Below are 67,803 nucleotides of genomic sequence, written 5' to 3'. Positions count from 1 at the left end.
TAAAAGTTTCTGGAACTAAAACTGCATTCAAACTAAACAAGAATTGGTAACGTGGGACTACGTGAACTGAAAAGATGATAATAGTTTCGTGATTTTTGTTTGAAACACTGCTGGTTCTTTAATGTTTGCTTTAATGTCCTTTAATGTTTGTTTCCAGATTGAGGAAACTTCTCTTAAGATATGGCTTACAGAAATGTGATAAAGTATTCACTTGTAAACATATTGAAGCATTTAGCTTTTCTCTTTGCCTGAACCCTTTGAAATTCAAAAGATCTTAGTAAGTATTCTTTCTTCCCTGGTCATCATGGTCATTTGCATAAGTTCAATAAGAATCTGTTGTACTTGCAACAGGACACGGTTGGAAATATTGGTTATTTTCTCAAGGCCTTGACTGGAATGCCATGTTTGAGAGAGAAATGCATAGACTCGGATATGACCACATAGCTTTGAGGAATTGAGGTTGACTTTATGAAACCTGGACTCTTAAAGCCCCTTCGAACTGTTGGCCTGGTACCTTGCTTACAGAACTCCCAGCAGCCTCACCAGGTGAGTAAAGAATGTCACCTCCTGGCAGGAGCAGGAACCTCAGGATATATTGGGGACCTTGTGAAGAGGGATCCACCCAAATCTACAGGCATTGCAGGCATGTCTGATGGCAAGTGTTGGCCGGGCTTCTGGCCTGAAGAAGCTATTAAAAATTAACCTAGAGATTCCTTATGAAAGTTCCAGCAAAGCAGATTCTAAAAGATCTATATGATAAATCATTCTTGCTGAACTTATGTAAATAATTATGCCATTTGTTAAAACTAGACTTGTTTTTCAAACAAATTAGTCTTACGTGGCTATTTCTGGAAATACGGGTTATTATTGAGAGAAAAATTATGTTTTAATGACACACCTTTGTGGATGCGATATTTTAGTTCTGATTGTCTTTGAATGGTGTTTGCCTAAGCTAGACAACTTGAGGTAAACCTCAGAGAAATTGCCACAATAGCTCATGTATAGACAATCTCCTTGCTTGTTATTTTGTGGGGATAACAGGACCCCATGGGCATATGATTACTCGAACAACTGGGAAATGGAATAGACACCCAACAATTGTATAACTCAGCTATCACTTTGACCAATTCTGTGTGGCTGGGATGACAAAATTACTCTTTAAAAGCCGGAGTATACCCATAGAGATAATGGATGGCCCCCACTTTCTTTATGATTAGATTGGATGATGCACTTGGGGTTGCCCTTATCTCCCGAGACAAGTCTTTTCCCATTTGCCAGTGATTCCTCATAATTAGGATAGTGTTAAGGCTGGACCTCAAACAAAAAGCGCTTCTTGATGATTTCATCCCTCATAGTCATTTATCCTGGAAGCCACCTATATTGACATACTAACCAAGCATATTAACAGCCCTCCTGGTAAAAAGAGCCTCAAAGTTCACTATGGGACTTCCAGGACTTACGTTAAGACTGCAATATAGAATAAGCCAAACAGTATGCTTGCTCATCAGGACTCTAAATGATACTTCCCAGGCACTGGATGCACTCATCCAAGAACCAAATGAAGTCAGAGAAGGACTTCTCGAGCACCACGCCACGGCTGACTGTCTACTATTGCTATACCATTTGGGGTGTGAAAAATTTCCTCACACGTGTTGCTTTAACATTACAGTTAACTCCTGCAAGGTGTCTCAATAAGAGACATTTGTGATCAATTAAATAAGAGCAAAATATCCACTGATCTATTTGACAAAATTGGTAATTGGGGATCTTATCACATGGGCATTTATAGTAGCTTTATTTATAATCACTAAAACTTGGAAGCAACCACAATGTCCTTCCATAGGTGAATGGATACATAAACTGTGGTACATCCATACAATGGGATATCATTTGTTATTAAAAAGAAATGAGCTATTAAGCCATGAAAAGACAGGAAACTTAGAAGTATATTACTAAGGTCTATTACCGAAGAGGTTACATACGAGTGATTCCAACCATATTGTGTTCTGGATAAGGCAAGACTATATAGGCAATAAGAAGATTAATGGTTGTCAAAGGGTTGGGGGAGCGAGAGATGAATGGATAGAACATAAGGGATTTTTAGGGCAGTGAAATCATTCTGTATGATACTGTATGGGTGGATATATGTCATTATACATTTGTCAAAACCCACAGAATATATAACACAAAGAGTAAACTTCAATGTAAATTATGGTCTTTGGTTGATAATGGTGTGTCAATGTTGACTCATTGACTGTGAAAAATAAAGTTACTGTACTGATTCAGGATGTTGATGGTGGGAGAGGTTATATGTGGAGAAGGGAAGGGGAGATGGGAACTTTCTGCACTTTCTGTCCAGTTCTGTTCTGAACCTAAAACTGTCCTAAAAGTATAGTGTAGTTATATATAGAGAGAGACAAGCCAAGGACTGGGAGATATATGTATCTTAAAAATTATGTGCTTGTGGTGCCTGGGTGGCTCAGTCATTAAGCATCTGTCTTCAGCTCAGGTCATGATCCCAGGATGCTGGGAAAGAGTGAGATATTGGGCTCCCTGCTCAGCAGGAAGCCTGCTTCTCCCTCTCCCACTCCCCTTGCTTTTGTTGCCTCTCTTGCTGTGTCTCTCTCTGTCAAATAAAAAATAAAATCTTCAAAAAATAATAAAAATAAATAAAAATTATGTACTTTATATTACAATTATAGTATATTATTTAATTATAGATCTTTAAATATTCTAAAAAAATACATCAATTTGATCTGCCATACTAATAATCCAAAGAAGAAAAAGTTCAGGATTGTTATTAATTGGTACAGAAAAATTATTTGACAAAATTCAACATCCATTCATGATAAAAACTTTCAGCAAACCAGGAATAGAGAGGAACATCTGTAACTTGATAAGAAGAATCTGTATATTACCTAGAGGTAACATCATACTAAATGGTAAAAGACTGAACAGTTTCTCTTAAGAGGAATGAGGCACTCTTACCACACATGTTCAACAGTACTAGAAGTCTTAGCCAGTGTACCAAGGCAAGGAAAATAAGTAAAAGGCATTCATGTTGTAAAGTGAGAAAGAAAACTGCCCCAATTTGCAGACAATATAACTGTCTATATAGCAAACCCAAAGGAATCTACAAAAACTCATAAAACTAAAACACGAGTTTAGAAATTTCATAGGATACTAGGTGAATAGAAAAATACAAGTTTCTAGAAATTGCCAAATGGAAACTTGAATTTAAAATAATACCATTTAGGGGCGCCTGGGTGGCTCAATGGGTTAAAGCCTCTGCCTTCGGCTCAGGTCGTGATCCCAGGGTCCTGGGATCGAGCCCTGCATCGGTCTCTCTGCTCAGCGGGGAGTCTGCATCCCCCTCTCTCTATGCCTGTCTCTCTGCCTACTTGTGATCTCTGTCTGTCAAATAAATAAATAAAATATTAAAAAAAATAAAATAATACCATTTATAGTGGCTCCCAAAAATTAAATATTCAGTTATAAATCTACCAAAATTGTACATGAATGCTGTGTGCTTAAAATTGCCAGTGCTAATACAGAAATCAAATAAGACCTAAATAAATGGAGATGCATTCTGTGTTCATGGACTAGAAAATGCAACATAGTAATGATGTCAATTTTTTCTAAATTGATCTATAGATTTAATGCAATTCTAATCAATATCCCAGCAGAATTTTTTTTGTCGATATAGACAAACTGATTCTAAAATTTATTTTGAAAGGCAAAGGAACTAGATAACTAAAACAATTTTGAAGAAGACCAAAGTTGGAGGAATCATTTTAGCCTATTTTAAGATTTACTAGAAAACTACAGTATCTGAGCCAATGTGGTATTGGCAAAAGTACAGACACATAGATTAAATAGAAAATCCAAAATAGACTCACACAAATATGGCCAATTGATTTTTTAAAAAGATTTTTATTTATTTATTTGACAGAGAGAAAGATCACAAGTAGGCAGAGAGGCAGGCAGAGAGAAGGGGAAGCAGGCTCCCTGCTGAGTAGAGAGCCTGATGCGGGGCTTGATCCCAGGACCCTGAGATCATGACCTAAGCTGACTGCAGAGGCTTAATCCACTGAGCCACCCAGGTGCTCCTTGATTTTTTTTTTTTTTTAAACAAAAGTGCAAAAGCAAGGAGAAAGAATAGTGTGTTCAAAAACTGGTGTTAGAACACCCGGATATCTACATGTCAAAAAATATAATAATAACCCTCACTTAAATCCCATACCTTATACAAAAAATAACTCAAAAATAAAATTATAAAACATTTAGAATAAAATGAAGGAGAAAATATTTGTGATCTAAGGTTAAGCAGAGAGTGATTAAACATAATGCCAAAAGCATGAGCCATTTTTTAAAAATAGTGAAATAGACGTCACCAAAATGTAAAACGTTCTTCTGCAAAAGACAATTAAAAGAATGAAAAAGACAAACTACAGACTGGGAGAAAGTATTTGTAAATCACATATTCAACAAAGGACTTACATTCAGAGTATATAAAGAATTCTCAAAACTCAGCCCAATTTAAAAATGGGCGAAAGACTTGAACAGACACTTCACTGAAGATGCACAGATGGCAAATAAGCACATTAAAAGATGCTTTACGGGCGCCTGGGTAGCTCAGTGGGTTAAGCCGCTGCCTTCGGCTCAGGTCATGATCTCAGGGTCCTGGGATCGAGTCCCGCATCAGGCTCTCTGCTCAGCAGGGAGCCTGCTTCCCTCTCTCTCTCTCTCTGCCTGCCTCTCTGTCTACTTGTGATCTCTCTCTGTCAAATAAATAAATAAAATCTTTAAAAAAAAAAAAGATGCTTTACCTCATTAGCCATCAGGGTTAAATTAAAACCACAAAGAGATACCACTACATACCTTTCAGAATGGTTAAAAAAACAAATAAGCGAACACCCCCCCACACACCAAAAAAAACCTCAATCCAACCCAAACAAAACAAAACAAAACAAAAAAACCCCAAAGCAACTAATAATACCAAGTGCTGGAGAAGATGTAAAGCAACTGGAATACATTGTTAATGGGAAAGCAAAATGAAACAGCCACTCTTGGGGCACCTGGGTGGCTCAGTGGGTTAAAGCCTCTGCCTTCAGCTCAGGTCATGATCCCAGCGTCCTGGGATTGAGCCCTGCATGGGGCTTTCTGCTTGGCAGGAAGCCTGCTTCCTCCTGCCTCTCTGCCTATTTGAGATTGCGGTCTGTCAAATTAAATAAATAAATAAATAAATAAATAAATAAATAAATAAATAAAAGAAACAGCCACTCTTGAAAATAGTTTGGTACTTTTATATAAAGTTAAACACATGTATTTACATATAACCCAGAAATCTCACTTCTGGGTATTTACCATAGAGATAAATACTTACATTCACTCAAAAATCTGTACATGAAGTTTGTGTCAGGTCTAGTCATAATAGCATAAAAAGAAAAAGAAAAGAAAAGGAACTACCCAAATGTATTTTGGCAGTTGAATAGATACACAGTTATGGATCGTATTTCATAATATGATGGACTACTACTCAGCAACAAAAAGGAGCAAACCACTGATAAGTACAACAATATAGATGAATCTCAAAAACTAAGCTGGGTGAAAAAAGCCAAACACAAAAGAGTACATAGTGCATACTTCCACTCATTTGCAATTCTAGAAAAAAGCAAAGTTAAATTATAATGACAGAGTAGCAGATCAGTAATTGCTGGGGGATTGATTACAAAAGGGCAAGAATGAGTTATTTGGAATGATAGAAATATTCTATATCTGGCTCGTGGTGGTAGTGACACGGGTACAGATATTTATCAAAATTTAAAGGTGAAATGTTCGGGTCTTCTGCCCTAGCCTGTTGGCTTTTATTTATTTATTTTTTAAAAGATTTTGTTTATTTATTTGACAGTGAGAGATCACAAGCAGGCAGAGAGGCAGAGAGGAGGAAGCAGGCTCCTCGCTGAGCAGAGAGCCCAATGCGGGGCTCGATCCCAGGACCTTGAGATCATGACCCGAGCCGAAGGCAGAGGCCTTAACCCACTGAGCCACCCAGGCGCTCCCCTGCTGGCTTTTAGATATAGAGGAATGTTCATCAAGCTGCTGGTAAAGACCCATTGTTAGTGAACCATTAAAGCAATCTAGTGTGACTTCTAGAGGCTTGTTTACTCTGAAACTAATGCTGGTTAAGCTTCAGGCTCCCTCACTTGCAAAGTCTTTCAAGTCCTGGTTACTAATTTTGTATTCATAATTGTATATTCTTTTTCTACAGGGGAACCCCAAATTATATAAATTTTAGGCAAATTTAGACAAAACCTAGATTGGCCTCCAGATGGCCAGATTTTTTTTTTTTAATGAAATGTAAGAGAAAATAATGAGAATGGTTTATGAAACATTTGTTTCATTTTATACAATGGGTCATGACTTAAAAATTTGTTTTTTACCAGGGTTTGTGTTTAAGGAGGAAAAAAAGAAAGAAATTTGGAAATTCAGGACTGTGTGGCGACTATGGACATATGTATACATTCAATGCAACACTGCTTGTAAAAGTATATATTTGGAAATCACCTTAATGCCCATCAATATGAGAATGATATAGTGGTATATGTATGTTGTGGAATTCTCTATAGTTAAAATGAAGGGACTAAAGGTACATACACCTGGCCAGATGACTCTTGTAAATCCACCACTGAGTATAAAAAAAAATAAAAAAACAACAAACAAACCCACAAGTTAAAGAAGGTCACCTAAAGCCCAATATTTAGATAAAATTTAAAATCATGTGAAAAACAATAGTAAGTCTGGTGAATTTTAATTTATTGTTTGCAGATACAGTCATTCTACAGTACAAGTATTAAAATATGTATGAAGCTGATAAAAAATAGAGGATAGGATAGTGGTTACTTCTGGAGTGGAAGGAGAGAGGGAGGGAATGATATCAGAACACAGAGCTTTGTTTTTTTTTTTTTTTAAGATTTTATTTATTTATTTGACAGAGAGAAATCACAAGTAAGCAGAGAGGCAGGCAGAGAGAGAGGAGGAAGCAGGCTCCCTGCTGAGCAGAAAGCCCGATGTGGGGCTCGAACCCAGGACCTGGGATCATGACCTGAGCCGAAGGCAGCGGCTTAACCCACTGAGCCACCCAGGCGCCCCACAGAGCTTTGTTTTTATATGCCTTTTTTTTTGGTAAAGAATGGATTTGAGGCAAAGAAGGAAAAGTGTTAAAATTTAGTAAGGCTACTTGGTAGATGTGTGGGATTTTTGCTGTATTATTCTGAATTTTCTGATGGTGTTATATTCTGTATGCATATTGTTGTAAACATTAGTAATAGTTCATATTTATATAGTGTGGGCATTTACACATCACACCACTTAATCCTTATGCCGTAAGTAGGGCAGTTAATATTATTATTATTCCAATTCTACAGTTAAGAGCTAAAACTGCAGAACAATTTGTTAAAAATTGGATCGGGAACTCTGTTGTTTCTTACTTCGTCCAGATTTGCATGGAAATATGCTGGAGAAGTTTCCTTCAAGTCCAGCCACGCCTTCCTACCCGAACCGTGGTAAGGCACTTACTCAATGGGGGATTGAATTGTCTTAATAATAGCTAAATGTTTGTTCCAAAAGTAGTCATTCTAAAGCATCAAAGGGGACTTCCAATAATGACTTCGTGAGGGGAAGGATACATACTTAGAAGTAAATTCTTCGGAGGCACAGGCAGGTTTTGTCCTGGCCGCCGCCCCCTGGCTCACTCAGTGACCTTGGACAAATCACTTAACATTTCACTATTTACAATAAAGTAAACCGAACGTGTAATATTCATGACTGGCCACTCAGGGCTCCTGCCAAACACTTTTTTGAAAATTAGGGATCGATTTAAGGTCAATCATAACACAACAATGTAAACTTTTCAATGCAAATATTCTCCAAACCCCCTATTCCTCAAAGACTGTTTTCACTCTCATTTAAATGGTGACGTCTATTATAAAGGAAAATGAATTTGTACTTTCTAAAGATTAATAATTTTTGTCACCAACTTATGAATATCTTTTGTTAAAAAGAAATTAAACCGACACCTAACTAGACGGAATAAAAAGTGAGCGATTTTTGTTCTATTGCCCTTCCCCTCTGCAGGGGCTCTCGGAGCTTTTTGAAAGCAAGCAGTTTGTTAACCGTAAGGTTCAGAACCTTGTATCAACGCTGATCATGCTTTATGAAAATGGTGTAGATTCTGGGTACTGTGGTGCGGAAGAAGAGAAAAAAGGCGCAGAGCGGCCCCAAATCCAGGCCAAAGGGGAAAGATGAACTATGAACCGCGGTGCGTCCAGGCTGGTTCCTACTTGAGCCGCGACTTGGAGCGGCTGCGGTGTAGGGCTTGAGACTGGCCCCGGAGGCTTCTGGCCAGGAACTTGAGCCCCCTCGCGGCCGAACTGTCCGCGGAGGCCACAGGTCCCTTTAAGGCGCCCTGCGGACAGACCCTGGGCAGAGGGGGCGGGAGGAGGGTTAGCGAGCACACGCCACGTGACTCGGCTGCCAAGTGCGCTCGGGAGTTTGACAGAAGTTTGAACCGGACTCGGGGGCTTTCTGCAGCCGGAGGGGCAGAGCGGCGGTCCCGGCCTCGGCGAGCGCCAGCTGCAGCGCCCCCGCCATCCGCCCCTTCAGTCTGGAGCCCCGGCCGTCGACCGCGGCCCGCGCTCCCGCACAGCTCGCTGCCCCCGCGGCGGATCAGCAGCCCCTTGTCCCACCGCGGTACCCGCAGCCTCCCGGCCAGGGAACCGAGCCCCGGCGCTGCGCCCCGGCCCCGCTCTGCCAGCATGTCTTCGACGGAGGGCTCGAGTCGCGCGGCGGACAAGTCGCCGCGCCAGCAGGTACTACCCGCGCGCCCCTGGGGCTGTCTTACCACCCCTTCTCCACCTGGGGGTCAGGCCGGACCCTTATTCCGCCCCCTCCCCCGAATGTGAGTGGGAAGAGGACCAGCGCTTTCCTGGGTCCCCCACCGCCCTGACACTCCGCCGGCCCTGTCTCCGCAGGTGGACCGCCTGCTGGTGGGGTTGCGCTGGCGGCGGCTGGAGGAGCCGCTAGGCTTCATCAAAGTTCTCCAGTGGGTGAGTCGACGCTCTAGCTGCGGGCTATTTCGGGAGCCTGGACTGTGACGCTGACCCGAAGCAATGTGGCCGGAGTGGGGGGCGGGGGGGTGCTGCGGCCCGCCGTGACGGAAGGGTGGGGGGTGGCGACAGGTGGGCGGGGGAGGGGCGGCCTGGGGCTGCTTCTCCAGCACTTGGTGGCTGGAGAGCGAGGAGCAAGGCATGCGGAGTCCGGGATTCGGTCCTTCTATGTGCAAGGAGCCCTTGCCCAGGGCGCTCACATTTCACCCGGGCGAGAGAACCCGGGTGTAACCTTTCCAGAACTCTGATCCTGCACATACCACTCCTCGGTGGCGGGAGGGGGGAGGAGGACAAGGAGGACGAGGAAAGCTACGGAGGGCAGAGGAGAGGAGGGGTGCGATGGAAACCATCCAGCCCCCAAACCCACCGGGACCTGGCTGATCTTGAAGGTGGGCTCCAGGGACAGGGTCCTGGCTGGCAATTGTCCTGTTGAGGTCACTAGAGTGATCTGGGTTCTTGTGACTGTGTGAAAGTGTGAATGAATGAATGAATGAATGAAGCCTGGGGCTCTAAGATTAAATAAAAGAAAAAATATTAAGACAATAAAAATCACACTGTAGCCAAAATGTGGCTTGTAGAATAAAATAAAACATTGAATAGGGAAGCTGGGGTTCTGGATTTTAGACATGGACCTGCCTTTTCCAGCTTTGTGACCTTGGGCAAATCACTCCTTTGGACCTCAGTTTCCAACATTAGTTAACTGTTGATCATACCATCCACAGGGTCCTCTTCTGTTCTAAATGGGTCGGTATGCCAGAATATTGCCCTTCATTAGGCTCACCCCGTGACCTTGAAGAAATCACTTGCCCATAGCCTCAGTTTCCTCTCTAATGGTCGACGGGAAATATATCTCCTTACCTCACTGGTACTTTGAGATATTAGTATATTCTCTGTCCTTAGCAGTGCCCAAGGTTTCCTGAGTGTAAGTTAGGCACGGGGGCAGGTGTAGTCACTCTTTCAAATCATGAAAACTTGTTGGCAGCATTTAGTGCACTATAACAGAGGAGATTTAAGTTAGACAATCTACACACCAAATGGTGTGTGAATAGCTTAATTAATGTGCTTCCAGCACAGAATTCAGCTAACAAATAAGTTACCACTAAGACTGAGGAGGATTGAGTTCTAGAGGGCTTTTTAACTCACGGGAGACAAGAGTGAGCACCGTGTCACCGATTCCTGAATCATCGTTTGGATGGGAATCATCAGACCTGGAATTCAGGGGCAATAGTGCATTTGGGGTTATCTCCAGATATCTGAGTCCTTGACTGGGGCTATAGGCCAAGCAAGGAGCTCCCGAGTGCAAACTCTGAGACCTGGTGGGGACTTTCCACCCTCCCTACTACCTCAAGAGCTGTTGGATGGACTGCTGACTGAGCAATTTCACACACACCCCCCAACTTCCCTGTTCTGATCCACCAACTTGAATACCAGTGGTGGCCATATAAGAATGTTATTAAGGCTCCTTGTGACTGCCATCCAGAACTAGGGAGCCATTATGAGGAGCAGAACCTGAAATGTAAGAGTACAATTTTATCATTAAACTAGACAAATAGATCTAGGGGAAATTTGAGAAAGATTGTCAAGGGATAAGGGAAACAATGAGGTTATTAGACCATGGAATCATCCTTTGGCGGGGGGATTCTGAAATCCTTCCGTCTTCAATCCTTCTATCATTTTCTCAGTGCCACCCCCCTCCCCACCCACCAATACCACGTTTCTATAAAGGCTGCACAAAGCAATGCCTAGGAAAATATCCAGTCTCCTCCCAGGGTAAGCACTGATCCCTAAGAGTTAAGACCCATTTGACTTTTATGATCTTCAGCTTCTTAGAGAGGGTGATGCCTTTCTCTCATAGTGCTAAATCCGCGTGCCCAGGGCTAGACTCTGAACTCAGCCTTCGTGGGAAGGGCAGCATCAAAGGGAGACATGATTTGCTTTTACTTCCATCCTGGCAGCCTGAATTCAGAGCGTGAGTTTCACTGGCCCTGAATCTCTGCAGGATGAGCTCCTGTAAACGAGCACAGGAACCAGCACCAGAAATGACAGTGAAGATGTCCTTTGGGATTCTTACTCACTTCCTGCTTGGGGGGCTCAGATGCTCCTGAGCTGGAAAAGGAAAAAAAGAACACACAGCTCTTGCATTTATACTAATGATGCTTGAAAACTTTTGTTGTCATTGTTATCCAAAAGTAATTTTGCTGGAATCCTGGTAAGAAGAAAGCAATGTTAGACTTTTATTAGTCAGGAGCTTGGCTTAGAGTGTCTTTTTTTTTTTAATTCCTAAATTCATCTCACCTCAATTCCAATTCTGGAGTCTCACTAAGTCTTCACAAAGCTAGCAAAATAACATGGGTCTAGACCAATTATTAAAGAACTGGTTTCCTAAAAAAAGGGCAGATTTTGAGGTTGATGGGCTTTGGTTTAAATTGAGTCTCCTCTGCTTTCTAGCCATAGAATCTAGGGTACCTAGGGTAAGTAACGAAATCTTAGTGGGCCTTCGTTTCATATATGTAAGTGAGGGTACGATCTATCTTATGGGTTCACTGGAGGATTATAGGAGGTGATTTCTGTAAAGCATCCAAGCATTCAGTCCAAGCAGCCCAGGAGTTATTCAGTGAGTGTTGATTCCCCTTCCTCCCGCTCCTAAACCTCCCCTTGCCCCTAAATTTCTTCTTTATGCAGTCTGTCAGCTAGACTTGTCCTTTGGTTAGATTACTCAAATGTCACTGCCAAATTCTCACTTTGAGGGTAAGGCACAAAAGAATCTACTGAATTACTCAGTCACTGTTCCTATAGTAAGTCATATTATTATCAACTGGGTGTACCCCTAATCAGTAATTCACCTTTGAGGTGCCAAAACCACTTGTTTGGCTCTGGGGGACTCTGTAATGAAAATAAACTATTTCAGTTGGTGTGGGGAATGCAAAAGAATCCCATCAGAGTCCATAAAACCAATGAGATGACTGTAGAGGTGGGAGTAGGGGAAGAACTTGTCTTCCTTGTGCCCTGCACTAACTGGGGATGGGAGTGTTCTCAAAGGATCATCACCATCAAGCAAGTCGGCACCAAACTGGCGAGGTTATTCTGACACCTTTCCCAAAGAGAAGCAGAGACGGGAGGAGGAGGGTGTGGAGAGCAGCGTATGACCATAGTGTCCCCACCAATACAGGACCAGGAGGAGGAAGGCTGGTTGGCATCAGAACTTAAGAGATTCCTCCCTCCCCACCAACCCATCCCCAGCTCAGGGACTCCATTTCTCCTTGGTTCCTGTTCTTTTTGAGCAGTTTGCTTAACTCAAATCCTCGTGTTTGGTGACATGGATGGTTTCAGTTCTTTCCTGCTCTTCCCTGTGCCTCAGTCTCCTGGCACATTTAGGGAAGAAGGCAGATCTGGTGCCAAAAGGTCGAGGGGGCCAGGTCAGGGTGTCTTTCTCTGCTCCTGCATCCCAAGTACAGAGCTACTCCCTGCCTCCTTATAATCTTTGCTAACATAAGAGACATCTCTCTCTCTCTCTCTCTCTTTTTTAGCCTTAATAACTTTGTGATGCAGAATTTTATTTTGTTTGAACATGACACTTTTTTCCTTGTCACAAACTTGAAAGAGAAGGTACCAGGTCTTATTCATCTTTGTGTCACCAGCACTTGGCACATAGGGGATGGTCAGTAACTGTTGATTAATGAATGAATGAAGTAGAAAGAGCACTGGATAGGGAATCAGGAGATTTGAATTCCAAGGTTGGCTCTCACAATGGCTAAATAGGACCTTGGAAGAGTCACTTGATCTTTTGGGACTTTAATTTCCACCTCTCTGAAATGAGACCATTGGGCTTAATAATCTCTGAGATTTTTTTTTAAATAAAAATTTTATTTATTTATTGGTCAGAGAGAGAGCAAGCATGTGCAAGAGAGCACAAGCAGGGGAAAAAGGAGTAGAGGGAAAAGCAAGCTCCCCACTGGGCAAGGATCCTGACATGGGGCTCAATCCCAGGACCCTGGGATTATGACCTGAGCTGAAGGCAGCTGCTTACCCAACTGAGCCATCCAGGCACCCCCGTCTGAGATCTTTTTTGCTCTGCTGTCCTGTGAACCTGTGAGGTTCCCCTCAAATTTTTCCCTTTGTCCACTTACCTAGCAAACTTTACATTTTCTGGCATCATATGGCTGTGTGATGTTCAGATTTAATTATATATTCTGATTGATAAAGAGCTGTGTAAGGTGGCTAGGGATTCCCAACTTTCAGAGAATCAGAAGAGAAGAGAATACAGCTAGTACTAAAACTCTTGTGGTATATTTCACTCTTGGAGGAATCACAGAACAGGGTCAGGATTTTCAGAACTTCAGGGTTATCATCTAGCTATAGCAGAACTTTGGACAATGACGGTGAAGTTCTATGGTCTGTGTTGTCCAGTATGGTACCTGCTAGCCTCATGTGGCTATTAAAATGTTGCCCTTGGAATATGGCTAGTGTGATGGAGCATCTGAATTTTTAACTTTATTTAATTTTAATGAGTTTGAATGTAAATAGTCACACTCAGCTACTACTGGCTACCGTGGTGGATAAAGCAGCCCTAGAGCACAAGTTCCACAAAGACAGAGATTTTTCTCTTATGTTCACTACTAAATGATAGTGCCTAGAATAGTGCCTGGTACACAGTAGGTGCTCAATAAGTATCATCTTTTTGTAGATGTGCCTGTCAAGGAAGTGCTGGTGAAGAGAAGGCTCCGCAACTGACCATTCATTGCCCAAAGTTAGGAATACCTATTTTCTTAGGGGACCTAGATAGAGCTAACTGCTGATGGGTAAAAATATATCCAACTGTGCTCCCCTTCCTAGAATGGGACACCCTAATTGTGTGTCCACTTCTGAGGGCCAGAAGCTAAGAGGAATAAAGAAACCCGCAAGAGGCTCACAGAGCTGACAAAAATTCGGGAATTCCTGTGAGGAAGAGCTAGAGAGGCGCCATTGTTGTGCCAGTGGAGGCTGGGGTCTATATGGAGTAATGAGGCCAAGGCTTTGGGCAACTTCTCTTCAGCTCTGTCAACAGGAGCCAACAGGGCTCCACTTCAGCCTCTGTAAATTAAGCCAGATGAGGAAGTTATTCAGGTCCTGGAGAGAGTGACGCTCTCTCCTTTCCTGATGTTTTTTAAAAATGGAGACAATTCTCATTTTTCTGAACTAAACCTCCTGGAAACAGAGAGGTCTTCACTGTGACCTTTAGAGAGGGGTCAATGGCTCCAGCACGGAGAAGCTCTGCCAGGCTGGGCGATGCGAGGTGGGGCAGTGGCGTTGGGCACTACCCAGGGGCAGAGCACAGCTGCTGGCCAGCGCAGCCAAGAGCACACTGACAGCATTACCTTCATCCTGTGAGAGCAGGGCCTCTCAACTGCCCGCTCTAAACCCCTCCTTGAACAGATGAGAAAACGGAGACTCAGAGAGCGCAGCGCTTTATTACAGTTTGCCCGGCTACTGAGTGACCGGACCCGGGCTAGAACCCAGATTTCCTAACTCCTAACCCAGGCCTCTTCTCACTCCACAACACTCGGAAGCATTAGGAAAATCACGTGCACACAGCTCTATTCCAAACGCTGAGTGCAAGCCTGGGACATAGATGAGCTGTCTTCTAAGTGCTTAATGTCCAAGACACCAAGACACGGAGAAACACACAGAAAACGATCATTAGCAGAATAAGCTTTGTGCTTACTCAGAATGATTCCATCATGTACAAGCCTGTACGAGGTAAGTGCACAGGAGACGGGGCCTGGACCGACGACGTGGGACATTTAGAGAGTCCAGCTTCTCGCTTCCTTTTCTAACCAGTGTGTTTTCCCAGAAAGAAATTTGAAAACCATAGGGTAGGAAATTTCATCTCACTCAAGACAGGAGGTTTAATAAAATGTGATGAAAAGTGGAGAGGAAAACAATTCAAGTGATCTGAAATGCCCCTGGTTCTTAACACTGAGTGATGGCAGCATCAACAGATTACAAAGGGAAACACCACTGGGGAGTGAGTGGAGGCTGATAAGGCAAGAGGAAGGTACTTTCCTCTGGGCTTGAGCCAGGACAGTCAGCAGAGACGTGGCCAGCACTCTGGCTGTGAGGAAAAGAACCTCTGGGAGAGGAGGAGTTAGGCTGGCAGAGCGTGGGACAGCTCCCTGCCTAGTTCCCCTCTGAAGGCTTGGCAGAAGTTGTCCCTTCTAGCTATACCTCCAGTGAGGCAGGAAGCCACTGGAAGGTAGTGACACGGTGACAAGATTCAACGACAGCTCCAAAGGAGAAATGGAAAGAATTCCAACACATGCCTGATCCCAGGTGGCACAGAGGAATCTATTTCTAGGGTGTCTCTCCCCTGGGGAGGAAATTCAGGTCCTGCTTTATGCTAGACGTTTCCAAAAGCCTGAATAGCTTTGAGTTTGTCATCATCTTAAGGAGGTTACCTGTCACATCCAGTGAGGAGATGTGGAAACTATCCATTTGTTCTCTCTACATCTCCCTTCTGGACACCACTCCAAATCAACCTCATTCATTGGGCTATTTGGTCTGGCACTCAGGTGCAGTGAGCACAGCAACCTGAGGTGGGAAGGCCAAGGGAAGCCATGAGTCCCTTCCTAGGAGGGACTTGATTAAAGGAAATCCTTCCTCCCCCTGTAACCACACCTGCTGAGAGTCAGAAGGTGGTTCTGAGGGGATATTCCTTGGCCAGATGAGGCCTTCTGACTCTCAAAGGGCCTTCCCTCTCCCTCAGCTCTTTGCTATTTTCGCCTTCGGGTCCTGCGGCTCCTACAGTGGGGAGACAGGAGCAACAGTTCGCTGCAACAATGAAGCCAAGGATGTGAGCTCCATCATTGTTTTGTTCGGCTACCCCTTCAGGTGAGCGGGAATTGATTCTGACCCCACACAGCCTCCCTCACTGGTTTAACAGGACCTGCTTGGTCTCTTCCTCCTCCAGAAGCCTAATGAACGACCTTCTACTGAACCACGCCAGGTTCAAATAGAACTACAAAACTTGGGTCCTTCCCACCCTTTAGAAATTTCAGACACACTAACCATAGAAAAATATCAGGGAAACTCAGATAGGTCATTGTTATAATAACGTTCCAGTCCATAGATAACCAAGAGCAGGGAACGAGAGTTCCTACAGAAAGAACTCATGCAGTTTGGGATGGAGGCTAATTGCGCAGGTCTCTAACTTTCAGCGACCTTCTCCTTGCCTTGAAGGTTAGGGAGCTTGTTAGTACCTAGATCCAAAAAGTTGATGTGGGGTGCTGACCTAGTACCCTAAATCCAAGGAAATACACCTTGACCAGGAGGTAGAAAAGAAGACTCTTTCCTGGCTATTTAAGAGCCTATGGAGGGGAGTCCCAACTGCTCAGAAGAGAACTGGAGACAGGGCTTGCCTTCTCAGAAATTTTTAGTACCAATCGTCAAGTTAGGTTAACTGTCTCTCATATATAAAAGGGTGTTTGTTTGTTTGTTTTTTCCCCTGTCCTTTTTGGTCCCATATAGTCTCATGGGGGAGGGGTGCTAAATAAGGCCTGAGAATGGGTAAGTCCAACCCTAACCTGGCCACTGTGGACCTGTATTCTCCCAGGGGCAAAATGAAGATGATCTCCCTGGTGGTTTGGCTACCAGAAATAGATGGCACTGTATATATATTGTGGTTGTGACCTAAAGGGCCCTGAAGATACTTGGAAATACACGGTCTCTGTATCTGGGCAAAGGGGTGGGTGGCAGCTGAATGGGAGGTAGAATTGGACAGATTTCTGGGGATGTTCCTGTCTTGACTGCAAGGTTGCCTCTAGAAACATTCCTCCCCCCAGACCCCCTTCCTTGGCTCTGTAAGAGTCCCAGGGCAAGAAGCAGCCCATGATGACTACTAGCTCGGGCTGGTCCCCTGCCTCCACAGGGAGAGGATTGCCCCGAGCTCAGGATGGCACCCCCTGCCCCCTGCAGGTTGAACCGGGTCCAGTATGAGATGCCCCTCTGTGATGATGACTCCACCTCCAAGACCATGCACCTGATGGGGGATTTCTCTGCTCCTGCCGAGTTCTTTGTGACCCTGGGCATCTTCTCCTTCTTCTACACCATGGCTGCGCTAGTCCTCTACCTGCGCTTCCACAACCTCTACACAGAGAACAAGCGCTTCCCACTGGTGGTGAGTGCACATCGGCCAGAAGGGATGGGGTGGAGAAACTGAGTAGATGAGCCTTCTGGGACTGATGTCACATTGAGGAGGGAGGAACCTGAGGGTCTCCCTGCCAGCTCTTCGCTGTTCATCCCCTTCAGGTTCTGTGACTCCCACAGCTCTGAGGACTCTGCGTCTACCAAGCCCCCATCACTTGCTGTGCTCACAGATGGCATAATAGCATCAAGAAGTGCACCCTGGAGCCAGACTACCTGGGTTCAGATTCCAGGACAGTCCTTTACTAGATGTGTGCTCTTGGACAAGTCACTTCTACTGAGTTTTCTCAATATAAAATAAGGATAAAAGAATACCTATCTCATAGCGTGTGTGTGTGTGGGGGGGGGGGGTTAAGTGAAAATGCATGTACTGTGGAAAGAGCCTAGATGTCCATCAACAGATTAATGGATAAAGATGTGGTATATATACACAATGGAATACTATGCAGCCATTAAAACCCTGAAATCCTGCCATTTGCAATGACATGGATGGAACTAGAGCGGATTATGCTAAGCGAAATAAGTCAATCAGAGAAAGACAATTATCATATGCTCTCTCTGATATGAGGAATTTAAGAGGCAGGGTGAGAGGTCATGGGGTGTAGGGAGGGAAAAAATGAAACAAGATGGGACTGGGGAGGGAGAGAAACCATAAGAGACTCTTATTTTATTTTTAAAGATTTTATTTATTTATCTGACAGACAGAGATCACAAGTAGGCAGAGAGGCAGGCAGAGAGAGAGGAAGAAGCAGGCTCCCTGCTGATTCGGGGCTCGATCCCAGGACCCTGGGACCATGACCTGAGCTGAAAGCAGAGGCCTTAACCCACTGAGCCACCCAGGCGCCCAACCATAAGAGACTTTTAATCGCAGGAAACAAACTGAGGGTTGCTAGGGGGTGGGAGGGGAGGGATAGGGTGGCTGGGTTTTGGAGATTGGGGAGGGTATGTGCTATGGTGAGTGCTGTGAATTGTGTAAGACTAATGATTCACAGACCTGTACCCCCGAAGCAAGTAGTACATTATATGTTAATTAAAAAAACTCTAAAAAAATTTAAAAATTAAAAAAAAAGAAAATGTGTGTAAATATCTGGTATCTAGTTAGCTTCAGTGAGTGTTAGCCATCATTAACATTCTCCCGCCTCTACCATTTCCCTATCCCAGGCATGCAAGTTGAAGGGGTAATTTAGAGGATCCCCTTTGTCTCCTGCAGTCTGCTCTCTACCACCAGCTGTAGCTGAGCAGTGGTGATCGAAGAAAAGGCTTGAAGTCGAGAGTGGGGGTTTAGGCCACCTGGGTTTGGGGTGGCAGTGACCAGCAGGTGCCTTGATACATTGTTGCCTGAACTCAGTTCTGAGGGACTGAGCCCTGGGTGGCAGCATTCCTTGGGTGGCAGTGAACAAATTCCTTGAGATGACTTGGGCTCCCTGAGGCTCCAGATGTTGGGTAGGACGGCAAGAGGTAGCTGTCCTAGCACCGCAGGATCCCAGTGCCTTATAGCCAGAGGAAGAGAAGCAGACAATCAGGGGGGCCTTTCTGAGTACATTTCCTGTCCCTCTACTCCTCCCAGGACTTCTGTGTGACTGTCTCCTTCACCTTCTTCTGGCTGGTAGCTGCGGCCGCCTGGGGCAAGGGCTTGACGGACATCAAGGGGGCCACGCGGCCATCCAGCCTGACCGCAGCCATGTCTGTGTGCCACGGAGAGGAAGCAGTGTGCAGTGCTGGGGCCACGCCCTCGATGGGACTGGCCAACATCTCTGTGGTGAGACCTGCAGCCGCTGAAGGGGTCTAGGGGAGGCAGTGTTATCCCAGATACCCAGGCTTGTCCCAGCTAGCAGGTTCTGAGAGGAGCAGAGGGGTGTCTCTCCAGCTGGTATTCCCTGAAACTGGAGCAGGTGACTCTGGTACCTAAGGATGGCTGCTGGCCTCTGGATGACCCCGAGAGGCCATTTTCTTTTTGGGGGAGGGAGCCCAAGAGCCACTTAGCCTCCTGTTCTTTCCTGCTTTTGTATTCTGCCCTCCTATCTCCCTTCTCCCCACATCCAGGCATGCTCCCACCCCTCCTGCCTCTTGACAATGTGTGTGTGTGTGCACGTGTGCACATGTGCATGCGAGCATGTGAAGGGGCACACAGGCTGTGGTGGGGCTCAAGACTGGGAGCACACCCAGAGTGAGAGAAAGGGGTTCACTGTCACTCAGGTCTCCAGGCAGGAAAGGGGCTTTGGGCAGGGGTGGGTCCAGCTGGTACACACTGGTTTGGCCATCCTGGTTGTTAGAATGCGGAAATCTTTCCATATCAGTTGGCACATAGCTGAGGCTTTGAGCTTTTCAGATGCCCCTTGTTACCTTAGCCCTGCCCTGAAAATGGCCTGGAACTCCCCAAGGCCCAGACACTGAAGGGGTTTCATCGCTGGCATACCAGGGAGCCTTCTAGACCTTGCTGGAACCCTGCTGATAGGTTTTAGCCCCCAACATTTTATTGTAAAAAATTTCACACATACAGTAAAGTTGAAAGACTTTTACAATGAACACCCACACACTCGTCACCTAAACTGGATGATTAACTTTTTCCTAGACATGCTTTATCACGTATCTATCTGCCCCTCTTTATCCATCAAACCACTGTATTCTTTTGTTTTTTAGATTTTATTTTTTAATTTATTTGACACAGAGAGGGAGATCACAAGTAGGCAGAGAGGCAGGCAGAGAGAGAGGGGGAAGCAGGCTCCCCCCTGAGCAGAGAGCCCAATGTGGGGCTCCATCCCAGGACCCTGAGATCATGACCTGAGCTGAAGGCAGAGGATTAACACACTGAACCACTCAGGTGCCCCAAACCACCGTATTTTTAATGCATTTCAAAGTTAATTGTGGACATCAGTACGCTCCCCTCCCCCAGTACTTCCTGCTGATAGGTTTTTAAGTATTTTTGAATAAATGTTTGAATACAGCCGTGGCTGGGTCCCTGGCCCCAGGAAAGGAGCACCTTGGACAGCTCTGGGCACACCCACCCTCGGAAAAGGTACTCAGGACCCTGCTGTGGAAAGCGCCTTGCTCTGCTTTGCATGATGCTTTGCTCCAGGGGCCAGAGTCTCCCAGCGATCAAGCTACAACTCAGGGGCATGCTGTGGACAGTGAGAGACTTTGGCCCGAGAACCGCTAGTGGGAATCAGCACTGAACCTGCCTCTACATCCAGTTCTCTGTATTTTATTCTTCCCAGCCCTCTGCCTTCTCCCCGACCCACCCCAGGGACTCCCCCTCCCTGTTCCCACAATGCCCTCCTTACCACTCTCACAAACTCCCCTGGTGTTTTTGCAGCTCTTCGGCTTCATCAACTTTTTCCTGTGGGCTGGGAACTGTTGGTTCGTGTTCAAGGAGACCCCATGGCACGGGCAGGGCCAGGACCAGGGCCAGGGCCCTAGCCAGGAGAGCGCAGCAGAGCAGGGAGCAGTGGAGAAGCAGTAAAAGCAGCCCCTACCTGGCTACTCCCGAACAGGACAGCACCTCTTCAACCACCTCTGGCTTCCAGGACCTCCCTCTTCTTCCTTCTCCAACTCCCCTCCCCGATCATTCTGGGCTCTGAGCTTTGAGACGATGCTAATGGATGGGCAGGCATCAGCTGTCAGAAACCCAGGCAGCCCTCCCAGGGGCTTCCTATCCAGCCTCTGGCTGGAGCCTCGGATAGCAGGAGCTCAGTGCTTCTTGTCTATTGCCTGAAACCCAGCATCTTACTTGGGGTCTTACTCGTACCCTTGCAGCCTCTGAGAATGAGCATCTACTGCAAGGGGCTGGAGAGAGAGTCCTGAGACTGGTTCCTAGCAGCCACTTCTATCAACCTGTTGGCTTCAATAAAAGTGGGGGGAGGGGAAATTGGCTGGCAACCTTTTTCCTGGTCCCTTGCATGAAGGGCCCACCAGTGGTTCAGGAACTCCCTCCCCCCCAGTGGCTGTCATCTAAGCCTTGTGTCTCCCCAATCACCAGTCAGCCCCAACTCTCCGACTTTTCCCTCTGGCCTCTGCTCACCCACACAGCCTACCGCGTGGGAAGCCAGGACGCCAACTAGCCTAGAAAAAAGCTCTGTAGAGGGTCCTGATGAGGCCTGGACTTAGTGGGGAGCAGAAATATTGCAACTGGGTTGCAACTTCAAGACACTGAAGCCAGGACACTTGCTGGGGAAGCATTTCTTCTGTTCCCTCTGTCCTCCCAACCCTCCAGGCTGGGGCATTTTCTACCAAAACTACACTTGTACTTGCCCTAGAAATCTGACCTTCCTTCCTGTCCTCCTTCTTGGGCTTAGTTCCCCATATGGGACACAAGATGAGGGGTCTAGGAACATCTCCATTTCAGTCCTCCCTGCCTCCAACCTCTCCGTCCATCTCCCTTCCCCAGCCTCTTGGGTCTGAGGCATTCAAGATCCTTTTCCATGTCTGTCTAGGCCTTCCTTTCATTCCTGTGGGTCCAGATAGGGACTTTGGAAGGGTCCAAAGGACCATCTTGAGGCTAAGTTGCCCAGAGCCCCAGGACATGGATGGATGGGCCCATTTCTTCCTCATTTCCTCCCCAACCCACAATTCCTTCTCTGGCCTCTTTTTCATACTTCCCTATCTCACCTTTACAAAAGGACATGCCCTCTTGGTTTGCCCTCATTTCCTCCTCTGCTTCCTCATTTCTCCCAGGCTCTATCCCTTCCCACTAGAACCCTGTCCAGGGCAGGCCAATGCTATTGGTGCTTCTTCACTTCGGGACCCAGTTCCATATTTGTCTTTGATATGTCTCCTCTTTCTGACACCTCCTTCAGTCCCTCTCTGGACCCCAGGGCCTAAGAGTCAATGCTGACTGGGAAAGGGACATTATTTCCTACCCAACTCGAAGCATTTCAGTCAGCCCTGGCCATACGGCTCCTCAGAGAAGGATGAAGAAAGAAGAATCCAGCCATTTTCCAATCCGGTGCCAGTTAGCCCACTTATCATCCCAAAGGTGAATGTGCCCTGTGCCAATTTCTCCTCAGGACTGAGACAACCCCTCCAACCTTCTCACCTCCCTAAACACATCCATGTGCACATGACTGGGGTACCCAGAAGACAGGATATTTGACTTTGGGCTCTCACTTCTTCTTTGGGTCAGAGTTTCTGCACTTGACAGGGGGAGTGTGAAATTTATATCTTCAAATGCTCCAGAACCTTTCAGTGAAAGAATTAGATTTTCTGTTTTGTTTTGTTTTTAGATTTTGGGGAAGGGATTTGAGGAGGGAAGAGAGGAGTTGGGGATGAGTGCTCTAAGTCTGAACCTCTCTCTGTCCTGAGCTGTCCCCATGGTTACTCTAGGAGGAGGGGGAACAGTTTTGCCTGAAGCTCCAGAAACACAGAGAACAAAGAGGTGACAATTTTTCTTTAAGCTGGCCCCTGTGAGGGTCTGTGAGCAGCTTCTACTGGAACTTTGTTTGGATTCTGTGTATATATTTATAATTTATTTGAAATGTGATGGATAAAATGTTCTCATTTGGGGGCTGAAGTTAGCAACTGGCCCTCGAGCTAGGGGAAGGGGGCTGGGGTGGGTATGAACTTCTGCCAAGGACTCCTAGCCCAGAACTCTCAGGAAGCTCTTTCTCCTTCTCAAAAGCTGGCTTGTTCTCTTCCAGAAGGGCCTTGATTTTGGCTATGGCCTTGCTTTCCATGACCTAAGAGGAAAGCCTACTTCACCTCATTACCTCCAGAGGGCTGGGCTAGGCAAGAGCTGAGGGCAGATCTGTTCTTGTAGGATTCATGCCCCTCCGACCAGGGCTGGCACCACTGCTTTGCCTAGTGGGGCCTGGGGTAGGAGACTGTGTCTGGTTTTTCCAGATTGTAGGAGGCCAACAGGCAGGGCACTCACCCTCCGCCCTACTAAACTCTGACACTGCCAGGGTGCACACAAAGGGCATTTTCAGAATTTTGAGTTCCCTCCACTATCATGATCATAGGTCTCCTACTTCTGGGATTGAAGATCGGGGCTGGGTGGGGGGATAATGTTGCATGTTGTTTTCTGGTGCTTGTTATTACACATTTAAATAAACAGTGCTTCAAAACATTTGCTATGATAGAGCTAAGACTAGAGCCCTTCCAGGGATTTTTATTCTCTTCCTCTCATTGCTTTACATTCTTGGACAAATATCAGCATTTCCGCCAAAACATCATTCCACTTGCACCCCAAGCAATAGAGTCTGCATTTTCTCTTTTGATAGCACCAATTAGTCCAAAGTAACAGACTCTTTACCAAATTTGAGCAAACTCAAAAGGCAAGAGATAGTAGCTTCCACTATGCTGTTTTCATCTGCTCTCCTAAGCTTCCTGTCAGGAGGTGAGAGCCATATGTCTTGCCCTTTTAACTATAAAGGTTCTTCCTGAACAAACTTGCACCTCTATCCCCCTTCGGACAAGTGACTTCCAGAAAAACGCACTCGGAAACGATGTCACAATTTCAACAAGATCCTGGCCGCCGCTCCCCACCTCTGCCCAGGGATCATCTGTAGTTCTCAGCTTAAGAATCACTGCCCTCAGAGATTATTTTTGCAGTGCTTAAACCTTCCCTGGGTGAAGATGAGAAGAAAGTCTGAGGTCTTGAAGTCACACCCTCCAATTTGATTTCCTCTAGCTGAAGGAATAAATATGGGCTGAGCTGTGAGGTTTGAAGAGGGAAAAGAGAACTAGTCTCTCTTTTCTGATATGATGGGGGGGAGGCTTTTGTCTTTTGATTGTGGGAGGGTGGGAAGAACTGTTATCAGCTGAGAAGAAGAAAGAGGATGATTAAGGTATTTTCCAGGCCTTAGCAAAGAAAATGACAGATCTGATGAGAAATCTCCCTATGCTGAGGCTCTGGTAGCAGCCCTTCCAGCAGAGAAAATATTCATTAGAAAAAGAAGCCAAAGTGATGGATGGAGTCAGGGTCCAGCCAGGGTTTGGGAAGAGGCGGTACAGGGTATTGATCGCAGTTCTCAGGAGGAGAGAAGGATCAGCAGAGATGCTGCAAACACCAGCAGCCTGGGGGCCACCCCAGTTCCGGGGCTGGCTCTGGCTCGGAGATAGCCTTCTGTCATCCTGACAGGTGATCTTGATCAGCTCATCTACGTCCTCCCAAACCCAGACAACGCCACTCCAACCCTCTACCCTGCATCAGGGCACCGTGGGTTTCCCACAGAAGAGGCACAACACGGGAGCCGAGGACCCTCCCCCACTCCAACCCTTGTGTCCTTCAGCACATCCTACAGACTCCCTCCCCTTGCCCTTCTGATTCACAGCGCCCACCTCCCTGCACCTACCCTATTCGATCTACAGGGGAGCGAAGTCGCTTCTTGACCGCCAGCCCGGGAAGGGGCGCCAGCCAGCTGGCGAAGGCACGGCTTAGAGGGGCGTCTTGGGCAGAGAGAGGTTTGGGGCGGGGGTGTGTATGCAGTGAGCTTGGGAGGGCGGGCTAGTAGCACAAAGAATGTGTGCACAAGGGTCAGGAGACGAGGTCCTGGGGCTTTGGTCTCTTCGCCCTCCGCAGTTGTGCATTTTGGAGGGGCTCTTGCTGCAAGCTCCGTAGGCAACAGCACCCCCACCAAGACTACACTTCCCAGAAGGCTATGCGAGAGGGAGAGTGAGGGGAAGCCAACCTGTGCTGCGCTTGCGCAAAGAGTGAGCTGGAAAGGTGGGAGGGAGAGGGGAGGCGTGCCCGCGGCGGGGCTAGGGGGAGGGGGCCGCGCGGCGGTGGCGCCGGGGCGGGCGCGCGTCCGCGGCGGTGATGGCGGTGCGTGAACGCGCGGCGGCAGCAATGGCCGCTCTGGAGCGGCGGGTGCCGAGTCTCGATGACTTCGCGGGACAGAGCTGGAGCTCGTGGGTGGAACGGGCCGACCTGCCCGCGGCCGACGGTGAGTGAAGCTCCCGTAGAGTCCGGGGACCCCAGCGCTGTCTCCCCTCCCCCTCTCCGGGCCCCCGCCAGCAGAGGGGAGCCGCCGACGGGAGCCGCCGTCCGGCTCCCCGGCCCCCCAAACAAAGGACCCGCCGGGTCCTAGTGCCCGCCTGCTCCGTCACCTTCGCGCCTCCGGGTCCTAGCGCCGGCCCACGGCCCGCAGCCCACCCTGCCCACCTCTGCCTCTGCCGGTGCCCAGTACCTGCCCCGACATCTGTTTGCCTTTACCTTTCTCTTCGCCTGCTGTCCTCTAGCTTCCGCCCCTCCTGCACCTGCCTAGGGCTTTCCCCGTCCGCAACAGTCCTCTCCACGTGTTTCCCACGCACCCCACTTCTGTGCCCCCCTCCTAACCCCCCTTGTTCCTTCGCCTTCTGCCCCACACCTCCTGCTCCTTTTCGGCGTTTGCCAGCGGGTTGCAGTACCACTGGACCCCCGCCTCCTCCGCATTAGTTCGTCGGTCCATCCATCTATCCATCCTCCCTTCCTCCCTCCTTCCCTCCTTTCCGTCCATCCATCCCTCTGTGCCTCAACCCTCAGTCCTTTCCCGGGCCTCTTGCCTGCCTCTTGGCTCTCTCCCCTGACCCCCACCTTCTCTAGGCCCCTGAGTGCCTTTGGTAAGCAGGCTGACATCTCCTTCTGCTGATCTTTGTCTCCTGGGCCCCAGGGGGCACCTGGCCTCATGGCCTTTGGGGTGACAGCAGGCATCACAACCCTGAAGAAGTTTGCAAGTGAGAAGAGGTGGAGGAGGAGACCGCATGGAGCGGTCTCTGATGACACTTGTTCTCCTCTGAGACGTCTGACTCCCAGTTCAGTTCTGCCCATCAGTGCATTTTAACGGACTTAAGAGTGGGAGCTGCCCCTTGTCTCTTGCATGCCTGACCCACTACCCCTCATATCTGGAGATTATATAAGACTGTCAGCGATCTTCTCATCCTAGAAAGGGGCAAATCTGTCAGTAGGTGTTAGAAGCACATCTAAGTGGATGCCCAGGCCACCCTAGGGCTGTCCCATGCTGGGTGGGCAAGGATGGGGCCATTGTCAGGGTCTGGGTGCTCTGAGAACCGGAAATGGAATCAGATGGGTTTGGTGACTCAGAATTGATTTTTTTTTTCCAAGGGACAGGGAGGGGGCATAGAGGAGGGAGGGGAGAGGAGTAAAGTAGGGGGATGGGGGAAAGAGCTGCTTTGCACAGCTAAGATGTTTTTGTCATCAACCCAGAAACTGAGGTATAAGGGCAACCCTTGCCCAAAGCCCTCTAAAGAGGGGAGGAGCTTGCATAGCTGACCAAATGGACTTTGAAAATGCCAGAGGACCCCCTGAGATGGCAGTTTCTCTGCTCTGTGACCATCCTGTCAATGCAGGACCTGAGAAGCTGGGTGTAACTTTGTCAGTACCACAGTAACCCAGGTGGAAGAAAGTCACGTTCATGGGGATTGGGACCTGGGAGATATCTGTTTGGTGTGGCACAGAGTAGCAGGAAGGACCGTATGAGAAATCTCATATGGTCTCATATTCTTCTCATGAAGAAGGGACTTCAAGATTTATAGCAAAATATCTTAAGGATTGTTTCCCATTTAAATGGGGAAGTGGCCCAGAAAAGAGATCATACTTATTCACAATCACCCAGCTACTTAGCAGTGGAACCCTTGGAGTGAAGGGTCCATAAGAAAGGTGGCAGGGGGTCAGCTCAGCTACCTTTCCAGAGGTAGCAGCTGAAAGAAGAATGGGCACTTAAGAATGACCCACTGAAAGGCTCTCCAAGGGGTCCTGAGCACCAGGAGCTTATTAGAGAGTGTGGGCTTCCTACTGCTTGGCTACCAGTGCTGGTTGGGTGCGAGATGGGGTTTCTAGTGGGGATGGTCCTTCTAAGCTGTGTTTCTCCTCCAGGGGCTGAGCTGGAGGAGAGTAACAAAAACACGAAGAAGTTGGATGCCATGACCCTCATTAAAGAAGGTGGGAGTTGACACACATTAGGTCTGGGGCCTAGGGTAGACAGGACCACCTTCCTCTCTTCCAACAAATCCCAGGAGGTGGCTGCTTTAAGCAGCAGGTCTGGGGATCCTCGCTTTGCTAGGTCTGAGTCAGCCCATTCCCCTGCCTCCTGTGACCTGTTGTGGGAGATCTTAATCATAGGTGATTGGGCTCACTCACCTGACAGCCTATGTTCTTAGGTTGAGCTCTAGAAGCTGAGGGTATGCAGCATAAAGCCTGTCATGTCAGCTGGGGAGGGGAAAGTGTCTTCTGGGAGTTGGGGGGAGTGCTGTCTGATCTTACAGGGAAACCCTGGGATCCCCAGCCCCAGTGATAAGGGCTTCTGTCATTGCAGACATGTCCATCTTCGGGCACTGCCCTGCCCATGACGACTTCTATTTGGTTGTGTGTAACCACTGCAGCCAAGTGGTGAAGCCTCAAGCTTTCCAGAAGCACTGCGGTGAGGGGAGCCCTAGGGAGGAGATAGAGGGGATAGGGAAAGGTAGAATGTGGAACTCTGAGGACAGGGTCAGTTGGGAGGTCATATGGGTCATGGAGGGGGAGGCCTTGGGGATCAGAAGGTCCTGGGGGTGGCTTCAGATGATTGTGGCCTGTCAGAGTGATTGTTTGAGCAAATTCTAGGAGAATTTTGGGGAAGAATTAGGGGAAGAGTGGAAAGGTTCAGGAAGCCGAGTCCTAGAATTTTGAGTCTTGGAAGGGTCAGATTCAAGTGGGAAGATGGCAAATTTAAAATCTCAGGCTTAGGCAATCGCAGATTTTGGTATCATGAGTCTGTGAGCAGGGTTAGGAGGTTGGGGGAGGAAGCACTTGATACCACTCACCTCGATTACTCTCTCCACCTCCTGGTGACAGAAAGAAGACATGGGCCCCTCAGCAAGCTTTACGCCCGGGCCCCACCCCCACCTCCAGCCCCTGCCAGCTCTCAGAAATGCCATGTAGTGAATGGGCAGGGCCCAGCTTGTAGGGCCCCGGGTTCCACCAAAACCTCCTCCAGGGAGAAGGGCCAGGGGTCCCGGAGCCGTGGCCACCCGCCTCCTGAGAAGACACAGAAGGACAACCTCTGGTAAGGAGAGGCTGGAGACTCCCTGAGACCAGCCTTGACCCTGACCCTAGTCCAGGGAGGGGTTAACACGAACGGAGACAGCTGTGGGGCAGTGGGCACTGCTCACAGCAGGAGGCAGTCACTCTCTCTCTGCAGCTCCCTTCCATGTGCTCCAAGGAATATGGGTCCCCTGTCCCCATGTTCTGCACCCCTGCTGGAGCCCACCCAAGTTTCAGGGCTGGGAAGGAGATGGCTCTGGGCTAGAGTCCAGGGCCCAAGCCCAGCCCCCCTGCCCCCCAGCCCACACCCTCTCTCCATGTGTAGCCTTTTCGTGCCTGTGGTGAATTTGGAGAAGATGTCCAGTCTCCCGAAGCCCGATGGACATGGAATCAGGGTGGCCCCGCCCTCTGCTTTCCTCAGCCAGCCTGGTGGCCTCACCAAGGACTCCCCTGGGAAAAACCCCATGGCACCCCCTTCTAAAGAACCTCCGGGGAGAGAGAGCATCGAGATGACCCCCAGCGAGGGCCCCAGTCACCGGGCTGAAGGCAGCCCCCCTGAAAAGGAGCCTGGTGGGGCCAGGCTGGCCCCCAAAACCCATCGGAAGATGGCCCGTGAGTAGTCATGGTCTTGGGAGTCAGGAAGGTAGAGTGGGGGACCCCTTTGGACTGCTTTGTCCTTGGGCCTATTGGAGAGGTCAGGAAGGAGTGGGCCTGGCCATCCCTGGTTACCACTTGACGTGGGCATACACTTGCTTTCTAGGAAGCTTCTCTCTAGCTCAGGTCTCCTGACCAAGGCTAAGAGAGCTTATGCCCAAGCAGGGGAAGGTATTCTTCCTTACCCTGGGCCATTGACCTTTATCTCTCCTCTCACCTAGATCCAGGGCACCAGACCACTCCCACAGCTGGTTTCCCTGGCATCCCAGATGCCTGTGGCTGCTTTTGTTGTTTGATCTGCATTGCCCTGTTTTGGCCTTGGAGTCACCAAAAGGAGCACCTGGGCTGGGAATGGGGGCGGGGATGGTTCTTGTGCCCAGCAGAGAGTTTCTCTCTGATGCCCAGCGGAGTTTCTCTGGAAGTCTACAGCCTGGACTTGAAGGCTAGAGGTTCTTTTGCCTTAGGCCTAGCTCTTCCCTGGTCTTCCGTGGGCCTCCTGGAAATGGCCTTGAGGTTCATGGGAATTTTCCCCACAGGGAAGGAGTGCGACCTCAACAGGCAGTGTGGGGTAATAAACCCAGAGACCAAAAAGATCTGTACACGCCTGCTGACCTGCAAGGTAATCTCCGTCCCGCTGCACAGAGTGAGGGAGGACAGCACAGACATGGGCCCTGGGCAAGGAGAGAAAGATTCAGCTTGGGGGGGCGGGTGAAGCCCAGGTAAGGCAAGGGGGAGAGGAGGCTGCCCCCAGTGGGGCCAGGCTGGAGGCAGTAGGCAGACTGCCCCACTCCAAAGGAAGATTCTGGGCCTGTGGTGGCTGGGAGTGAAACCAAGAAACACAAGTACCCCTACAAACTCACTCAAACCCCCTCTCTCTGCTTGCCTAGGCTTGCACACACTGCTGCCCCTCACTCCTGCTCAGCTCACACGCCCTCCCCACCCTTCACCCTGCTCTGTTTTAGATCCACTCGGTGCACCAGCGCCGGGAGGTCCAGGGCCGAGCCAAGGACTTTGACGTGCTAGTGGCAGAGCTGAAGGCCAATTCCCGCAAAGGGGAATCTCCCAAAGAGAAGAGCCCAGGGCGCAAGGAGCCCACTCTTGAGCGCCCCTCCCAGGAGCCCCCCTCCTCAGTCCAGGTTGTGGCAGCGGCCGCCTCCAGCAGTACCTTCTCTGCTCGCGCCAAGCAGACCTACCCATTCTGTGCACTGCCCAGGTACGTCCAGGTCTAGTCCCCCACCTGGGGACACTTGGTCCCAAGCCATCAGGGACCTTGGGAGACAGGCTCAGGGAGTCGCACTCCACCCCAAGTTGGGGAGCTAGCTGGAGCCCCTGTTAGCTGTGCAGAAGCAGGGGACTCCCCGCTCCTACCCCAGCACGCCGAGGCACCTCAGCCTCTGTAGGGGCCTGGTTCCAGTGCCTGGGATAAAAACCTGTACCTGGGGAACTGAAAGGATCAGGGTCCTGGGTGAGGCAGTCCTACTGTGTGTTCATTCACTGGCCCCTTCATGTGCAGAGGCTGCGCCAGAGCCCGGGGAGAACCCACCTTGCCAAAGGAGACACACACACATCTCTGCCCATAACACAAGGGGCAGACCCGAAACAGGCTCAGCTCCCAGAAAGGCTGACAGGAATATGTGATGCGAGAGGGGGTTGAGAGAATTGACAGGACTGACCAGAGCTGGGTGCAGTTAAGCTCAGAAGATATTCTGGAGGAGGCGAATCTGGAGCAGATTCCCCACCGCCCCAGGAGGCAGGGCCTGGGAAGCCAAGGGGCTGGGGAGAGGATCCCTTGGGAGCTGTGGCCCCGACCTTTCTGGCTCTCACTCTTGTGAGCTCTGTTGTTCTCTTCCTTCCCATCCTCCTTTCTCTTTGTCTCATTGGCCAGCAGGGTGTCTGCCTGGCTTTTTTTTTTTTGAGCTTGGCGGGTTCAGGGACACCCCCACCCTGACCCACTCCTGTCTCATCGCCCTCACGTCCCCTTTGGCCCTTCCAGGTCCCGGGCCTCCTCTGAGAGTGAGTTGGATGATGAAGGCCCCTGTGGTGGTGATGGGGACCCAGGCCTGTTCCCCTTTCCCCTGCCCCGGGGTGGGGCCCAGGCCTCCAGCGAGGAGAGTGAGGAGGAGGGGACATCTGACGACCTCCACCTCCCCCCTGACTGCCATTATGCAACCCGGCCCCCGCGGCCACAGGCGGTAAGGACCTGGGACAGGGACCTGGGGTGGGGGGTGGCCCAGCCCTCCCAGCCCACAGCCTGGGGAGGAGGTCAGATCCTTTGTGCAAGCGCCCTCCCTGCCTCCCAGGCCCCGCTAATCATGGCCCTTCCTTCTGCCTCTAGTTCTGTACCTTTGGGAGCCGGCTGGTGAGTCCAGGATGCTACGTGTTTAGCCGCCGGCTGGACCGGTTCTGCTCAGCCCTGAGCTCCATGCTGGAACGGCACCTCAGCTCACACATGTGGAAGTGAGTCTTTTGGGCCTGGAATTGCCCTCCCTAGACCCCGGGCCCCGGACATCCATGGGCTTCAGAAGCCCTCATTCTTCTCACCTACCTGTAGATGCGGTTCGGCTGTTCGGGCGAGACCCCAGATAGAATGAAGAGGAGGTGAGGGAACTTGACAGCCTGTGGCTGGGCCGAGGCAGGGCAAGAATGGGGGGTGTGGGAGTGAAGCCTGACTCTTATCTGTCACTTCCAGTACCTTTTGGGTAACTAGGGATAGGGGTGCCCAAACTGAAATTTGAAATAAGGTTCTTAATGGGTCCCTATACTAGTTCACAGCTGTCTACCCCTGTGCTTTCTTCCTAAGCCTCAGTTCCAGCATCTCCCAGCAGATGGCAGCAAGGCTGGGGCTCTGTGGGCCATTTCTAGGTGGGGCAGAGAGCTGGGTGGAGGTTGGTGGGGAGGTCCTCTTGCTTGCTTGGCATCACAGCAGAGCTCTCTTTTTGCTGCAGGAAGATCCCACCCGCGGCTGAGCCTCCATCCCACTTTGTCAGCTCCCCACTGTCTGCTCCCCTGAGCCCGTCCTCTACAGGCAGCTGCTCCCGCCTTCCAGGCCTGCCCCCCAGACCTGCCTGCCCAGCCTCCACACCCCCTGCCAAGGACAGCCTGGTCCCCAGCTACCCTGCAGGCTCCCCCAGTGTGGCCGCGGCCTGCAGCCAGGCAGAATGCATGGGGGGGGCCCAGGCCATCACCTCACCACTGCCCGCCAACACGCCATCCCCATCCTTCAGCAAACTCCCGCCTTCGAAGGCCAGCAAGTCGTCCAAAGGCAAGGATGGGGTCGAAGTGGAGGCCCCTTCTCGAAAGCGAAAGTTATCCCCTGGCCCCACCACCTTCAAACGGACCTGCATCCTGGAGCCCTCTGGAAAAGGCAAACCCTCTGGCTGCCGGGGCCTCTCGGCCAAGACTAAAACAGCCCTGGGCATGGGGCTCAATGGGACGGTGGGGCCAAGAGTGAAGCGGGCAGGGCCTCTGGACTGTCGGGGCTCCCTTCATCAACCCCCAACACCCGTCAAGGCTTCTCAGCTGGACAGCCGGGGAGCAGCCGGACACCCAGCCAAGGCCCTGCCCACCAACTGCCTCTCCGAGGAGGAGGTAGCCAAGAAGCGGAAAAACCTGGCCACTTACTGCCGGCCGGTGAAGGCCAAGCACTGCCAGGCCGGTGCCCGTGCCGATGCGGCCTGCTCCGTGCGCCGCAAGAAGCCGGGTCCTGCCATGGCCTTTGAGGAGAAGTGTTCTACACTGAAGGTACCAGCCCAGCTCTCTGGAGAGCATGGGCAGGGAGAGATCAGGATGGACCAGGGTAGAGTGCACAGTGGGAACCCAGCACAGAGAAGGTGCTAAGTGTTTGTGCAGGGAAGGGATTCTGAAAGGGGAAGTTGAGAGAGTTCTGGGACCGTCTCCTCTAGGGAGAGGTAGGTCAGCTCTTTGAAAGGTGGCCCAGCTTTTGCTTGATGGGCCTTCCCCTATCTGTCTCTCCCTTGAGCTGAGGAGATGCTGCCTGTCCCTTGCCCCCACACCTCCTTCTGTTTTAACAAAAGGGCCACTTTCTGATCTGGCTGTGGCCTTCACACCAGGAACTGGAGCCACCCCTGTCCCCCAAAGGAAAGGAAGCTGGACTTCATGAACTCTGATGGGAAAGGTTTGGGCAGTGGGGTTGAGCATGGGTCCCTAAGCGGAGGCCTGATATGCTGGGTGGCAGAGTGGGTGGGCTGGTCTTGTTCATGGGTTCTGCCCCTGGGTCTCAGGGCCTAGAAGGCCAGGGATGTCACCTGAGGTCCTTGTAAGCATATGTGCCTGCTTCCAGGATTTCATGCACCAGGCAAGTCCTCCAGGGTTTCTGGGAAAGCCAGCAGCCGGTTTATGCGCCTCTTCTGACGGGAGCCCTGGAGTAGCACACTCTGGGCTGTCCATAGGAGGGCAGGAGGGGCTTGCCCGTGGCGAGAAATTGGGTGCCCTCCTAGTCACCAGATACATACCCACTCCTCTGGCACCCTTATGAGAGTAGTGAGTTGGACCATGCCCCCATGTGTGTGCGTGTGTGTGCACGGACATTCTCAGGCTGTCCCCGATCCACTGGCATTCATTTTTCCCCTCGTCCATCGTTGGGCAGCAGCCCGGCCAGGAAGAAAGCAAGCTTTAGCTCTCATGATCCACACAGTTTACTGGGAAGCAGGACTGGTAGGCCCCCAGCCTGACCGCGTCTCTTGCCTCTTGTCTTCCTGCAGTCGAAAGCCCATTAACAAGAAAGTGCCTGCCCACCACGATGGAGCCGCCAGCACCTCCTCCCCTCCAGATCCGGGCCCCAGGCTGCTGCCGCTTTTTATAACTTTATATTATTTTTTTTAAGAAAAAAAAACTCTTTAAAATACCTCAAGACTGTCTCCCTGTTCTGTTGCTGCTAAGAAAATGTAAAAACAGAAACAGAGAAAAGGAAGGAAAAAGATGTAATAAAATGAGTGTCCTTGCTGTCCCCATCCGCACCCCAGGAGGTGGAAATGATAGGCAGCCAGACTCCAGCTCCTGGCACTTGCCTGCAGAAGTCTCTTATGCTCCTATATTTTTGTCTAAACGGTATGGGAATGGCCAGAGTTTGTGTCATGGGGGAGTCTTCTCTCCAGAGAGGATGATGAGGCATATGGCTCAGAGCAAGAAGGGCTCACCGGAATCTTTATCCCAGAGATGACTCCTGTCCTGCTGGGAAGGGAAATAACAGGGGCAAGGGAGCCACTCCTCGGGCTCACCTTTCAGGTCTTTGCCCTGAGGGCCTGTGGGAGTCGGCCTGGGCCCTTTTCCAGTCTTCCAGCACTGCTGGGCCTCCATCCCGTCTCTGAACTATTGCCTCAGTCTCTTCAGCTGTTCCTGCCCTTGCCGTCTCTCCCTAGCAGCCTCATTTTCTCAACCACTGGGGGAGCTCAAATTAAGTTGGTAACTGCTCTAACGATGTCCGTGATTTCTGTGGGACAGGCTGTTTTGGTCCCTGGTCCCTGTCCCTGTGGGTTTGCCCTTCAGGAAAGAGTAGTCTCACCCAGGTAGGCCTCCTTAAGCTGAACTACACCTTTTTGGAGGCAGGAAGGGGAAAGGTATGATCACTTCCGAAACTTATGGTGTGGGAGGCAGCAGGAATGTGGGAGGTCCTAGTCCCTCAGGATCACCTGGCTTCCCAGGGCTGAGCAGATGGTATGGAGGTGGGAAGGGCTGGGAGTGCCCTAGTTCTTCCATGTATGTCACTGGAGGCTAGTGTGCCAACAGGGGTGACACAGTTGTACCCCCCTCCTTTGGTCCTCAAACCTGAACTCACCAGGCATGGGCAATATTTTCTGGCTTGGTCCTTACCTTCCAGTGTCCTTGCTTTTAGGCAGAGAGGACTCTTAACTCCCTTAACAAGCCAGAAGAAGGGACGGCAGGAGAGCGTGGGCAAGCTGAGAAATCCAGTGTTTCTGGAAGACAGTTCAAAGCACTGGTTTCACACTCTTGGTTCATCGTGCGAAGTTTGTGACTGGGGTATGGGTGGAATCAGTTGCCATAAGTGTAATTTCCACAGGCTACTTGAGACGTAAGCCCTTGTGGCCAGAAAGGTACAAACGAGGTTGACAGAAGAAACCCGGCTGCCCACCTGGTCCTCTTCTGCCCCCGCCCCACTGCTCTCCAGGGCGGACGCGCTTTCCCCCCAGCCCCCAGAGGGCGCTGTGGGCGAGGCCGCCGTAGTGTCGGCGGCGGCCGGGGGAGGGGCCTCTCCCGCAGCAGCGACCGCCTCCGCGATCGCAAACCCGGAAGACGCGCTCCAGCCGCTGGGAGTGTGCGCCGGCCCGGCCCGGCCATGCAGCCCCTGGAGGCAGGTCTGGTTCCCGCACCGGCGAGGGAGCCGAGACTGGCCCTTTGGCTGCGGACAGGCAGTGGGATCTTGGCGCACCTAGTGGCTTTGGGTTTCACCATCTTCCTGACTGTGTTGTCCCGGCCAGGAACCAGTGAGTGTGCAAGGCGGGGCGGGGCCAGGGAAGGGGGCGGAGCCGGGATGCTAGAGGAGCGTAGCTGGGAGCGCTCCGAGACCCGGAATGGGGACCCCCGCAGTGGAGGGGCGAGCTGTGGAGAGGTAGTAAGGGCGTGGTGGGGCAGGCCCCGGGAGGTGGGTCCTGGAAGGGTGGGGCTTTGGGCGCGGGGGTCGGAAGACAGACACTCAGTTGAACTCACCAGTACAACAGAAGCGGAGCCCCTCGTGGAGGATGGAAGTAAAGGAGGCCAAGGTCCATCCTAGGACTGGGTTGACAGCTGCGAGCTGCCGAGCGAGCTGAGCTTCCGAGCTGCCGAACTGCCGGATGGGGAAGCCAGGCCAGACTGGTGTATGTTTGCCCCTTTGGTTGCTCACCGTAAGCCCGATTGGCTGCTCCGCTTTGCACGGAGTTTCTCATTCGGGCGGGAATAGTGCACTGACCTGCCTCCTGTAGCCGGATTGTTTGGGTTCCAGCCAGCCACAGGGGCAGAGACCTGGTGCCCAGCCGTCAGTCTGTTCTCTTTGATTCTTAGGTCTTTTCTCCTGGCACCCTGTATTCATGACCTTGGCGGTGAGTTTGAGTTTCTTTTCTGCAGCTGATTTGTTTGGAAATGCCCCGTAGGGAAGCATCAGGTTTTCAGAGGCTCAGCCTTTTTCTAAGGCTCAGAGAGGTGGGGGAAAGAGCGAGGGTTCCATCGTCCCCTGCAACTCGGTTGGGAGATATGGAAGGCTGGGCTGTAGTTAATGTCAGGTGGTTGAGGGGTGTTGGGAGGGTATGGAAGATGTGTCTTTCTCTCCTAGGGTCTGAAAGGAGGAAGTAGTAATGGTGTTGTTGTGCAATCACCCCTCCTTCCCAACTCCCTTACCTCCCACCCCCCACTCGCAAAATTCAGGAGGCAGTTTAACATTTGCTATAGATTTGCTTAACATTGGTTAAGAAATAGGGAGTCATTGCCTGTGGAGGTTGGCATGCCGGTCAGCCTGAATGATAAGACTTCCACTCAAGTGTTGATTCCCACTTGTGCCCAGAAATGCTGACCTGTGAGGCAGGAGATCAGGGGCAGGGGTGGAGTTCTTTAGCCATTACCCTTTGTCGTCCTTGTTTGGACATATGAGAGCACCTCCTTTTCCTTAGGCCTTCACACTGGGCCTGAGGCTCACTGGCCCTCTCCTGTGTTCACAGTTCTGCCTCTGCATGGCTGAGGCCATCCTACTCTTCTCGCCTGAACACTCCCTGTTCTTCTTCTGCTCCCGCAAGGCCCGGATCCGGCTCCACTGGGCAGGGCAGACCCTGGCCATCCTCTGTGCAGCCCTGGGCCTGGGCTTCATCATCTTCAGCAGGACCCGCAGTGAGCTGCCCCACCTGGTGTCCTGGCACAGCTGGGTAGGGTCTCTGACACTGCTGGCCACTAGTGGTCAGGCACTGTGTGGGTTCTGCCTCCTCTGTCCTCGAGCAGCCAGGGTCTCAAGAGTGGCTCGCCTCAAGCTCTACCATCTGACTTGTGGACTGGTAGTCTATCTGCTGGCTACAGTAACGGTGCTCCTGGGCATGTACTCAGTGTGGTTCCAGGCCCAGATCAAAGGCACAGCCTGGTACCTGTGCCTGGCCCTGCCCCTCTATCCAGCCCTGGTGATCATGCACCAGATCTCCAGCTCCTACTTGCCAAAGAAGAAAATGGAAATGTGAGTTCCTCTGAACTCTGAATGTAGGTGGGACACTTGCCTTGGACCTAAATGTTCCCTTTGATGACCTTCAGGAGATCCATTTCAGAAGTAGTAGGAGTTTTATACTTCTTAACTGGGCCAGCAACTGCAGAAACCCAAAGTGCTATTTCTGATGACGACTCAGTGAGTCAAAGTGGGGAAGTATACTGGGTGCCAGTGGAAGGTGGTGGGCAGGGCCGGGGGAGGCTTGATCCTGAAGCCTCCACTCTTGATTGGAGACAGAAGTTTTGGGTGGTGGTGGTGAGGGTGTTCACAGTCATTTCTTGCCTGTGTGTCTGATGGAGAATTGGGTTCCAGTAACTTATGAATGACAACAGTGGTTTTGGCGGGAGTGGGGGGTCTTCGAGAAAGCAGTGTGGAGGGAGACCATGGGTTATAGTTCTTGTAGAGTCTGTTGGGCAACCTTAGGCAAGTCACACATCTTGGGACCAGTTTTTGCATCTATGTCATGGGTGAGTGTTTCTAAACAATCTCCAATATTCAGTGTCTGTCAGGTTGATGCCACAAAACACACTCCCCTCTCTGGACCGTGGTCTGGACCGCTAAGCAGACTCAGGATGTCATTCCTAAATTCATTATCCCGTTATCCCTTTGGAGGGACAGGTCTGCCCCCGTGGCCTTCCAGGAATCTGCTGATTGGGCTCCTGGACTAGGGCACAGGGGGTCAGGCACTGTGGAGAGAAGAGTCCTGGACGAGGCTCTCTTGAACTCCAAGACCGTTAAAAGCACTGAAGTCACTTTAAAGCTTTTGTAGGAGCGGAAGGGCATTGGCTTCAGCAAGCCTCTGGCTCCTGGCTGGGCTTCTTAGCTCAGTTAAGAACATCCTTCAGCCCACCTCAGAATCTGGGCTTGAGGGCTGCAGGGCATGGGTGAGTGCCTTTCCCTGCCAGGTGTTCTGAGTGGCACAGTTGTCCTGAACCTCTCATAGCCCTTCCTAGGGCTCAGGTTCATGACCTAGCACATACCTTTGTGGAGGTATTCCAAAGTCTTTAGAACAAAATAAGAGTTGAGGAAGTGGAGTAGGGCTATTCTGGTCTAGGAAAAACAGTCTCCCTGGTTCCCCTTCTCAACTAAGCTCTTCTCAGTTGCTGTCTCTTGCCAGCTCTTTGGCCCAGGACGGGGCTGAGTGTGGTGCCAGTTGGCAAAAAGGGGCTGGGCCCTCTTCCCTGCAGAAACCCACTCCTTGTTCCAAACTGAAGGTAGTTCCCCAGGCTTTCCTCAGTGGTGAGCTGGGTGCCAGACTGGTTTCACTGTGGTCTGACTCGCTCGGGGGTGGACCTCCATAGATCATGGCAAGGACTGAAGACAACCACGCCAGGAAAGCTGGTGTTGAGGTGGATAGACCGCTCAGTGGGAGCTGCAGGAGGCCTGGATGAAGGGGCTGGAGCCCCAGTTCCGGGAGCAGGGCAGGAGTTCCTAGATGGCAGTAATTTAGATGCCCTGGCTCTTCCTAAGATTGAAGACCTCCCTCCCTGAGTGGTTCAGAAGCAAGGAGGTTGGCATGTTTTAACAGTCTAGGAATGGGGACTGCAAGGGCAGAAGTCCTCTGAGCAGATCTCACTGGGTCAGATGGAGTCTCCCGGGAGCTCTCCAGACTTGGAGCATCTAAACTGAGGGTCTCTGCACCTTCAGAGGGTGATTATTCCTGTCAGCTTGCCTTCTCTCCCCTCTTAGACTACCCAGTGTGGCCTGAACTTGTAAGAGATGGTGCCCGGCATGGCATGAAGACATTGTTATTGAGGGTCACTGCTCGGGGACTCCTTCTCCTCTCCCTCATCACAGCCAGTGCCGGGAGTCTCACTCTGTCTAGGCAGGGTGACAGAGTGGGGTGAGGTTCACCAGCTTCCGTGAGCCAGGCAGCCAGCGCCATAAAGCCTGAGCCTGCCTGAGGTGTCGCCTGCTCCCAGGTGGTGCGGGGGCTGCTGGGCAGGCGGGCGGGCGGGCTGACAGCCGGTAGTTTGCGTGGGCTGTGCCAGCTGATGTCTATTCCCAGCCTTTGGAGGAAGGGGGAAGTCATTTATATTCCGAAGGAGGAAGGGGCCCCAGCTGTCACCTCTCTGACCAGGAGGCCTGGAGGATAGGGGCACTGGGCAGAGAGGAGGGCACAGGTGGTCTTCTGCAGAGCCTGTCTGACTGCAGTATGGGGAGTAGGTCACGAGGAGTAGCCCTTCTTCCTGGTCTGCCAGATTGTCGCGGGGGGACTTCCCTCCTCCTTCTGCATCTCTCCCTCCATCGCCACCTGCCCTCACATCCTGGGGCAGCAGCTGGACAACCATTAGACCTCAGTGCCAGGGCACTCTTCCTTTAGCTGGGAGCTGGGTGGCTGCCGGCTGCACACGCCTCCTGCTTGTGTGCGTTCCTCCTCCCTTAGCCCTCCTCCCTCTGTTCTCCCCACCTCTCTGTATCTCCCCATCTGGGATGTTAGCTGGGCACCTCCACAATGAGGCAGAGGCCTTGGGGGGAGGAAGCAAATGGCTGCCCTTTTGCCCTTGTTCCCTGGCTAGGGAAAGCTGCTAGTAGTCAGCCTGTTTTGCCTTAAAAAAAAAAACAACAACAACAACAACCAACCAACCAGGGTGCTCAAATTAAAAAAAAAAAAAAATCGCATGTCATTTGCACAAATTTGCATATCAGGCTCACTAAGACTTGATTCCAAATATGATTATATTTCAAACTCAACCTTGAGAACATTAGAAATGTAGATGTTTTTTGTAACCAAATCCAAATGGTAACAGGATTACTGTTCTGGGTTCAGACTCCTCCCATCTCCCCCTACCACCAACCACACCTTCCCCGGAGCACACCCTCCCCAACCCCCCACCTGCCTGGGGCTGGGGTTTGTGTTGGATGATGGCCAGGCGCTGTGTCTGGGGAAGTCTTCCAGCCTCCCCTTGGCTGTTGAGCTGCATCAAAGGTGGGCTGCTGTCCCTTGCTGGCCTGTTCCTCCTCACCCTACAGCCCCCCAGGGCACACTGCCCCTCCTGGTTCCTGACACCAGCCTGTCCCTTCTTTCTCATTGTCCCCACCCTTCCACCCCTGTGCATGGCTGCTCTGGGTCTTGTTTTTCAAACCTCGCTGTGGGAGATCTAGGCATCCTCCCCAAGCCAGCTGGCTGCTGTGCCAAGGCCTGCTCAGAGTTAATAATAATCATTAGCTGCACAGTGCTGGGGCCTTTCAGCTCCAGAGCTCCAGGCACTTGCAGGCTGAGTCAGCCAGCCCTCACCTTCCCCCTCCTCCTGGGCTGCTGGAGTGTAATGGAATGGGGAGAGCAGAGGGGCGGTTAGAGGGTCACTTCCTAGCAGTGGCTTGAGGCTTCATTCCTCCGGGAGTGGGCCCCGAGCACCCACTGAGTAAATTACTAAGGCCTTCTCACTTGACGAAGGCAGACGTGGGGATCACAGTGTAGGCTCTGCTGAGAATGGCAGTGCTGGCCCTGATGCCCCAGTCTCAGCATTACTGGGGGCTTAGGGAACAGGGAGGCTTTTGGGTTAGTGCTCTGTTGCCCCCGTATCTGGTTGACGTAAGAGCCTGTGGGTCAGGCAGTGAAAAGCACAGCACTGACCTGGGAGCCAGGACTGGGTTTGCTGGGCTCCTAACAGCAGTGTGGCCACAGGTGAGCGGCTCACTGCTCCCCCTACCTCACAGGGGTGTTGTGAGGGTCAGCAGAGAATGCATGTGAACAGGCACTGGAAAGTCCAAAGCATTAAACAAATGGAAACAGATGTGTTTCTAAGTATGTTCTTGTCCTTGACTCTTTCTTACTCAGCCTGGCTCTGGGTTTGATGCTTCGTTCAGGGAGGCGGTCCGTGGTTACGGATACCAGGCCCTGGGGACCCAAGTCTCAGGTTGTTTTGTTGGTCATCAAAAGGGAACACACACACATTTCCTCCTGCTAGATGCAAGGCCAGCTGTCGTGCACTCTGTGACCAAAGTTATGACCCTAGCAAAGCCAGCCCTAAGTGCCACCTGCCTGGTGTTTTCAGGGCATGGGGCTGATTATAAATTTGGAAGTCAGTGCACTTGTCCCCTCATCCAGCCTGAAGTTCCTAGAGCAGGTCCCACGTCTGTCCAGTCTCTCCTACCTAATTCTGCGCTTCTGAAGGAAAAGCAGAGTGGAGCAGTCCAGCCAGGAAGGCAGGAGCAACTGTAATGGACACAACACTGCCCTCCTCCCTCACTCTGGTTTCCCCTGTAGCCCCAGGCTGAGCAAGGCCAGCCTTAGGCCTTCATACCAGACACTGGAGATGCAGAGGTGTGACACGCAGCACCTAGCTTGGTCAGAGGCTTCTCTTTCCCTGTTATAGGCTTGTGGGGGAGGATCCAGTCCCCTCCTCCTTAAAGGACTTTATAGGAATTAAAACACACACACACACACACACACACACACACACACACACACACACACGGAAGGCAGTTCTATTTAAATGTTAAATTAGGGGAAGAATACTTCCCATTCCATTTGTCTGAGAACTGCCCGCAGTCCTCCTGGGGTGCACACGCGGAGGCAGGAATCACAGGCGTGCAGAGGCTGTGTATTGTGTATTCAGGTTTTTATCTTTTTTTTTTTTTTTCCTAACCTGGGATCTGGCAATGAGACACTAGTCAGGTGTTGTGGGCATAGCCCTGGCACGTCTTTCACCAGCACAGTCACAGAGAAGACCTAGGTGACGGTGCAGAACCACAGGGCCCCAGACTCGAGGGTGGTTTGAAGGAGACAGTTCCCAGCACGGGGCTAAGCTTTAAGCAGACCCAAAATACCTCCAGTAAGACAGCCTTCCCCCACCCATCCACCCAGAAGGCTTGGCTAGTCACCAACATGCAGGGAATAAGAGCCCCAGTTTTTAATCTACCCGTTATCGTAGGAATTTCCCAGATGATTTTTTCAATCTCCACCAAAAGCAGATTAAACAGCTACTAAAGGCCATTCTGTGGTACCAGAGGCCCCAGCTCTGTCTCACTGAGTACGCATGAGGGGCCCCCAGCACCCCTCTCCTTAAAGCAGATTGTGAGTTATCTCCCCATGCTTTCTAAGGATGCCCAGGATGGAACTGGGCCTTTCCGGCTGGACCCCGCCAAAAGCCAACTATGGCCAAGCGAGGGAGCAGTGGGAGGTGAGGGGAAAGCAGCACCAAGCTCTGTCCAGCTGCGGTGATCCTCACCCTGCGTGCATGTTTGTGCAAGACACATATGCATGCACACACCCCTAACTTTGGTGCCAGTGACTCTCACCTTATGTATGCCAGTGCCATAGGGTGCCTGGAGGGCTCCCTGCAGGGCTCCCTGCAGGGCTCTGTGTGCTAGCTCATGGAGGGATAGTTCTCTTAGTCCACGGTTCCACACCCTCTATGTTTCTGGGACAGTAACCGGGCTGATGGAGACTGGAAGGCCTCAGGGCAGATCTATGTATCTTTACCACTTGGGATCTCCTACCCAATGGCATATTAGCCCAATGAAGGAGCTTGATGTGGCAGCTGCCTTAGCCTTCCTCTCTCAAGCCCCAGGAGAGGAAGCAAAGGCTCACTGTAGCAGACCAGAAAAGCCAACCTTCCTACTGCACAGGTCTGAGCCTTTTCTACAGTGTGGATGGGGAAAGTGGTTTCCTGCGAGACAAGGTCAGCGGTACAAGAACTACAACTGCAAAGGGAAGGAGGTGAGAGATCAAGAGGAAGGGAGACAAGGCTGGCCAGTGCAACTGAACTCTCAGGTTCTGTTCTACAAGGCAGCTGTCCTATTAGCCTCCCCCACTCCCCTGAAATGCCACCTACGAGGAGCTAAGAAGAGTGCCGCAAGACATGGCAGACAAAATTGCAATCTTGACCAGAACCTTTGGGAGTTTCTTGTGCCTTGGGGGTGGGGGCGCTGAGATGCAGCCATGGACTTCTTTGGCATGATGGTGGAAAGAAGCACCAAAACTTTTCAGGCTCAGAGACAGGGCTAGGCACAGGCCATGATGGGAGAACACTCAGGAGTCTTCCCAGACCTATTCTCTTTACCAGCGTCCTCTTCTTGGCCAATGTCAGCCACAGCAAAAAATGCTTTAAAAAAGATGAGAAAACGCCATGTAAATGTAGACTATGGGAGTACTCTAGCATTGACATCTGCCATTTCACTTGCCTGCCAAGGTTGATTTGTCTAATGTGGCTGGTGAGTGACTCCATCCCCTCATCACTTTGGTGGTTCCTCATGAAGAGAACAGGACAACTTTCCAGACAGAGGAGGGCTGCCCTTTGGGCAAGATTTTATCAATACAGGAAATTAGGTAATGATTCAAATTCTAGTTTTTAATTTCTGTTTTCCTTATACCATTTTCTCTCCCCTCTTGGATTCTACCATGACAATCCCCTTCTAGAAGTACCAAGAGAATAGTCAAAGAATTTGCATGTTCAGAGTTTAGTAGAATCTGGTTCAATTTCTGGTAGGCTATGTCTGTACCAAGAATGTGGGGGTTCCATTTCTCTGTTCTTTGCAATGCCTAGGACACATTAAACTGTCAATGAATATTAATCTGCCCATTCAATTAATATGCTCTGAGCCAAACTAAGAGAGTTACCATTTACAGTATGAAAAAAAAAATACAGGTAATAATCAAAATACCGAAACTGAGCTGCTTTCCACTGACTTTTTTACTCCAGGGCAAGTGGTTTTCCATAGCCCAGTCAGAAGGCTTCATCCAGACTTTTAGAGAACTCTGTGGGGAGGCCTCCCTCCTCCCCAGGGATCCAGGAAGACTCCTCTATCCACAGGCAGTAGCCCCAAGTGAAGGAATTTCTAAACTCTCTCCTGCTACAGCATCAGTGACATTTCTTTTGAGAATCTATAGGGTTGGGAAACTATGGTCTGCTGGCCAAGACCAGCCACTGCTGGGTTTTGTATGATCTGTGGGCTAATAAAGTTTTTATATTTTTAAATGGTTGAAAAAACTCAAAAGCCACATGAAAATGATATGAAATTCAAATTTCAATGTGTGTAAATAAAGTTTTACTGGAACAGAGCCTCACTCATCAGTTCACATACTATCTGTGGTAGCCATCCTGCTACCACGGCCCGACTGAGTAGCTCTACCAGAGAGCGTCTGGCCTGCAAAGCCTAACGTATTTACTGCCTGGCTCCTCACAGAAGAAAGTTCGTTGACCTTGGTCTATTTTCATGCCTGGATGTGGATTCTACCCTTGCCTTTAGAACAGCATTTAAGGGGCACCTGGGTGGCTCAGTCATGAAGCGTCTGCCTTCGGCTCAGGTCATAGGTCCTGGGATGGAGCCCCACATCAGGCTCCCTGCTCAGCGGGAAGCCTGCTTCTCCCTCTCCCACTCCCCCTGCTTGCATTCCCTCCCTCACTGTGTCTCTCTCTGTCAAATAAATAAATAAAAATGTTATAAATAAATAAATAAATAAATTGCGTTCTCTCTCTCACTGTGTCTCTCTCTGTCAAATAAATAAATAAAATGTTAAAAAAATCCTCTCCTTAGGCCACACACTTAGGAGGCACAGTGAGCCCCACCCCCAGGCTGAAAAGATAAATAAACCAGTCACAGACTGCCCAAACGGAGACTCAAGCCAGGTTTAATGATCATGGTCTAGTTTTCAGAGCCCAGAGGCTCCAAGGTTTGCCAGCCTGGGTGTACATAAGTGGGAGGGTCGGGGTCCTGGACACAGGGAGGCCTGTTGCTTCGCCAGCAGGGCGACAAGGAAGTACAGAGGTAAAAACACACAGAAAATGGGAATCAGTCAGCTTTACTGTCCCCAGCTGGGCTGTACCCTCTCCTGGCCCCTTCCTAGGAGCCCCATAAATACAGGCAAAAGAAAAAAAGATCACAAATAATCACATAGACAGATTGTAGAGCCCTGCCATATTCTGTCTCCAGGGACACCTGCTTCCTGGGAGATATGTCTGGTTTATGAGTTCAGGGTGGGGGGAAGGGAGGGAGAGATTTCTCAGCTTGTTCTTATGATCAGACCTGGCAGTTTCCTACACAAGGTTCTAGTGAGCTTATATATGCTGAGTACCTAATCCCCCAAGTAGAAAGCTACCTTTGGGTTCTAACAACTGAAACCACGGGAAGAGGCTAATCAGTTCAATGTCCTGGTGGGGCAGCCAGACACATCTACCAGTAGTTCAAACGAGGGGCCGACCTAGTGGATACAGTAGGGAGACGCAGGGCCTCAGGGTCTCTTCTTATTCCCTAAGCTGGGTAGGACTTCTGAAGAAATTGGCCCTCCTAGTCAAATGCTCAAAATGCTCCAGAAGGCCAACTTCACTCGACATCTATTTTAAAGATTTTTAGAGCCCTAAGTGGTGCCCAGTGGGAAACTGCAGCATGGAGATGAGATTTCCCCCAGTGCCCTAATAAGTCTGAGGAGGGTGGCCAGGACCAAAAGCCTCAGAAGTCTGTGGAATGTAACAAGATGACTTTTCCTTCATGCCCCTGTCTTTCCAGGGCAGTTAACGAAGGAAGAACAACTTACAGCTGCTTATTCCCCTATCCGTCTCCTTCTGGGGTCATCATTGACCTAGTTCTGCATTTATTTCTCATGTATATTGTCTTTAATCTGAGAAGGTTTCTGAGGGGTCTGAAGAACCGGCCAGCTCCTCAGCATCCCTCCTCCCCAGGTCGCCAGCCTGCTGTTCTCCTAACTCCAGCCTTCATAGAGAAGTTAGTGCCACGGATGTGCGGGGAAAGCTTCAGGGAGTTCGGAGATTAAAAGTACAAGAGTTTGTATCTGGGGAGCCTGGCGTGGTCACTGTCTCTCCTACAGAGCAAGATAGCTGTATGCATGAGGCTGGGCACATAGGTGGAACCCACTGTGACCGGGGTCTTTAGCGGGGACTGCAGAGTCACTGTCCTGAGGGAAGTCAAGGCGCTAGTGTGCTCGCGCACTTGGAAGCATGCATACCCAGGAGCATGCAAGTACTTGAGGGAAATGCTGCATCTCTCTTGACAAACTAGGTTACTGAGAAAGGATGGACAGCAGTCTTGACATCCCAGGAACAGACAAGGAAGATGTTGAGTTCCAGTCCCCTTTCCCAATCTTAATAGGCAGCGGGAGTCAGGCCCTCCTAGCAAGCAGCCCTCACCCACAGGTAGAGGACATACCCCTTGGAACCTAGAGAGCAGGTCCGAAAACCAGAAGATCTGGAGAACTTCCAATGAACAGGGAACTTGGTTGGGAGAAGGGGAGACACTGAAAAAGACCAACGTCAGAGAACATTTTCACCTTTGCCCTGCTTATCCTTTTGCCAAAGCTCAGAGCACCAGTCTCCCTGGGCCTGCGGGATAGTCAAAGGGCGCAGTCATCTCCATACCCAAAGTGTTCTGCAACCCTGAATGGAAGGGAATGTTGGGTCTGCTCTTAAGATGCCCCGGCCTGACCACCAGCAACTGCACAGACCTTTGGCTGAGAGGGATGGCGGTGGCAGAACTTTCCCGTGGAAAGTTTAATGCCAGTGTCTCTGTAAACAAGACTGCCTGGAACCTTGTGGAGCGGGGCAGAACTCTAAGCAGCACTCCAGCTTGCCATTCTGGGGCAGAGACCATCCAATTCCACTGCCCCCCGGGTGATGAAATCCCATGCTTTGGCTTTGCAGCAGGATGAGATCTAAGAGAGGACCAAGCCTGCTTTCTCGACATAGAGATCCATAACTAGTCCCCTCCATCCCCAGGACCAGTCTCACGCAGCTGCGAGCCAGACTCTCCAGGCTTTCTCCACTGGCAGAGCAGCATATTAGGGAAAACTCAATCCCACCTGAGCTTGCTAAGGAGACTGAGAGAAAAGATGGCATCAGGAAACCAGGTAGGCCCAGCTGAATGCTACGTAACAGAGGCTGGTTTACTCTCCTCCTCCTCCTAGGGTTGAAGTGGCCCCCCTTCCCAGGTCTGTGGCAGGCATGCATAAAATCTCTGCCTTTAGCAGCCCCCACCCTGGTCTAACACACAGGTGCTGGGAACCAAGTGCTAACCAAGGGTTTCACCAACCAGAGAATTAGCAAACCTGGAGTTTATGCCCCATCTACGAGTTTTGTGCCAGCACCCATGCCATGATACAGACCCCTCAGGTCAAGCTGTATCCCTCTGTGCCCCTGGTTCCAGGGCCTGGCACAGAGAACACGTCTCACGTTGTTGCTGTACCTCATAGGCAATAGGCCAGGCTCCCACAAAGATACATCCGTCCAGGACTCATCGGGAAAGAGAGGCATTAGTGGGAAATCACAACAGCTTTGGGGAGCGTTACTGATTGAGGTCTCAGCCTTTTCCTGACTCATTTTTCCAAAGGTTTCCAATTTCCCCAGCTGTGAAGTATGACTTCCTGGCCAAAGAAGACACCCCAGCTCTTCCCAGTGTGGCTCCTGTGGAAGATCCGCCCCCCAACACACACAACATCACAGGTGTGGGTGGGCAGAGATAGAAAAAAAATTTTTTCCCCCAGATGATTTTCTCTTAAGGAGCTAAGGATGACCTCGAAAAAGTTTAGGGAATCTGCTCTTCCCCCCACCCCTTCCTCATTCCCACCCAACTCAGACATGCTCCTTTTCCTCCACCGCACGGAGAATTCCCAGGGCTTGGGGGGTAAGGGTGTAGCACTTGCCTGAGGATTAATATATCCCTATTTGGAAATCGTGGCAGCCACACCCTGGTTGAGGACTTGCCAGCTGTTGTACCTGTGACCAGTTCCCTGGAGGTGGGGGGGGAACCCACTCCCTTGGGCAGCCAGCCCGCTCTTCCATCCCCTCATATCCTTCAGGGGTGCGTTACCTCTCCTGGGGCAGAATCTCCCCACCAACCCATCCTGCTCACACCACAATGGGTGTATCAGAGAAGACCGAGCTGACTGACTCTGGATCCGACATCCTCCGCTGGCCCTTGCCGGTTGCCTCGGGCACTGGCAGGGTGTTGCCAGGCTTGAGCTTGCCGTTTTGGCCCTGCCCAGGACCAGCAGGCTCCAGGAAGGCCACCCGGCGGTCAAAACCATCATCCTTGTCCCCGCCAGCCATAGGATCGTGGTTGGGTGTGGTGCTAAGCATGGATGAGCTGAGGCTGTCTCCTTGATGGCTGGACGGTTTCTCGACACCCCGGCACCAGCATCGGCAAGGGGTAAGGTACAGGTATATGAGGACCAGGACCACACTGAGGATGCAGCCCACGAGGGTCGTATAGGCTGTGTTGAGGGTGTCATGGTGGCCGTGCAAGGTGAAATTGTACACTTTCAACTCCACAGACAGGGTCTCGTTGAAAGCCTCCCCCATGGCGTAGCAGGTATACACACCCGCATCCTCAACCCGCACCTGCTGGAAATGCAGACTGCCGTCCTCGGACACCGTCACTGTGCCGTTGGCCACCTCATCGAGCACTCGTTCGTTGCTAGGCGTCACCCACACCTTGGTCATCCCCTGCTGCTTGGTGTCGCACTTGATGGTCAAGGTGTCTCCCAGGTGGGCCTCCCAGGCGCGCTCCTTGTACTCGCTGCAATTGAGGAAGCTCAGGTTGAAGACGTTGTGCAGCTTCTTGGAGCTCATGCAGTACAGGTCCTCCTGGAAGTCCACCACGGAGCTCAGCTGCCGGTACTGCCAGTGGGAGAAGAGCTGGTAGAGCTCACAGTCGCAGTGCAGGGGGTTGTTATGTAGGTACAGCCCGTTCTTGATCCACGCGGGCAGCTTCTGCAGGTCGGGCAGCGGTAAGTTCTTCAGCTTGTTGGACGAGAGATCCAGGAGGGTGAGCTTGGGTAGCTTGGCTCCTTCCTTGACCAGTTCCAGGGGGAAGCGGGAGATCTGGTTCTGGCTCAGGTAGAGCTTCTGCAGCTGGGCCATGTCATCGAAGGCGCAGCGGTCCACCGCCACGATGTGGTTGTTGTAGAGCAGAAGCACCTCTAGCGCCTGCAACTCACTGAACAGGAACTCGTCCAGTGTACGCAGCTGGTTGGAGGACAGGTCCAGGTAGCGCAGGTTGGGGACTGGGGAAAAGGCCTCGGAGGAGATGAAGTTCAGGTGGTTGTGGCTCAGCAGCAGGGACTGCAGGTGGATCAGGCGCGTGGGGGTCCACTCGGCCCGCAGGCGGCTCAGGTTGTTGTGGCTGAGGTCTAACAGTGCGGTGTAGCTGGGCAACGAGTGGGGCACGTTGGGCAGCTGCTGCTTGGAGCAACTGAGGATGTTGCTGGCGCACAGGCAGGCGGCAGGGCAGCTAACCACCGGCCGGCCGGCTCTGGCCACCTCAAAGAGGAGCAGGAACAAGGACAGCAGCAGGAGCCAGAGGCCTCGAGGGTCTCGCTGGGGTTGCATAGTGTCACTGGGAAGGGCGAGGAAGGCCACTAGGAAGATCTGGGAGAGAGTCACCCGGGCATGTTCTGGTGGGATAAGGAAGGGGCACTTTCACTACAGGCTTGAGAGAGAGGGAAGAGGGGTTTGGGGGTGACCAGGGCCTCTGCAGGGAAGGACTGACCATTCCTCCTCTCTGTCACACTCCCCCGGCCCACGCTCCGCCCCCACCCCTATGTTGGCCTAGAAGAGAAACGAAGAGAGATGCTGGGTAGTTTCCAAACGCTGTGCAAGCAGTGGGCTCAAAACACTGGGCAGAGGAGGAGAGCACAGGGGCCTACCGGGCTCGGGTCACAGGAGTGTAGGATGAGGGTATGCTCGGGATGTTAGGGGCTGCTGGTTTCACAGGGGCTGCACAGGGGGCCGAGTTTGACGGCGGGGTCTGCAGCGCCTCTAGGGAGAACCCGAGGGAAGGTCAACAGGGCACCGGCTGGTTAGGGCACCTACTGACAGGGTGGAGGGTTCCCGGGGCCTGTCGGGGCGAGCACCCCCGGGACCGCTGGTCACTGCACCTGCTCGGCAAGGACGTGTCTCAGCCCATGGCGGGTCCGGGAGCTCCGTCGCGGCCTCCCCCAAGCGGCGCCTCACCGGCCGGCCTGTCGCGGCGTCCGCCTTACGCAGGGGCCCGCGCCCGGCCACATCGCCTCCCGAGGACTTGCCGGGTTCCGCTCTGCTCCCCGCGCGCCGCTGCCTCGACCGCTGCACCTGCAAGAGCCCACCGACCACGGCCGCCGCCTCCGATTCCGCGGGTCCGGCTTGGAGCGGTGCGGGGAGCGGGAGGCGCCGCGATCCGAGCGGAGAGAGCGGCGTGGGGGCAGCGAGCACCGCGCGCGCGCCCGTCGCCGCCGCCAGAGCCTCGGGGCGCGTGCGCGCGGCGGGGGCGGGGCGCACGTGCGTGTGTTTGTGTCGGAGCCGGAGGGGCGGCCGCGCGCGGGCTGTCCTCTCTTGGAGGGAGTCGGGGGCCTGGACCTGGGGACCGAAAGCAGCAGGAGGGGATTCTGGCCCCTAGCTCCCCTATTACTTCCGCCACCTTCTTGAATTCTTTCCACTCTCCCCCATCCTTCCACCTACCGAAACCGCTCCCAGGGAAACTAGGTCTAGCAGGAATGAATTCGCTGCAACTGACTCCAGGGCAAGAAGCGTCACATGTCTTCTAATCCTACGAATTAAAGCAATCTGGCTCAGCTCCCGCCTGTCAGTGTTGGCGGGAAATTCATTAGTCACGTTCTGAGGTTCTTCCACTTTTCTCTCTAGGGCTGTGAAGTCTCACAAATTTGGGGGAAGGATTTGGGGAAGAGCCTTGTTTTTGTGTTTGTTTCAGTCTTGATGTTATTATTCCCCCACCCTTGGGGTACCACCGAAGGGTACGTTTCCAAAGTCTGCAAGCCAGATGGGCAGGAGCGGAGGTAAGGGTGTGTGGTCTGGGGTGCATAGCCAGGCCCCAGAATCCCACTTGCCCAGACTTCCCATGAAGTGATCCCCACTGCAATACACACACACACACACACACACACACACACACACACAGTGCAAGCCAGGGACAGGCTTCCACTTCTGGAAACTCGGAAATCTTTCCCAGCCTGGGGAAAATCATTCACCCCTTTGGCCTGGCCACTTGCCCTCTTCTTGAATCAATCCCAGCTCTTTCCCTTCCCCTTATGGAGCAATTCCAACATATTTTCTCTATTACCTAATCCTCAAGATAAAGCTGGGATGGGGGGTTGGTGAGTGAGAGGTCGGGGTGGTGGTCTTCTTTAACACCAAGAAGCTGTTTTTTTTGGGGGGGGGGTTGTGTGTGTTTTTTTTAAGATTTTATTTATTTATTTGACAGAGATCACAAGTAGGCAGAGAGGGAGGCAGAGAAAGGGGGAGGGAAGCAGGCTCCCTGCTGAGCAGATAGCCCGATGCTGGACTCGATCCCAGGACCCTGAGATCATGACCTGAGCAGAAGGCAGAGGCTTAACCCACCGAGCCACCCAGAGGCCCCATTTTGTTGTTTTTGTTGTTTTTTAAGATTTTTTTATTTATTTGAGAGAGAGGAAGAGGGAGAGAGTGCATGAGTGGGGTGGAGGGGCAGAGGGAGAAGCAGACTCCCCAGTGGGCCTGGAACCCAAGGTTGATCCTAGGACTCTGAGGTCATGACCCCTGCTGAAGGCAGAGGCTTAACTAACTGAGCCACCCTGGTGCCTCTTAGCATCAAGAAGCTGTTAACCAGTATGTGTGTGTCGGGTGGTGGGTGGTGTGCGCGCTGGGCATGGAGTGAGGGAGATGTAAGAAAATCTTAGCTTATAACTCAAGACTATAGCTGTTCTTGGGATGGTAGACCCTGAGGGAGAAATTACCTTTTTATTCTTTCCAGTCTCTTACAACAGCAGGAGCCAGACTGAAGTGAATGTCTCAATACATTATTAGCTTGCTAAGTTTTAAAAAGAAAGAATTTATATCAGTCACATATGTTTTACATTGAATTTAAGTGAATGTATTATCTCTTCAAGGGGTATTAGCATGTTTACGCATCGTGTGAAAGGTTTTGTCCTATTCATTTGAGGCATTAGTGATAAGGTGGAGAGGATATTCAAGGAGTAGGAAATGCTGAGATGAAGTTGCTTCAGTACTCTATTGCTGCATAACTAATTACTGCAAAACTCAGTGGCTTAATACAATCATATACATTGAGTACCTTTTACAGTTTCCTTTGGTCAGAGATTCGGGTGTGGCTTGGCAGCCCGTTCTGGCTTGGAGATCTCTCAGGCATTTGCAGCCATATTGGAAGGCTTGACTGGGGCTAGAAAATCAACTCCAGGGGCGTCTGGGAGGCTCAGTGGGTTAAAGCCTCTGTCTTCGGCTCAGGTCATGATCCCGGGGTCCTGGGATCGAGCCCTGCATCGCATCGGGCTCTCTGCCTGCCTTTCTGCCTACTTGTGATCTCTGTCTGTCAAATAAATAAATAAAGTCTTTAAAAAAAAAAAGATCGAAAAGAAAAGAAAATCAACTCCACAGAAGCTTGCTCACGTGGCTAGTTCTCACCGCTGGCTGTTGTCAGGAGGTCTTGGCTCCTATTAAAGGCCTCTCCACAAGTCTGCTTGAGTGTCCTCCCAGCATGGTAGCTGCCTTCCTTTAGAGCAAGAGATCCAAGAGAGAGCAAGGCAGAAATCACTACCTCTCTAGTGTCATGCCTGCTCTTTACACTTTGGTCTCACGGACCAGCCCTGATTCAATATGAAAGACTACACAAAGGCATGAATACTAGAAGGATAGGCTCACTGGGGGCCATCTTGGAGGTTAGGACACACACCATCTTTTTTTTTTTTAAAGATTTTATTTATTTATTTGACAGAGAGACAGCAAGAAAACACAAGCAGGGGGGCAGGCTTCCCCCAAGTAGGGAGCCTGATGCTGGGCTTGACCCCAGGGCACTGGGATCATGACCTGAGCCAAAGGCAGACAGACGTTTAACCAGCTGAGACACCCGGGTGCCCTGCACCCATCATCTTTGAAATCACATCTATTTTTTAATTTTGAAAATTTCCAAGTTATACAGAGGCAGAGAAAATAGTACAATGAACTCTCATATACCCGTCATCCATATTCAGTAATTATCAAGGGAAGTTCATCATTTATTTTGTATACGTATCCCTGAGAATCACATGCTCTTCCCACCCCATCCCCCACCCCCTATCCAACACTAACTTTCCTTGGACCCCATATTCCACGTTTCTTTCCCTTTCCCCCTTTCTGTTTAAGGAATGAAGGAGAGGAAGATACAAAGAAAGAAGGCCCCTAAGGGTACCTGGGTGTCTCAGCTGTTTAAATGTCAGCCTTTGGCTCAGGCCATGATCCCAGGGTCCTGGGTTCCAGCCATGTGGGGCTCCCTCTCAGCAGTGGACTCGGTTTCTTTCCCTCTCCTTCTGCTCCTTCCCACCTCTCGTTACTCTCTCTCTGTTTGAAATAAATGCAGAAAATTAAAAAAAAAAAAAAAAGAAAAAAGGAAAAAAAAGAAAAGAAAGCAGGCCCTTGATGCTGGACACCAGTCTCAAGTGTGGGTGTCTGCAATTTGGAGAGGTTACCACAAATATGGTCTTCAGTCAATTCTTTTATTTTTCAGCTCATCCAGAAGTAACCCTGCCATTTTCAAACTGCATATAATGTGCATACGGAGCACCTGTGGGTCTGGTTAACATAAGTTTCTGAATCTAGAGGGCTAGGGTGGGACCCGAGAGTCTGTATTTCTAGTAACCTAATAAGGCAATGCAGACCACACTTTGAGTAGCAAGGATCTAGAGCTGTGGTATTCAAATCCAGAGGCACTAGCTACATGTGGTCATTTGAATTAATTAAAATTAAATAACGTTGCAAATCGCCTCTTCAGTTTCCCTCCATGCATTTCAAATGTTCAATAGCCACATGTGGCTAGCTACCCTATTGAACAGAATCACGGAAAGTTCCACTGGATGGCACTGGCCCTGAGGATTGACTAATGCTAACTCTCCCACAGTTGCTTTCTAGACCAGAATAACTATCTATTAATTCACAACAATATCCTTGGTAGGATAAACAGGTTATTTATAGTGGGTATTTATTTCCTCTTGCTGGAATGGTTTAACCCAGTGTTGCTAAATAAAATTTGGAAGATTGTTTGGGCAGCTCAGTATTTGAGCAAAAGAGGTTGGATAGTTCTGCCAGGTTACAAAACTTGAGGAATTACTTTTTTCTATACTAGAAGTAGTTTTTTCTTTTCTCAATAAATAGTACTGGCCAGCAGAATCAGAAGTGGAGAATACTGGTGGAAGGCACCCTATTAAGCTACCTTTGGGGCACCTGGGTGGCTCAGTGGGTTAAAGCCTCTGCCTTCCGCTCAGGTCATGATCAGGTCATGATCCCAGGGTCCTGGGATCGAGCCCCGCATCGGGCTGTCTGCTCAGCAGGGAGCCTGCTTCCTCCTCTCTCTCTCTGCCCACCTCTCCACCTACTTGTGATCTCTCTCTGTCAAATGAATAAATAAAATCTTAAAAAAAAAAAAAAAAAAAAAAGAAGCTACCTTTTACTCCATTCTAAAGACTCCACGAGGGGGCGCCTGGGTGGCTTAATCCGTTAAACATTTGCATTCCCTCAGGTGGTGATTTCAGGGTCCTGGGATCAAGCCCAGCAGGACGGACGTTGGGTTCCTTGCTCAGTGGGGAGCCTGCTTCTCCCTCTCACTCTGCTGCTTCTCCCCCATTTGTGTGCACACTCTCACTTTCTCTTTGTCAAATAAATAAAATCTTAAAAAAAAAAAAAAAGATTGGATTGTAAACTCCATTAGATTGTAAGCTCCTTGAGATCAGGGATTTGCCCTGGGTTGGCTAGTAGTAGGCACTCAAAATGTGTTTGTTGAATTAACATTAATAAATAATTGCACTTAATTAGTACATTTATTATATGTTAGTGCCTGATGTGGAAGTAAGGCTAAGCATAGGATCTCGGCTCCGACAAATCATAGCTCTATACCAGTTGTGTGACTTTGAGTATTTCACTTTATTCTACTAAATCTCATTCCATTATCTGTAAAATGGGAACAATAACAGCACTTGAGCTTACTTCATAGGGTTATTTTTAGGGATCAAATGAATCAATGTTCGTGAAAGTGCTTTATCATTTGTAGATATTACCTTTTAAAAAAATCCTATTTTTTTCCCATTAGAGTCAGGGTCTTGCTGTCAACATGTGTATAAATTACCTTGCCCAGTTATCTGCCCTGTTCCCACATTCTCGGGTATTACCTGTTTGGAGCATACATTCAAGGAGGTTTACAAGATCTTCTTCACTGGTTTATTGTTTACAATTTAAAAGTATTTACAAATTTAAAAAAAGATTTAAACTTTAAAAAAAGTTTTAAATTGTAAACATTCTTGGGGTGCCTGGGTGGCTCAGTCAGTTAAGCATCTGCCTTCGGCTCAGGTCATGATTCCAGGGTCCTGGGATCGAGTCTGTCATCGGGCTCTCTGCTCAGCAGGGAGTCTGCTTGTCCTTCTCCCTCTGACCTCCCCCCACCCATGCTCTTGCTCTCTCTCTCTCAAATGAATAAATAAAAAATCTTTTAAAAAAATTTTAAACATTCTTATACTTTGTGGAGAACCGCAGTGGTGTTACTACTATCAGCACCATTTTTGTAGTTCTTGGAGGGTCTCCAAAAAGAGGGGGCTCTAAAATTAAGCTATTTCTGGGAGGGGTCCCTTTGTGAAGTATTGCTTACAGGGCAAAATTGTAAGCTCTTAGCTTTGCATTGAGCCCTTTCTGTATCTATATCTAGCAGTTCACCGATGTTTCCATTTTTGGTTTGTCCCTGAAAGTGCTCAGTTTGGAGGATTCCTATTGCCATCCTCCCACCCCACCCTCATAAGCTACCACTCATTTCACTGATGCTTTTAACCTCTTAATCTGCCCCTTAGTGTGCCCACCCATTACTTACTTCCCAGGAGCCGAGCGTTTCCTCTTTTTGGACAACTGACATCTGACTCCCTTTTTTTCCTACTCCTTACCCTTTTCTGCCTCAACCCTGCCCACATGCCTCGAAGCTCCACATGATCTGGAGAAACCCCAAGGATACGGATGTTAACTCTAGGCAGGGGAGGAATGATTGATGCAGGTGGAGGTGTGCCATAGACCCCTTTCAGGGTCCTGGGCTTTTAGGCTTGTCAAATAAATCCAAGGGCAGTTTGTTCAATTTACAGCTCATGTTCTTGGTCAGGGTTATTCTCCTTCGGTAGGCAAGTGATCATGCCTGAGGGCTAAATCATGAATACTCTCTTGACTTTTGACACTCACATATGGATGTCTCTAAATAACCCAGCCCTGAGTCATCAGGTAGATGTGTCTTTGAAATATGGCTGACAAATAAATTCCTGGTACAAAATGTTATCTCAGCCTTCAGGGGCGGGGTTCCACCACTACCTTCACCCTGCAGCTGACCAGTCACCCCAGGGATGGAAGACTTCGTTCCAGGCAGTGTTATAAATAAGACTCCCCCGGAGTTCCTGCCGTGTGGACCTGGGTAACCAGGAGGTCCTCCAAAGGGAGTTTAGGACATTTTTCATTAACACGTATTGTCATCAGGGGTGCCTGGGTGGCTCAGTCGGTTAAGCCTTCTGCTCAGGTCATGATCCAAGGGTTCTGCTCAGCGGGGATCCTGCTTCTCCCTCTGCCTCTGCCTGCTCATTCTCCAGCTCTCTCTCTCTTGCTCTCAAATAAATAAATAAAATCTTTAAAAAAAAAAAGCAAGTTTTGTGATCAGTCTGGAAATATTTCATTTTCCTGTAGCTGCGGTCCTCTCCTTGGATTACTAAAGGCTTTATACCTAAAATTAAATTCTAACTTATGTGAGACTTAATAGCAAGTTCTTATCATAGGAGTCCTTGATTAGTTTGTATTACATTTAGGAAGTTAATATTCTAGTTTAGGAAGTCAGTGCTTTTGTAATCTGGGGAAGGATTATAAACTAAATGTTAAGTTTACTGTTAACTTTTCTCCCTTACCTAAGGCCATTTGACTAAATCTTTGCGTTAATCTTTTTCCTTTAATCATGCTTTTTGAGTCTTCAGCTATTCATTTGTTTGTTTGTTTGTTATTTGACAGAGAGAGACATCGAGAGAGGGAACACAAGCAGGAAGCGTGGGAGAGGGAGAAGCAGGCTTCCCGCCAAGCAGGGAGCCCGATTCAGGGCTCAATCCCAGAATCATGGGATCATGACCTGAGTTGAAGGCAGATGCTTAATGACTGAGCCACCCAGGTGCCCCTAGCTATTCGTTTATACTTGAAGTTTCTACTCTTCAACCACATAAACTATTTTTAGCTGATTCCAAGGCTAATAATCATAATGTTAGATAGTCCGGCCCCTTACCCATAATGACAGAAATTTAGACCACCAGGCCTAGAAGACACCTTAGCAGTCAAGTTCACAAGCTGGTTCACACCAGGGCTGAGTTAACCTGGAGAGGGCATGTGGCTTTGCGGTTAAGAGCGCACACAGTCTCTGGAGCCAGGCTTCTTGGGATTGTGTTCTAGCTCTGCCACTTACTCTGCGACTTGAGCTATTACTTATGGGCACAATAAGAAGACCTGCCTAATGGGGTTGTTGTGGGGATTCATTGAGTTCATGTACCTAACAGGGCCTTTAACATGCAGTAGGTGCTCTATAAATGTGAGGGGGTAGGAGTGGGCTGCAGCCTTTGTCCTTGTTCAGGATTTTTTCTTTCTGTTCTTTTTTTTTTTTTTTTTTTTAAGATTTATTTATTCGAGAGAGAGAGACAGGGAGCACAAGCAGGGGGAGCAGCAGGCAGAGGGAGAAGCAAACTCCCCACTGAGCAAGGAGCCTGATGCGGGACTCCACCCCAGGACCCTGGGATCAGGACCTGAGCAGCAATTGGATGCTTAACCGACTGAGCCGCCCAGGTGTCCCAAGGGGCCTAGCAGAAGTCCATGAATAGAAAGCTACGCTGGAAACTGAGGCAGTTGAGAAGGGCCCAGGGTCAACAATAGAACAGTCAGTTCCTATTAGCTGGGGGAGGGCACACCAGACCAGCAGGAAGGGCAAGGTCCAGCTTCCTGGAACAGGCAGCAGTTCCTTTAAAACCGCAAAGAAGCTCCATGTCAGACCATAGCTGAGTATCAAGTTCAGTTCTGGACAGCTCCTTTACAGTCTGGAGTACAGCCAGAGGTAGCTGATGGCGTGGTCTATAGCCCAGTAATCCTATCATCAGGCATTCTCTCACAAACATCTGTTAAACCCCTAGGTCTGCCTTGGGTGGAGGCTGGGTGGAGTGGGATGCAAATAGGCTTTAGAAATCCTTTCTTCCCTCTAGGACCCCGAATGTATGTATGTGGATTCTATTCAATTTAGCAAACGTCTATCAATTTCTTCTTACAGTCAGAACTCTAGGTAGGCGGTAAGACCTTTGTGGCCCAGTAGAAAGAGCACTGGACTGAGTGTCAAGAGAGCTGGGTTCTAGTCTCACCCCTGTCATCAACTAGCTGTAATGGCTGTGGATCAGTTACTCTGGGCCTCAGGTTTCTCATACAGAATGGAAGCTGTAATACCTGCCCTATAAAAGGTACAGATTCCAGAGCCTCTGATCCATGGAATGGGAAATCTCATGAGAGGAGTCTGGGAAACATTTTGATCATCAGGACACTTTGGAAACATTACCCTTTAGGGCAGTGTTCACCTTGGGTGGGCCTCAGACTGCTTGCCTCAGAATCTCCAAGGAACCTGATGAAAAAGAGGATTTCAAGGCCCACCTCAGACTTGCTTAGAACCTCTGGGGACAGGGGCTTGGGAAATCTATGTAAGATGAAGCCCAGTGATTCTTGGTACCCCCAAATTTGAGAACCACTATTACAGGAGTTTCCTGAGGATTGAATGAGAATGGATATGAATTCTTTGGTAGCTCAAATATGAGGGATGGCTTAACAATGAGACTTTCTACTTTGGGAGGAAGTCATAAAAACCACTTTGAAAAGTCGGAGGGTGCTGAAGGCCTGTTTCCTAGGCTACAGAGGAAGGATTTGTTCCTTATTCGTGCCTAGGGGAAAGTCCCCGGACCTTTTGGCAGAGAGTGCCGCGTGCGCGTGCACGTTGACTTTCCCTGCTTGGCACTGTAACGTCCGCCGAGAAGCGATCCCGTGTGCTGCGGGGGAGCTGAGCGGCGTGCTGAGGGGGAGCTGAGCGGCGTGCTGAGGGGCAGTCGTCGGTCAGCATTTCTAGTTACGCAGGCAGTGCGCGTGCCTGTGCGCACGAACCACACGGGGCTCATTCTTATCGCGGCTGAAAAAAAAAAAAGTCGGAGGGTTCCACAAAGAGTCATTCCTCATAGTTTTCAGAACACAGGTTGTTTGTAGGACCCCCACAGAGATGTTTATTTAGCTAGGGAGGGGCACCTGGGTGGCTCAGTAGGTTAAGCCTCTGCCTTCGCCTCAGGTCATGATCCCAGGCTCCTGGGATCGAGCCCAGCACCGGGTTCTCTGCTCGGCGGGGAGCCTGCTTCCCCCTCTCTCTCTGCCTGCCTCTCTGCCTACTTGTGATCTCTGTCAAATAAATAAATAAAATTAAAAAAAAATTTTTTTAAAGGCAGAAAGAGGTTTGTCACTGTAGATGTATCCACCTTCTGTGGGTCCCAGTAGGATGTGTATATCCCCTGTAAAAGGCTTTAAATGAGTCAGATTGCTGCCATCCAATATGGAGAACCCCCCCTTTTTTAAAAAAATTTTTTAAATGATTTTATTTATTTATTTGAGAGAGAGAGAGCATCAGAGGAGAGAGAAATCAGCAGGAGAAGCAGACTCCCCGCCGAGCAGGGAGTCCGATGTGGGACTCGATCCCAGAACTCCAGGACCATGACCTCAGCCGAAGGCAGTTGCCCAACCAACTGAGCCACGCAGGCGCCCCATGGAGAACCCTTTTGAGCAGAATTCCTATAAAGCCCTTTCCTTTGGCCTCCTGTGTGCCCCACCCATACGTGGTCAACTTGAGTATGTGAGTTGACGCCCACCCAATCATCTGAGGTTAGAGTAGCAGAGTTAATTTTGTTCAGGACACATAACAACTGGGGGATCTGCTTTCTTTGGAAAAGTAAGGAGGGAAAAGTCTACAAAAGCAAGCATTTTGAGGCCACTTGATTTGTCTAGAGTATATTTCCATGAGGAAGAGGGAGTAAGCAAATGCAGAGTGGCTGTAAAATTTGGTGATACAGACTCCTTTGTGAAACCAATGGATTCCCTTCCCTAAGCACAAGGGCACACACACACAATTTTACACATATTTCTTGGGGACAGGGATCTCAAGAAGCTCATCCGTGGAATCCTAGGTGGAGGACCTCTTCTGGGCCTCTAAAGGGAAGAACTGTACTACTGGGGAGAAGTGTCAGAAAAGCAGATTTCCTTCCCATGGGCAGAAACATCCTCTGACATTTCAAATGTCTCGTAATGGATTGTTTCCATCTTGAGGTAATGATCTCCTCATCACAGGAAACATTCAAGCAGGGGAAGGATGACTACTCTGCATAGACGTCCTTTCATGTGTGTGTTCATCCATTCTGTCACACACACCTCATTCACATATAGCAAAAACTCCTGTGAGTGTTTAGGAATAGAAAAACGCAATACTGAGGTAGACACGTAAGAAACGGTCTCTATTCTCAAGTGTCAGGGTTTGGTGAAGGAAACTGAGACACAAGTGGTCACAATACATGGTTACAGGCAACATATGAGGCAATGTATAAAAAAAGGTAGGAGGCCAGAGGACAGAATTAAGCAAACTGGTGAGGACTCCTACGTAAGGGCAGAGGTTGACCAGATGCCCCCTAAGTCCTCTGTGTGGCAACTGGGGACAAGAAAAGGTGTGGAAGGGCTTTATCTACACCATTCCAAACAGATGTAAAATATATGGAAAACAATCCCAGCGTGCTGCTATGCAAACATAGCTTCAGGACAAACCTTTCACCTCCCCTTACTCCCCACCTTCCAACCATATGGCAGCCTCCTAGCCTGTCCTATAGACACTGTGCAACTGCTACTGATCTAAGGTTCAGTACCTCGGGAAGTTATCAAGTCAGTCTGAGCCCTACCCAGCGGTTGTTATTTGAATGGAGCACCTTTGGTCTCCTCTTTGGGCTGGAAAGACTGGGACTGTAGGTGAGAATGTGCTGGTAAGGAGGAGGAGGGAGGCAGGAGCTGGTGCCAATGAGCACACAGCGTCCATCCTCAAACCTACAGCCATCTCTCCCGTGATTGTTCCAAAAACTTTGAGGTTTGACAGCATTTTCTTCCCTCTGGGTTTTTATTTTCTTTGCCTGCTTCCAAGGACAGTATACCCGCCCTCTCTCCCTCCCACCAAGGTCACCACTCAGCAGGCTTTTATAAATGTCATCTTTTATTTTTTTTTTAAAGTCGCCTTGGAAAAAGGCAATTTGACTGCAGTGAGGCAGAACACGGAGCTGAAGGCCAGCTGCCCTTTATCGACCAGAGCCCAAACCCAAGAACAAAACGGAGAGGGGTGCCGCACTGCCTGGGGCTCCTGGTGATCCCAGGGCTGCCTCTCCCCAGGGAGAGTGTGCGCCCTGCAGAAGCCTGCAGTGCCTCGGTCCTGTGGTCAGGGCTCCTCCTCCCTCTCCCCTTCTCCCCAGCCCTTTGTCTGCTCCTTGTTTCCTGGCTGGTAACTAAAGGTCCCTGAGAAGCCCCACAGCTCTGAGGGCGGGAGCCCTCTCCACTGTGCAAGCAGTGGGCTGCTGATTAGTGTGGGGAATAAATAACAGCAAGCTAATTATCTTCTGACTGCGGCTTGCCTCAGCAACAAGGCCGGGCTGGAGTGGTGATACGGCTGCTGGTACTATTCCAAGCAGGCTTCTGGGTTCAGGGAAATTTCCATGCCTTTCCATTCTGAAGACTTTCCCTTCCCAGACACTCTGGAGTTCTAAGTAGAGATGTTCCCACTCCCGCTTCACCTTGGAATTGAGAGACTCACCCCAGAAAGACTGTTTGTGTCAGACCCTGTTGGGTGATGGGAGAAGCTAGGAAAGGCTTTCAGGGAGGCTTGGGGGTTGGCCAAGGTCATGGAAAGATAGGTCCTTAGGGAGCACACTCTTCAGCACTTAGTATCCTAATTACATCTGCTGCTCCAACCATTAGAACTGAGAGGCTCCCGTCAGACAGGCAAGCAGAGAAGAAAAGTGCAAAGAGCGCTGATCTGGGACTTGAAAGGTCTGGGTTCTAGTTCTAGCCTTGACTACCTCTGTGACCTTGGATGGGCTCCTTCATCACTCTGGTCCTTGATTCCCTCTCCATGAATCGAAGGTGAGGCGACCTTCGGGGCTTTGGCTAGCTCAGAAATAGGCCTGTGTGACTCTGACTCTGTAATTTGGACCGTGATATTAGGAAATCTCCTGATGTCTCTTATGTCCACATTTCCAGGCTGAGTTTTCCTTTCTGCATAATTACCCGCCTTCCCTGCACCACTTTACCTGACCTCTCTCTCTCAAAACTTGAAAACATGTCTTGCCTAAAGGAGAGGGGTGAGGAACATCCTCTCTGGGACAGTTTAAATTTCTAGCAGCCTGGGCTGGGCTAACTTGCTGAACCAGCAATTATCAGCCTATGAGAAGCAGGACGTGGAGCTGACCCGTACTGCTGCTGGCCTACTGTGTTCAGAGGAAGAAATCAACTTGCACCCCAGGGATTTTGGTTCATCCCAAGACTACCGGGCCTCCCTACCTCCACACCAACCACAGAATCCGCTTGTAGCAAATTAAAAGGGCTGTCCCTTTCACTGGGAATACTCAGCTCTACGGGGTCAATAAGATGCTCTCTGCCAGAGATCAGGTGTTAGACAAACCAGACGTTTCCATCTGATAAAGGTAAACCCATGAAAGAGCAAACTCTGGGCCACAGTTCCCTTGGGAAAAGAAAAGGGAGAAGTGGGGTGGGGTGGGGGGAGTGCTAATAATATACTTGGGCAAAGGAGGAAAATGTCACTTTTAGAATAGTGAGAGATTCTAAAAGATAGAGTTTCAGTGTCCTGAGGTGTCAAGTGCATGCTTGGCCTTATCTGATGGGAAGAACCCTCAGGTAGGGATCAGAAGGTTTCATTGAACATTATGCTCATTGCTTTTTTTTTCCCCCAAAGATTTTATTTTTAAGTAACCTGTATACTCAGTGTGGGGCTGGAACTTACAACCCTGAGATCATTCTACAACGGAATCAGCCAGCTTCATTGCTTCTAAAGGGTAAATTTGGACCATTCGTTTACTTTCTATATTGGTTAGGGTGACCTAACTGATGTAACTTACAACCCCCAAGTCTTGGTGGCTCATCACAATAGAAGTTGACATTCTCACTCCTGTGACAATTTAATACCAATGTGCAGTTGATGGCCTTCAGTTGATGTGGTGGTTCAGGTACCCAGCACTGTCCATCTTGTGGCTCTTCTAACTGCTACAGGCTTTGGAATCCTCCACTGGATTCCCTGTATTCAGTCAGCAGATGGGGGAAGAGACAGGGAGCATGCAGAGTTGTGTGGAAGGTTTTATGGGCCCGGTCTGGAAGTGGGGTTCATCAATTTTGCCCACATTCCACTTGCTGGAACTCAGTCATGTGACCACATCTGGCTGCAGGGAAGGCTGGGAAATGTAGTCAAGCAAGGCATGCAAAAGGTAAAAGAAAATGGTTTGGTAAACATACCTTCTTTGAAGTTTTGTTTCCAAACTTATCAGTAAGGGCAAGGGGCTTCTGTATTATCATCTCCCCAAGTTAACATGGATATAAAACAGATTGTGAGAGAGCTTTAGAGATGCAGAATGAATGCACACATGTTATATTCTGTTTTTCAGATTCATCCAGAAATAACTTCATAAATATTGGCCCTATAACTTGATTGAACACATTAAAAGTGGTCTGTTATTGAAACAGATATCTTTAGGTTATATGAATGAATGTGGAGTTGATTTCAATGTGTGATGAAGACAAGCTCTTCAATAAATCTAATCCTTAAAAAAAAAAACAAAACAAAACTATGGAATGTGCCTTTCCTGTCCTCTTTCCTTTGATCTGGATGGAGGATTTAGGCAGTGCAGCTGGTGTGGTCAGGAGAGTGGGGGGCAGGATTTGGCTAGGCCAACTGGCATGCTTGGTGAATCTAGAGCAGAAAAAATGACGTATGTGTTCAGGAAATTGATTGCAAGTAGAGGAATTAAGAAAATACATAAAATTTTCAGGATAATGGGAGCCATATTCTTCAAGTTAGTGAAAGGAATTACATTTTTGGAAAGGGAATAAACCCCATGGTATTAGATCAGAATTGGGTTACCTAGTTTGAACTCATATTTTTAATATAAATAGCAGTGTATGTGTGTGTGTGTGTGTATACATTTATTTCTAGCTCTGTCTGCTATGAGGTCCTAGAGACAGTGATAACCCAATAGCAGTGAGGACACCAAGCACCCAGATCTTGGCTTCTAAATATCATTTTCCACTACAAAGAACCAGGACTGATCAGCTTGGAAAGTACTAGATGAGCCTGGAGCATCTGTTTGTGCTACAAAGTAAGGATGTGCTCACAGAATGATGGGAACCTGTCAAAAATATATAGAAGGGTTACCTACTGGCCAAGACTGGGACAACCGAAGTGTCAAAATAAATAATTTTATCATTAGGTTGTAACTCAATGCATGGAAACAGATGAATTAATATAGATACAAGTAAATAAATGGGCAGAAGGGAAGGCACTATCTTACATTAGAATGCCAAGTGATAGTTTGGATTGGGTCCTCTGGAATAGATGGGAGCTTTGTCTTGGTGTTAGTTTCCTGATTGTAATTGTTGTACTGTGGTTATGTGGGAGAATGTCTTTGTTTTTAAGAAATATATACTGAAGAGTTAAGAGCTAATGGGGTGGGGCACCTGGATGGCTCAGTGGATTAAGCCTCTGCCTTTGACTCAGGTCATTATCTCAGGGTCCTGGGATCGAGCCTGCTTCCCCCCTCTCTGCCTACTTGTGATCTCTCTCTATCTGTGTCAAATAAATAAATAAAATCTTTTCTTTAAAAAAATAGAGCTAATGGGGCACCATACCTGCAACTCACCCTCAAGTGGTTCAGAAATTACATACGTATGTATACGAAAGCGGGGGCAGAGACAGCAGGAGGGGAGGTGCGAGAGTCGTACTCGCAATGAAGGAAGTGTAAAAAGGAAACATAAATCAAGGAACTCAACAAAAGGCATACAGGAGTTCTTGGTACCCTTCTTGCTGCATTTCTATAAGTTTGAAATTATTTCAAAATCAAAAGTTAAAAACATCATAGGCTGTAGTAGTATGTGGTATAGGGCAGGAGTATAGCAGGAAGAACATGTGTGCCTTTGGTCTGAGACAGGAGAGACCCTGGGTGGGGGTAGAAGTTCACGGGAGGAGAGAAGCAGCAGTGTTATGGAAAGCACACAGGATTTGGGATAAATGACCGAGCTTGTCACCTAGTAGTTGAGTGATCTGGAAAAACGGGGCGCTCCACCTCTCCAAGCCTCAGATGATTGTATGTGCCTCCCAAGAATGCCATGTGGCTTAAATAATAGTACATGGAACCATCCTTCGAAAGTCATAAAACATGTTACCAAATATAATCATTAGTGGTATCTGCTCTCTCTCAGCAAACTACGACCGAGGCTTGAAAAACTCCCCTTTGGGGCCTGACATCTCTTTCACTTATTCACTTGGTTACCATCATGACGTTATTATTCTCAAAAAGATTGCTCTTCTAAAGGACTGAGAACAGAGGCACCTAGGAAAGGGGACCATCGATGGCAATACCACTGACCTTCCCTCATGAGGGCCTTAGAGCAACAACCCACGCTTCTCATTGTTCCCTGTACCTTTTCACAGATTAGGGAAAGCTGACGGTCCGAGAGGCCAGGACTGGCCCCAGTCCACAGAGCTAATAAACGACACCAGTGGGACCTCAAGCCAGGACTTTAACGACGGCCCTCCTTCCTGTGACACTCTGACTACAGACGGTCTGTCCCTGGCTCCTCTCTCACTACCTTTCCATGACCCTTTGCTGACCTTGGTACGCTGCTTTTGTCTTGCTCTGCTCGCAGCAAACTTGCTTCCACAGTGGTCCACTGCAAAGCCTCCTTTGCTGGAGTTCCTCTCCAGCCCATCCGGCCACCCCCTTCGCCCACACGGTCTTGGGAGAAACAGAGGGTTTTGGGTGTCTTTGCACCTGCTGCTTACAGATGTCACTCCCTGTCTGGAGCCACGAGAGAAGAGAGTGAGGATGAGGCTATCCTGCTAGTGGCTTGGGGAAGCTGTCCCTAAGAGCTCATCTAGCCTCCTTTCTGATACCCAGGTCAGCTGCTGCGTCATCTTCTAGTCCCTATAGTCCCTTTCCTTCCTCACAATGTCAGCAGAATGAACAATGCTTAATTTCTTCTAATTCACTCCATCCCAGTGAATCAGGCTGGAGGAAGTTCCAGGAGAGCCCTGTTATCACTAGGCTCCCTCTGCCCTAAGGGCTGTTTGGACCCAGACAGATGGACAGATGGACAGAAGAACATCAGACACAGCAAAGCCTGGCTGGTTTTGGCTTGATCCCTGGAGCAGCACCTCCTGACCTGATGGAGGCTCGGCGGAGAAGGGGCTACTTCTGGTAGCAGTGGGTGATCAAGGAGCATTCTGATGGGCCCCAGGTCCCCTCTGTGTTCTGAGAGCCCTGAGAAAGAGGATGCACTCTGGGTGTGTTAGAGACAGATTTGTTGGGTTTGTTGGGACGTGCCGGATGGGTCAAGGGTGACCACTAGACTTTGTGATCAGTGGCTTTTGGAACCTAGAGCTGAGGTCCTGGGGTGGGATGGGACCAGCCAACCACCTGGTCATTGGCAAACCTGTCTCGGATTTGCCTTAACCAACGAAGCATCACTTCTCCTCACTGGGGCACAGTTTCTTCCATCTGTAACACGAAGAATACATTTTAAGGGCCCTTTTGCCTTTTCTGTACTTTTCATTATTATCAGTCTGCAGGCTCTTCAGGGCTGGAGCCCGGCCAGCAGGATTTCAAGTCTGGAAATCAGAACTTCTGACTCTTATGCTCTATCAACTGCTGATTCTGGAAACCAAGGCTACCATGTTACATTTGGGGAGCAGAGAGAATTGCCCGGCCTCTGTTCAGCAGGGCAGGGAAACTGCCCAGGAACTCAGTATCTGGACGCAATAGGACTTCCCACAATTGGGGCTCCCCCCCCCCGAGTCCCCTACCCCTGTGGTGGGGATGGGAGCAGGGATGGAGGCAGTGGGGAGTAGAGTCTGGAGTCCGACAGTCTTCAGGACTCTGCTGGTGAGCGAAGCTTCCATGTGTTCTCTGAGGACCTGTGCCGGAGAGACCTCGGGGTAGGTTAGAGCTCAGTACAGAACAAGCAGGAGAGGAACAGAGAGAACTAGCAGCCTTTGACCAGAGTCAGCCAGGCAGAGGAGAGCTTAATGCATATTATAATGAGCTTGCTTCCTCCCTCTGGAGGGTAGCTCAGGATATTTTGGAGGTCTCTTCCAGCCTTGACACTTTATGACTCCATAAATTAAAAGCCAGTTCCCTTCACCCTGAACTCGCCTCTGACAGTGGGCCTCCTGGGGTCAGGCAGTGGGGATAGTTTTCCTCCTGCTTGGGTGCCACCCAGCTGACCTGCTTCCTGGGTCCAGGAGGAAGGGAAAGAGAAGGAGAACTATCACCTCTTTGCTCCCTCCTCCCCCCACCCCACCCCCATCCCCTAAGGATCAGAATCTCTCCTGCCATCTCCCTACCCCACAGGAAACCAGACCCCGCTGAGCCC

At 49.8% G+C, this 67,803-nt stretch overlaps 4 protein-coding genes and 1 long non-coding RNA gene across 19 annotated transcripts; 3 read left to right on the top strand and 2 right to left on the bottom strand.

Annotated features, from left to right (window-relative positions):
* The first annotated feature begins 8,472 nt into the window (after positions 1 to 8,472).
* On the top strand, positions 8,473 to 24,973 carry SYPL2 (synaptophysin like 2). Of its 3 annotated transcripts, none has more exons than XM_047725441.1 (7): positions 8,473 to 8,870; positions 9,033 to 9,107; positions 15,910 to 16,034; positions 17,118 to 17,319; positions 18,913 to 19,104; positions 20,291 to 20,361; positions 24,862 to 24,973. In XM_047725441.1, exons 1-7 carry the CDS (start codon positions 8,817 to 8,819, stop codon positions 24,956 to 24,958), a joined length of 816 nt encoding a protein of 271 aa, XP_047581397.1. In that variant the 5' UTR covers positions 8,473 to 8,816; the 3' UTR covers positions 24,959 to 24,973. The 3 variants fall into 3 exon arrangements, with proteins under 3 accessions (XP_047581397.1, XP_047581396.1, XP_047581398.1); XM_047725440.1 differs by lacking the exon at positions 24,862 to 24,973 and adding an exon at positions 20,659 to 21,221 and having other exon boundaries at positions 8,474 to 8,870; XM_047725442.1 differs by lacking the exons at positions 20,291 to 20,361; positions 24,862 to 24,973 and adding an exon at positions 20,659 to 21,221 and having other exon boundaries at positions 8,478 to 8,870.
* Positions 24,974 to 25,024: 51 nt separating this feature from the next.
* ATXN7L2 (ataxin 7 like 2) lies at positions 25,025 to 33,830 on the top strand. 6 transcript variants are annotated; one of them, XR_007126563.1, is made up of 11 exons: positions 25,025 to 25,225; positions 27,154 to 27,219; positions 27,593 to 27,697; positions 28,111 to 28,321; positions 28,601 to 28,911; positions 29,490 to 29,572; positions 29,916 to 30,166; positions 30,947 to 31,145; positions 31,289 to 31,410; positions 31,899 to 33,088; positions 33,675 to 33,830. XR_007126563.1 is itself a non-coding variant. In XM_047725437.1 (11 exons), exons 1-11 carry the CDS (start codon positions 25,099 to 25,101, stop codon positions 33,687 to 33,689), a joined length of 2,286 nt encoding a protein of 761 aa, XP_047581393.1. In that variant the 5' UTR covers positions 25,025 to 25,098; the 3' UTR covers positions 33,690 to 33,830. The 6 variants fall into 6 exon arrangements, 5 of the variants coding, with proteins under 5 accessions (XP_047581393.1, XP_047581395.1, XP_047581392.1 ...); XM_047725437.1 differs by having other exon boundaries at positions 31,899 to 32,694; XM_047725439.1 differs by having other exon boundaries at positions 28,721 to 28,911; positions 31,899 to 33,830.
* Positions 33,825 to 36,200, bottom strand: LOC125097626 (uncharacterized). The gene is made up of 3 exons (XR_007126564.1): positions 35,638 to 36,200; positions 34,783 to 34,886; positions 33,825 to 34,143 (listed from the first exon to the last, which is right to left on the bottom strand). It is a non-coding gene; the product is annotated as an uncharacterized LOC125097626 (long non-coding RNA).
* LOC125097625 (probable transmembrane reductase CYB561D1) lies at positions 35,171 to 40,898 on the top strand. Of its 6 annotated transcripts, none has more exons than XM_047725446.1 (4): positions 35,424 to 35,539; positions 35,641 to 35,786; positions 35,971 to 36,008; positions 36,573 to 40,898. In XM_047725446.1, the coding sequence occupies exons 3-4, from the start codon at positions 35,997 to 35,999 to the stop codon at positions 37,122 to 37,124; spliced, it is 564 nt and encodes a 187-aa protein (XP_047581402.1). In that variant the 5' UTR covers positions 35,424 to 35,539; positions 35,641 to 35,786; positions 35,971 to 35,996; the 3' UTR covers positions 37,125 to 40,898. The 6 variants fall into 6 exon arrangements, with proteins under 6 accessions (XP_047581399.1, XP_047581400.1, XP_047581403.1 ...); XM_047725448.1 differs by having other exon boundaries at positions 35,427 to 35,539; positions 36,621 to 40,898; XM_047725443.1 differs by lacking the exons at positions 35,424 to 35,539; positions 35,641 to 35,786 and adding an exon at positions 35,171 to 35,414.
* A 3,805-nt stretch (positions 40,899 to 44,703) lies between these two features.
* On the bottom strand, positions 44,704 to 50,414 carry AMIGO1 (adhesion molecule with Ig like domain 1). Of its 3 annotated transcripts, XM_047727512.1 has the most exons (3): positions 49,980 to 50,121; positions 49,749 to 49,860; positions 44,704 to 49,496 (listed from the first exon to the last, which is right to left on the bottom strand). In XM_047727512.1, exon 3 carries the CDS (start codon positions 49,429 to 49,431, stop codon positions 47,950 to 47,952), a length of 1,482 nt encoding a protein of 493 aa, XP_047583468.1. In that variant the 5' UTR covers positions 49,432 to 49,496; positions 49,749 to 49,860; positions 49,980 to 50,121; the 3' UTR covers positions 44,704 to 47,949. The 3 variants fall into 3 exon arrangements, with proteins under 3 accessions (XP_047583468.1, XP_047583470.1, XP_047583467.1); XM_047727514.1 differs by lacking the exon at positions 49,749 to 49,860 and having other exon boundaries at positions 49,980 to 50,414; XM_047727511.1 differs by lacking the exon at positions 49,749 to 49,860 and having other exon boundaries at positions 49,915 to 50,116.
* Positions 50,415 to 67,803: the final 17,389 nt, after the last annotated feature.

The sequence above is a fragment of the Lutra lutra genome, chromosome 4 (assembly GCF_902655055.1).
Source record: "Lutra lutra chromosome 4, mLutLut1.2, whole genome shotgun sequence".
Lineage (NCBI taxonomy): Eukaryota > Metazoa > Chordata > Mammalia > Carnivora > Mustelidae > Lutra > Lutra lutra.
Note: the sequence above shows the minus strand (reverse complement) of the source record. Positions and strands in the feature narration are given on the sequence as shown.

What these genes read in the sequence shown, in the direction of transcription:
- SYPL2 (XM_047725440.1), top strand. Translation starts at nt 8,817, where the DNA reads ATGTCTTCGACGGAGGGCTCGAGTCGCGCGGCGGACAAGTCGCCGCGC. An exon ending in TTGTTCGGCTACCCCTTCAG is followed by an intron (nt 16,035 to 17,117) that starts GTGAGCGGGAAT and finishes TGCCCCCTGCAG; the next exon opens with GTTGAACCGGGTCCAGTATG. An exon ending in ACAAGCGCTTCCCACTGGTG is followed by an intron (nt 17,320 to 18,912) that starts GTGAGTGCACAT and finishes TACTCCTCCCAG; the next exon opens with GACTTCTGTGTGACTGTCTC.
- ATXN7L2 (XM_047725435.1), top strand. Translation starts at nt 25,099, where the DNA reads ATGGCGGTGCGTGAACGCGCGGCGGCAGCAATGGCCGCTCTGGAGCGG. An exon ending in CGACCTGCCCGCGGCCGACG is followed by an intron (nt 25,226 to 27,153) that starts GTGAGTGAAGCT and finishes TTTCTCCTCCAG; the next exon opens with GGGCTGAGCTGGAGGAGAGT. An exon ending in GGCCCCCGCGGCCACAGGCG is followed by an intron (nt 31,146 to 31,288) that starts GTAAGGACCTGG and finishes TTCTGCCTCTAG; the next exon opens with TTCTGTACCTTTGGGAGCCG.
- LOC125097625 (XM_047725443.1), top strand. Translation starts at nt 35,267, where the DNA reads ATGCAGCCCCTGGAGGCAGGTCTGGTTCCCGCACCGGCGAGGGAGCCG. An exon ending in GTTGTCCCGGCCAGGAACCA is followed by an intron (nt 35,415 to 35,970) that starts GTGAGTGTGCAA and finishes TTTGATTCTTAG; the next exon opens with GTCTTTTCTCCTGGCACCCT. An exon ending in CTGTATTCATGACCTTGGCG is followed by an intron (nt 36,009 to 36,572) that starts GTGAGTTTGAGT and finishes CCTTTTCCTTAG; the next exon opens with GCCTTCACACTGGGCCTGAG.
- AMIGO1 (XM_047727514.1), bottom strand. Translation starts at nt 49,431, where the DNA reads ATGCAACCCCAGCGAGACCCTCGAGGCCTCTGGCTCCTGCTGCTGTCC.